Source organism: Callorhinchus milii, unplaced genomic scaffold (assembly GCF_018977255.1).
Source record: "Callorhinchus milii isolate IMCB2004 unplaced genomic scaffold, IMCB_Cmil_1.0 Scaffold5, whole genome shotgun sequence".
NCBI classification, from domain to species: Eukaryota; Metazoa; Chordata; class Chondrichthyes; order Chimaeriformes; family Callorhinchidae; genus Callorhinchus; species Callorhinchus milii.
This window is the reverse complement of record NW_024704746.1, coordinates 48,265,965-48,326,912: the sequence shown is the minus strand read 5'-3', so window position 1 is coordinate 48,326,912 and position 60,948 is coordinate 48,265,965. Positions and strand designations below refer to the sequence as shown.

General features: G+C 41.9%; 4 protein-coding genes across 6 annotated transcripts; 2 read left to right on the top strand and 2 right to left on the bottom strand.

The window, feature by feature from the left end:
- Window positions 1-742: 742 nt before the first annotated feature.
- On the bottom strand, window positions 743-7,430 carry stmp1 (short transmembrane mitochondrial protein 1). 2 transcript variants are annotated; one of them, XM_007898532.1, is made up of 4 exons: window positions 7,367-7,430; window positions 3,770-3,821; window positions 1,903-1,956; window positions 743-1,306 (listed from the first exon to the last, which is right to left on the bottom strand). In XM_007898532.1, the coding sequence occupies exons 2-4, from the start codon at window positions 3,782-3,784 to the stop codon at window positions 1,226-1,228; spliced, it is 150 nt and encodes a 49-aa protein (XP_007896723.1). In that variant the 5' UTR covers window positions 3,785-3,821; window positions 7,367-7,430; the 3' UTR covers window positions 743-1,225. The 2 variants fall into 2 exon arrangements, with proteins under 2 accessions (XP_007896723.1, XP_007896724.1); XM_007898533.2 differs by lacking the exon at window positions 7,367-7,430 and adding an exon at window positions 7,195-7,325.
- A 63-nt stretch (window positions 7,431-7,493) lies between these two features.
- Window positions 7,494-20,426, top strand: dennd11 (DENN domain containing 11). Of its 2 annotated transcripts, XM_007898534.2 has the most exons (10): window positions 7,494-7,798; window positions 8,751-8,807; window positions 10,817-10,916; window positions 12,014-12,172; window positions 12,706-12,868; window positions 13,464-13,602; window positions 14,359-14,487; window positions 16,217-16,367; window positions 16,798-16,866; window positions 17,616-20,426. In XM_007898534.2, the coding sequence occupies exons 1-10, from the start codon at window positions 7,534-7,536 to the stop codon at window positions 17,809-17,811; spliced, it is 1,428 nt and encodes a 475-aa protein (XP_007896725.1). In that variant the 5' UTR covers window positions 7,494-7,533; the 3' UTR covers window positions 17,812-20,426. The 2 variants fall into 2 exon arrangements, with proteins under 2 accessions (XP_007896725.1, XP_007896726.1); XM_007898535.2 differs by lacking the exon at window positions 8,751-8,807.
- A 4,380-nt stretch (window positions 20,427-24,806) lies between these two features.
- On the top strand, window positions 24,807-39,267 carry LOC103181823 (protein mono-ADP-ribosyltransferase PARP12). The gene is made up of 12 exons (XM_007898536.2): window positions 24,807-25,155; window positions 26,853-26,988; window positions 29,437-29,707; window positions 30,563-30,664; window positions 31,456-31,579; window positions 31,832-32,000; window positions 34,357-34,471; window positions 35,118-35,214; window positions 35,782-35,878; window positions 37,042-37,172; window positions 37,838-37,989; window positions 38,856-39,267. The coding sequence occupies exons 1-12, from the start codon at window positions 24,812-24,814 to the stop codon at window positions 39,119-39,121; spliced, it is 2,004 nt and encodes a 667-aa protein (XP_007896727.2). The 5' UTR covers window positions 24,807-24,811; the 3' UTR covers window positions 39,122-39,267.
- Window positions 39,268-42,640: 3,373 nt separating this feature from the next.
- On the bottom strand, window positions 42,641-45,782 carry LOC103181883 (lectin-like). Its single transcript, XM_042335678.1, has 3 exons — window positions 45,695-45,782; window positions 45,493-45,604; window positions 42,641-42,717 (listed from the first exon to the last, which is right to left on the bottom strand). Exons 1-3 carry the CDS (start codon window positions 45,761-45,763, stop codon window positions 42,647-42,649), a joined length of 252 nt encoding a protein of 83 aa, XP_042191612.1. The 5' UTR covers window positions 45,764-45,782; the 3' UTR covers window positions 42,641-42,646.
- Window positions 45,783-60,948: the final 15,166 nt, after the last annotated feature.

Genomic DNA, 60,948 nt, shown 5'->3' with positions numbered 1-60,948 from the left:
TTGAGGGATTATTATTAGGCGTGTGGAGTAAGGAAACTTGCCCAAGGTTTCGCCCTGCCTGGAATTGAACTCAGGTCTCTCGCTTGCAAAGCGAGTGCTCTAACCACTGAGCTACAGGACTCCACGATGTGGTTATGTTGAAAGGGAAACACAAAATTATACTTATGCCACCCAGACCTTTCTCAAATAGGGAATCCAGCCCCCGGCAGCCAAAAAGTTGGATCACCCTGGCGTAGAGTAACATCGGGAGTGCTTTAGAGTGGCGGGGGGTGGGGGGAGAGGAATAGATGACAATAAGTGCAGTTGGTTTTAAGGCAGGACTTGAAGACAGATAAAGAGGGGGTGAGATGGAGGAGTTCAGGAAGGGAATTCCTGAAGTTAGAGGTGGAAAGCTTGGTCATGAATGGTGACGCAGAGGGCATGCAGCAAAACCGAGTTAACTGTTGGAAGAGAGGGGTAGAAGCTTGGATAGATAGGGAGGTCCAACCATCATGTGCGCAGTTGGAATGAATCAGAGAGATGTGGCCAATTCCCAGTTGAAGAGTTCATCTCTAAAAGGAATGTGCATCTAAATCAGTAGGAGTGTCTTTGAACCCAGTTTTCCAACTTTCTCCCCTCAAGACATGGTCTCCCCCAGACATTCTTCATATCTGAGCAAGTTTTGGAGAGCGAGTCGATGCTATCCAGCAGTCACTTTGCAGCAGCAATGAAGAACAAAAGTTTAAAATGCAGAAAAGGAATATTAGTGATAATGATATTATTTAATATGAGAAATATAACTGGATAGCAATACAATAAACACACTGCACTGTTAGATCATGTACAATATCAATCATCAATTCCTGTGAGGTCATTGACTCAGACACACACTTGGGAGCCCAATTTCATTGAGTTGCACAAAGCTGGCGAGTCCCTTTGACTATAACTAAATGGGCTACACCAACAGAAGCAGCTTGGAATCAGGCCCTGGGTCAAAGATATGAGGGAGTAAACATGATAAGGAGTAAGCTGAGAAATTAAAGCATTGGCTGCCATCAACTGTAGCAGCCAACAAATTGAGATCAGGAACAACGAGAACTAATAAGATGGGTGTAGCAGAGCCCAGTACACTTTGTGTCATGTTTTGTAGCCAGTACGAAGGCAGCACCGATGACCCAGGCTGTCACAGAACACCATCTATTGTGAGACAGTGAATGGAGTCTCTGAATCCCACTCTCAATCCATCTCATGATTTACTGTCTGGCGGGTTTTTCCGGGCATCAGCATCTTTCTTGAACTCTTCAATTTTCTTTGTGATGTTTGGAACCTGAAAAGATAGCAGGGATGAACCTTCTGCTTTACACAGTGTAACAAATTGAGTTGATTCAGTCAAAGGATACTGCCTTCAGGGGAGATGGTGGAGTCACAGCACTGCCATCTTATTGTAAACGAGCAACTTTGCTTTACCAATTATAATGATTTTATACTGTGTGTTGCTAGAAGAGGGAGTGGATTAGATTAATTGGGGGGGAGGGGGGGAAAGAGAAGGATCATCATGCTCTGGTCTTGTACAATGGTAAAAGAAAGAAGGCATTCCCTTGCTGGCTTTTGCTTTATGGGATCCCCCATTTATATGCAAGGATCTAGAGAAAGATGTGAAAAGATCTGATTTCTGCTCTGTTACACAAAGCTGAGAATGGTATGGCTGATGGAGCTGAGGGCTGTGTGGCAGTATGGCTAACGCAGCCCACACTGGCACAGCTAAGGGAGCATACGTTAGTACAGTTAACAGTCATTGGAGTTACAGCTTACGCAGCTACGGGCAGTGCGAATGATACACCCAAAGGTGCTGCAGTTGGCGCAGCCTATGAGTGGCACTGAATACTCCTGCAGTACAGTTAATCAAGTTTTCAAATTCTTTACCTGATAATTCTGAGCCAGGTACATTCCCACCACGTTTCCAAGAGCAAATCCCACCTGAAATGGGACACATACAGTTCCAGATTACTGGGTCAGAGCTGTCAATTTACAATCAGGTAATTCAGAGAAGAACACACACACATGCAATAGTTTATCAGCAGAATGGCTGCATGGATACAACTCACATCACTTGGAGAATGACTGCACTATATGTACCCACAACAATCAGGTCACTGGGAGAATGATTGTGTGTTATCGGGAAGCAAGTTGAAATAAGATGTCTGTCACACCATGCATGGCCAGGCACTATTATTGAAGACAACAAACCACAACTGCAACAAACAACGTGCATTTATATAGCAATGTTCAGGCGGGGTAGCATCTCGGAGTGTTGAAAATCGGGAGTATCTGACACTGAACTGGGAAGAAAAGAGGATGTGACTGTAGGCACGGTTGAAGAGCAAATGACAGCGTTGGTGAACAGGGCAGGGTTAACCTTTAAGTCACACAAGTGATTAAGACTGTAAAAATATTGATTTTTTTAAAAAAAGCATTGTTTCTTTTAAAAAGCCGAATGCTTTACACGATGGTATTGCTTGGCAGATATTTGTGGCACACCCACATTAAGAGAGTTTGGGGAAAGCCTTGTAGCAATTCCCTGAGTCATAGCTAAACTGGATGGATTCTAGTCTGCATCGGAAAATATAAGTTTTCTGTTAAATCAGATTAGAATAGTTAACTTATTTTCTCACAAGATTTAGTTTAAAAGAGCCACTTTATCACACAAAACATACCACATACACAACTGTACACCATTATACAGTTGGAGTTATACTGCTTTGCAAAATAATCGGCTGCAGGACTCGGCTGCGAGGAGCAACAGACCCCAGTTGATCAATAATATATTTTCCTGAGCTCTTTGACAAAATTTAAAGAGCGAAGGTTGTTAAGTGCCCCAAGGCTGGGCATCCTCTTGCACAATCTCGGTTTTATTACTGATAATAGAATTAGGGCTCTAGTAACAGTGTTTTTTTCTATCATAGATTTGTTTAAACACAACATATGTTAGTTTTGAAGGCAGCCTGGTGCTACTGACAGTGGCTTCATTGCGAAAGTAACCTCTAACCAGAAAACCTCCAAACAAATTTTAAAGCAATAATCACTTGGCATTATCCAACAGCAACTGGATTACCAGTTCTTGTCAAGTCCAAAAGCTCCGTGGCTACATCCTCTTTCAGTGTTTTATTTGAAAGACATTTATGATGTAAAATACCACGAAAAATGTAATTTTTTTTTGTCTGCCATTCACCACTTGGAATCACCAGTAGAAGATGTCACGACACAAATTAGATCTTTGTCGCATCGAAGAGCTTGATCTGAAAGATTGCACAGATGTAATTGGTGGGGGGGGTGGGGTGGGGGGAGAGAAAAATGACCTTTGGATCACAGTCACGGGTTTAATCCCCAATCTGCTGAGTTAACTGATAACCACGAGCACAACAATTACCACTTGTGTACAACAATTGGCCTCACTTTCCAGAGAAAAGGAAAACCTACTGATTGCTGTTGAATGATCACCTATTGGAAGGGGCTGATGTTAAGCGAGGAAAGCTTCAGGCAGGACAGTAATGAGTCACCCCTCAGCCCCCCCTCCCCCACTAACTTCTTACATTGAAATAGCACGGGGAACATTCGCTGGAGAATGATGACTTGGGTGAGGTGATGGAAAGCAGCTGGTGCCCTAATCCAGCACCGGTAACGTGGGATAACTCTGGCACTCCCTCCCTCGGCACCCCACCCCACCCCCCTGGGTACCCAGTTACTCACACCTCCACCTTCCCCTCTCACCAGGACAGGACCGGTCACTCACCACGAACTGCAGCATTGTCGCTCTCCGGAGCCTCTCTCACTCCTCACAGCTCCTGACCAGACAAACAGAGCGCTCAGCACCGCGCACGCGCATTACACTCTTCCCCGAGTCACTCGCTCGGCGCCATCTTGTGAAGGTCAAATAAACCCGATTTGCGAACAGCTCGCAGAGGCAAGGCGGGCCCGGCCTGGCCTGCCCGTCCGCCCGGCCCGGCCGCCTGCCCGCCCCGGCCACCCACCCGCCCCGGCCTGCCCGCCCGCCCACCCACCCGCCACGGAGCACATGATTCCCCGGGCACGTCCCTGACCTTCGCAAACGGGACATGGGGTCCGCTGCCGGCGGCCATTTACGTCATCGTACTCAGCCCTGAGCCCATGATCAGATCAGGTCAATAAACGGGCGACCCCTGGCGCTGGGGTTCACAGGTTACAATGGCAACCACAACAACTTACATTTGTATAGCACCCCCTCACGCGGGGTAGCGTCCCAGAGCGCCGCCGCACAGTGGCGGAGCATGCGGGGGGGGAGGTGACCATGGGCATGTTCGAACACAACAACAACAAATTACACTTGTACAGCACTCTTCATGTCGGAAAGACGTCCCAGGGCGCTGGGCAATCAGGAGTCGAAGCGGAAGGTCTTTACAACAACAAATTGCACTTATATAGTGCCCTCTAACCAGGGTAGCGTTTCAGAGAGCTTTAGATGGAACTCGAAGGCGGGGGGGGGGGGGTGAGGCAGAGGGATTGTGGCGGAGGGATTGCGGGATAGAGTTCCAGAGTGTGGGGGCAAAGATGCTAAATGGCCGACCACCAATGGTGGGCGGGAGGTGTGGGGGACCTGAAGCAGGCTGGGCGCGATCTGAAGATAGGGAAAGGCAACAACAAGATTTCATTTATAGAGCGCCTTTCACGTCGGGAGGATGTCCCAAGGCGATGGACAGTTGGGTCAGCACCGGAGCAGGGGGGAAATGGTGAGGGGAGGGAGCGAGGAGGGGGTAGAGAGTCGAGCTGAAGGCACAGTCAAATAGAAAGGTCTTGAGACCGGCCTTGAAGGAGGAAAGGGAGGAGGCAAGGCGAAGGTACTGGGGGATGGAGTTCCAGAGCCTTGGGGCTGAGAGGCTGAAGGCCCGGTCACCGGTGGTAAGGCGGTTGGGGCAGGGGATATGGAGCAGACCGGAGCCAGAAGAACGGAGGGTACGGGCAGGTAAGTAGGGGGATAGTAGGTCGGAGAGGTAGGAGGGAGCAAGGCCGTGATGGCCTTGTAGGTGAGGATGAGGCAAGGCAGAGGGATAGGGGAAGATTGTTCCAGATTTTCAGGGCATAATAGCTGAAAGCATGGCCACTGATGGTGGAGTGGAGGGCATGAGGGACATGCAGGAGGCCAGAGCCAGTCAAGCGGAGGCAGTGGTTGTGGGTCGGAGAGGTAGGGAGGTGCCAGAGCATAAAGGGATTTGAAAACAAGTGTGAGGAACTTGAAATAATAATAATCCTTGCATTTGATAATAGTGCTTTTCACGAGGACGTCCCAAAGCGCTTTACAGAACACAATGTAAAGTGAATTGACTGTATATTTGTGGGCGAACGCGGCAGCCAATTGCACACAGCAATGACCCACAAACAGTCGTAGATTGAAAGTGACCAATTTATTATTGTTTTTGGTTTTGGAGGGATTATTATTAGGCGAAATCAATCTTTTTGGCAAGAGGGAGCCAGTGGAGGCTGGCTAGAACTGGTTTGATGGGGTTACGGAGGTTAGTACAGATGAGTATGCGGAGTTTTGGATCAGTTAGTCAGGAGGAGATGAATGCAATAATAATAATCCCTGTAGTTCACACAACGGCCCATAACGTTATCAAGATGCCTCAAAGTGCTCCGTAGTCCCAACATGGTAGGCAGCCAAACTGCACCCAGTTATGTATCGTGAACGGCTGTGAAGCTCTGTTTTTGTTTTGAATAGAGCCGCGGGTTTTCTAACGTCACTACATTAAAAATAATAATCTATGTATTTGATATAGTGCCTCATCATGTCTTCTAGAAGTCTCAAAGCGCTTCATAGAATATACTGTAAAGTGAATTGACTGTACATTTTGTGGGCAAAACTCAGCAGCCAATTGCGCACAGCAGTGTCCCACAAACAGTTGTGACCAATTTATTATTATTTAGTCACCAAAGGCAAATTATTGCAGATGCTGAAAATCTGAAACAAAAACAGAACACGCTGTGGGAACGCTCAGCATCTAGAGAGAAGTAAATGTTTCAGGTCGATGACATTTCGTCCAAACTCTGATGAGTTTTCTCTCTCCATAAATGCTGCCTGACCTGCTGAGTGTTACCAGCGACTTCTGTTTTTATTAAAAATAGTCACTGCGCTTTGCAGTGAATCCTGTCAAGCTCTCTGAGATGTCCTCCCAACATGAAAGGCACCTTACTGAATGCAAGGATTATAATAATAATAATTATTTTTATTATAAGTAAGCAATGTCAATAGGTTTTTGTCAGCTTTTTCTAAACTGCAGGCATAATGTTGGGTGTGATTCAACTACTTCTTTCCAAATAAGCAACACAAAATGAAAACTTCAGCCATCGTTCTTCCAACTATCTCTCCACATAATGGAGGCATAACTCTTGAGTTGTGTTTCTGAATTTGTTGGGAGGACCGAGGCAAGGGAGAAACTTGCCTTTCCACACAATGCAGAAAACATTAATGTTTCCTTTCGCATTCTATGCCAGTTGTGTCCGGCAAGATTGCCTTACACAAGGAGGCCAATGCTGCCAACACTGTCTGGGTAACCAAGATGGGTATCATCAATTGCAAACAAGCAACAGGCTGAATGCCAAAATGACCAGACTGATCCCTTTACACAGAAACAATGGAGTCCTGTAGCTCAGTGGTTAGAGCACTCGCTTTGCAAGCGAGAGACCTGAGTTCAATTCCAGGCAGAGGGCGAAACCTTGGGCAAGTTTCCTTACTCCACACAGAGCCTAATAATAACCCCTCCAAAACCCAAAACAATAATAAAAAATTGGTCATTTTCAATCTACGACTGTTTGTGGGACAATGCTGTGCGCAATTGGCTGCCGCGTTCGCCCACAAATATACAGTCAATTCACTGTACAGTGTATTCTGTGAAGCGCTTTGGGACGTCCTCCCGACGTGAAAAGCGCTATATCAAATGCAAGGATTATTATTATTATTAATGCCATGTTGGCAGGTAATGTTTTTTTCCGATGTGAAGGGCGCGATACAAGTGTAATTCGTTGTTGTTTGATCATTACAACTGGCTGTGAGGACCAGAGTGGATGGCACATCCCCAACATGGCAGCAGGAGAAGCTGAACCCGATTGTCCCAGTCACGTTCACTGTGGGTCAGCGTGAGCCGGGAAGCAGCTTTGGAGAACACTCTCAGTCTGGCCAAGACTCACCGTACAAATCCCTTCGCCCTGCCCTCTCTTTGCCTGTCTTCACATCGCCCCTCAAGCACTTATCTCTTCGGCGTCAACCTACGCCAATACTGTGAGCGCTCTGAGCCGCTTCTCTCTCCCTCCCCCCGAGCGAAGGCCTATAATATAAACTCATTGCAAATGTATTAAATACCTTCGCCGCGAGCCCCGGGCTGTGTGATGACCTTCTTAATATGGCGGTGGGCCAGTGTCGCCGCGCTGCCCCACTTCCGGCACGGCGGCAGCTTCCGGTGGTGATCGGTGCTGGTCTCCAGCCCGGGGAGGGAGGGAGAGAGAGAGCGAGCGAGGGATCGGCCGGCAATGGTGGAGCAGGCAGATCGCGCCCCGCTCCTGGACAATGAGGAAGGCCTCGCTGTCACGCTGCCCCGGGCCGCTGCCCCCGCTCCAGCTCTCACGGCTCAGCCTCCGGCTGGGGGCGGCGGGGATGCTGGGGGGTTGACCCCGGGTCCGAGCTGCGGGAGGATCGGGCCGTGCGGGGCCGAGGCCGCAGCCCAGGCCCTGCCGGGCGGACAAGAGGAGGAGCAGGTAGTGGCGGTGTTCGTGGTGACATTCGACACGAGAGCAGGTGAGGAGGAGGGTGAGGAGGGTGTCGATGATGGAGGGGATAGAGTTCAGGTTGGGGGTAAGGATGATGAGGAAGGAGAGGCTGATGATGAGGATGGAGGGAGTGATGAGGAGGAGGATGGAGGGAATGATGAGGAGGATGGAGGGAGTGATGAGGATGGAGGGAGTGATGAGGATGGAGTGAGTGATGAGGAGGATGGAGGGAGTGATGAGGAGGATGGAGGGAGTGATGAAGAGAAGGATGGAGTGAGTGATGAGCAGGATGGAGGGAGTGATGAGGAGGAGGATGGAGTGAATGATGAGGAGGATGGAGGGGCTGAGATAAGGTTGGAGGGGCTGATGATGAAGATGAAGGAGCTGATGATAAGGATGGAGGGGATGGTGATGATGCGGATGGAAGGTCTGATGATGAGGCTGGAGAGGCAGATGAGGATGATAGAGATGTAGGGTGTAAGATGGGGATCATTAGGATGGAGGGGGATGGAGGAGGGAGGTTGTTGAGGAAGATGAACTCGGGATTATAAGGGATGTAAGTTGATGAGGAGAAAGGTGAAAGCTGATGGAAGAGAAAGAGGAACTTTGAGGCTTAAGCACTTATCTGAGAGTAGACAAGGAATGATTAATGACAAGAAAAGAGGCCGGAACAGTTGTGGGGTGGAAAGTGAGGGAGACCAAGGTTAGTACATTAGAAGGAGTTGATGGAGCAAGACACAGTGATATGGATACACAATGAGAATGAAGAGATAAATCAAAACAAACCTCCGGTTATGTCAGATGTATACGTTACTGAAGGCGGATTGCACATATTTGACTATCTGGTGTATAATTTATTTTCTAAAGAACCAGGTCAGATTGTTTACAGTATATGACATTTATCCTAGTTTAAGGTCGAGGTTGAGTGTAGCGAAGGACTTTCCTTGTACTGAATGCCTTATTGTTCTGTACTTCATCAGCAGTTGGATCACTGCACTTCTGGAACGTCACATTGATGGACTGCAGCTGTGAGAGCTGTAAGAAACTGTTTAATAGTCAAATGAAATCACCAATCTGTTTACAAATTTACACTCTCTTTGCCATGGTAACAATCAGATAAAACATTGTTGATGCAATGTTTTATATGCTTCATTTGTGAGGGTTCATAACAAGGCCAAAGATTGGACTAAATTGGACTGTGGAGTCCTGTAGCTTTGCAGTTAGAGCACTCAGAGATTCATAGACATAGAAACATGAGTAGGCTATTTAGCCCCTCAAGCCTGTTCCACCATTTTATAAGATCATAGCTGATCTATACCTCATGTCCAGTTACAGCTCCATGTCCCTTAATACCCTGACCTAACAAATATTTATCTATCTCCACCTGCCTCGCAAGCGAGAGACCTGGGTTCAATTCTCGGTAAGTCGAAATGTTGAACAAGTTTCCTTACTCCACACACCTCTGTTTACTTAGCAGTAAGTAGGAACCTGGTTGTTAGTTGATTGGTGGATCACTTTTCCGGGGATAATAATTCCTTAAAAAAAATAATAAATTGATCACTTCAATCCAGTGTTTGTGGGATACTGCTGTGCACAATTGGCTGCAGCATTTCACCCACAAAATATACAGTCAATTCACAGTATATTCTGTGCAGTGCTTTGAGACATCTAGAAGACATGATAAGGCGCTATATCAAATGCAAGGATTATTATTATATATTATATAACAAAAATATTAGTGAGAAAATACGAAGCAACATATTCAACACAGTCACAGTGGAACTGTTTTGTATCCTTTGTTCTACAAATCACAAAATATGGATTCACTGTGTTGTTCACTTGTGTATAACAACAACATTTGTATCGCGCCACCTCACTTTGGGAGGAAGTCCCAAGACACTGAATGTCCAAAAGGCTGAGGCCCTGAATAATCACCAGATCAAGTGGGTGGCCAGGGACGTGGCTAGCAGAGTGGATGTGGAGGGAGAGACTGTGAGAGGAGAGGAGGGAGAACTCAGCGTAGATAGAGCAAGAGGGGTGAAGTGGAGATTGAAATAGCCTAGGATGAGGAGGCATTCAGAATAGAGGCATCCTCAATATTAGAATATGTCATCAAGCACCAGAAACAATGGACCACATATTATCGTCATGGCCAGCTCAGTACAAAAAGAGTTTCTGATTGGACATAATAACTTAGCTAAATATATTAACTGGACAAATTCTAAACAACAACAATAACTTGCACTCCACGCAGGGTATCATCTCAGAGCGCCACTTAGACACTTTGATATTGATGTAAAGACCAACTGGTATAAACATCAACCGGCAAAAAGTGACGTCGAGAAACAACATCACAATTATCTGAGATTCACAAATACATATAGACAGAAATGGCTTGACAAAATACCTAGTGAACAAAATATCAACCTCCTGCAAAAGGTACCTATTTAGGAAGCTCAAATATATTAAGAAAGTAACATCCATTTATATGTAAATGGCAATGTTATTGGTCTGGCCGAAAAAATTTAGAAATATCTCTTAGAAGTGATTTAAACTAATAATTAATGATAACAATAATAATCCTTTCATTTAATATGATCATGTTGAAATGTCTCAAAGTACTTCACAGTAAAATGTAAAATCAAGTGACTTTGTATTTGTAGGCTAATGTGACAGCCGATTCACACACATCAGTGTCTCACAAGCAGTCATGAATGGACTGACTGATTTTATCTGGGAGATTGCAGTCCAGGACACAGGGAGAAACTCCCTTCTCTTTTTGAATATGTATAAAGTTTGGTTTAACATTTCATCTGAAGGATTCACCTCCGACAATGCAGGCATTGAATTATCAGCCTAGACTATGAGTTCCAAGTTCCAACATGGCGTTTGAATCCACAATCTTCTGACTTTGTGGCAAGAGTGCTCCTTACCGGGCCAGGCTAAGTAGGTGGAATCACCAGTCGGTGGACCTCCCCAGCTTGCTATGTATTTAAATGTCTGCTATAAACCTTTAATACCACTGACCAGACCTGTTTCTCACCAGGTAACATTGTTGAATGGTGTTTGCCTCAAGAAGTGGATTTGGGAGGAGTGGAGTTTAAATCCATGGCCAGTGGGTCTCACAGAATAAATTCAGATTTTGTGTAAGTATTGTTTTCCTTACAGGTCTAAATTCAGTCTGAGGGAATGCCTATGGTCTGACATGAACTAACTATAACACATGCAAGTCAAACATTCACATGATTTGTATTTCTGTAAACATAACTGAAACTTTACATCTGTACAATTCAACAGTAAATATTGACTTGTACACAGGCCTTTACAGATAATTCTCACTACCCCTATTTCTACTAACAAACCATAACCCTGCTTATATATATGTTATACCCAGTTCACATTACTGTTTTTCTTCATGGGCAACTAGTAACGTGCAGCAGGTGTTTTTTTACCACTCCGAATCTGGCAAGACTCGACTCACAGTCAGATCAGCTGTCTGCATCAGAGCAAGTTCCAAAAGAAATGCTGAAGGTGAATAGCTGATCACTGACATTCCTCTTTGAGAATTAGAATAAAACAAGCAAAGTGAAAGTCTGGGAGCTATGAAATGTGGTGCATTTTCTCTTTCATACCGCCTTTCTAGGTTGGGTGATGCAAAAGGAGTATTAGCAAGTCCTTTCTAGCTTTCACTGTTGTGTGAATCAGGGAAACTCAGGCACAGTGATGTTGTCATGGGGCTTTTTTTGCTGTTGATGTTTTAAATTATTGATCACTGTCTCAATATTCTATTACTTACTGCTGATGGCTGTGGAGATAGAAAATAATTCTCCTTACAGGCTCATCTCATGATGTAGCAAATAACTCTTGTGTGTGCTATCAGAATAAACCTTCTTGTGAAATTTTCATTTCCTGATCCGTTGACTTATTTTCAAGGCAGCTACATTTTCTGTCGGTGTCTGGGAGTGTGCCTAGGCTTTAGTACCTCAATTGTGTGCATTAGTTCCAGGTTTGGCTTCAGGGTGTTGGGTAGAATCCTCTCTAAAAACTTCCCCAAATCAGCCCTGAGATTGGGAAGGTTTATTCCCATTCTTATGGTTTTTTTTTCAAATGTGTGCTGGTGATTGTTTTATGGTGTCTGTTTCAACACTTCTAACCTAAGGATAACATTTCTGGGCTAACTACTGGCATAGTTTATGGATCATCCATATTTACATTCATGTTGGTGTGTTGTCTGTGCTTTCAGTTACTTTCGTAAAGGTAACTACTTTGGCATGGCGTGTTTTGCCAACATGCCAGTGGAGAGTGAGCTGGAGCGAGGAGCTCGAATGAAATCTGTTGGCATTCTGTCACCATCGTATACCCTTCTGTATAGATACATGCATTTTCTGGAGAATCAGGTCAGGTAAGAGCTCTTGTGCTAATGGTCCTTGATGTGGGCTGAGCTATTTCATTGTAAATGTCTATGTAACAATAGAGTACCAACAAAAAACATTATTTTAATTAACAAGTTCAGGGGGGTTTACTTTGCTGCCGACTAAACATTAAACATGCCTTTCATGATAGGAAGGCAAAGTAGTTTGGTGTTCCAGAGGTCAGGAGCTCAGGGTCTGCAGCTGAAAGGACCCCCTAGTCTAACCCACCAGACCACACTGTGATTCATTCTGCAGTGTTCGATCCTGTCAGCAGTAAAATGGCTACAAACGATGTAGAAGTCTTTATCTGTTAAGATTGTGCACATATGCCTAATAAATTATCATTGTGCAAATTGGTTTAGTTTTAGTTGTATCAAATAAGTCATATGTAATATTGATCCTTTGTCTGTTTCAACATTTTAATAATTTAACCTCTCACACCCTCTTCTCCTGTCCCCACTGTCCCCAAAATGCCTTCTCACCTTCGGGTCACTCACAGATTGTGATGTGTGTTTTTCTGCAGACACCAGCTGGAAATCCCTGGCCATTACGCTCAGTTAGAAGCCTTTTACGAAGATAAGAAAGGGGTTTTACCTGTTGGAATGCACAGCAAAGGAGCACCTACATCCCATCAACCCCTTCATTGGCTTCCATCCATTAACAAGTGCATGTTTGCAGAGATGAAGGTAAATAGGCATGCCGGATACTGGATTCAAATAGACTATCATACAATGCACTATGCATATATGCAGTGCCTTTCAAATTGGGAGGGTGTCTCAGAGCACTTTACAATGCTGGCTGGGAACCTGAGCCAGAGTGGGATGGGAGCTGAAGAGGGTAGGGAGTGGAAAGTTGACTGAAAGCGCAGTCAGAGAGTTTAAGTCTTGCGGCTGACTTTGAAAGTGGAGCAGGAGGGTGGGAGTCAAAGGTACTCTTGGATGGAGTTCCAGAGAGCGGGTTGAAAGCTTGCCTGCCTATGGGAGGGTATATAGAATGGGGAACCTGAAGCAGTGTTTGCAGAATGAAGGAAGCAACTGGTAGATAGGTTTTAGGAGGTCACAGAGTTAGAGGAACCTGCACATATTCTTTTATACTGTACATGGTGGAGAAGAGAGTTATGGTTACACCCCAACTTTAATGGCAATGAGAAAAAATTGGTGTGACTGGTACATCATTCTTTGATGCTCATAATTGTTTTTTTGAGAATTTGTTGTCAGAAAAACGTAGCTCCAGAAAGGTGCACAAGTTTGTTGAAATCTTTTTGAAACATCTCTTCAACAGATCACCCATCCTGCAGGATGCATGTCACAGTTCATTAAGTTTTTCGGAGAACAGATAATGGTACTTTGGAAATTTGCACTGTTAAGGAAGCGAATTTTGATTTTCTCACCTCCACCAGTTGGAGTCGTCTGTTATAGAGGTATGTGCACATAAAGAAGCTCAGAATAGTTTCAAAGGGATTGTTTTTTCCAGCTGGCTAAATTGTGTAAGGGGTAAAATGGGCCATACACTCCTCTTCAACAGTAGCTATCTTTTGTTCACTCTGAGGTGCTGCTTTAATATGAGATTCTTAGATGTCTACAACCTGGCAGAAATGGGTGTGAGGTGTGTTTGAACATTGTCTTGCACTGATATTCAAACCACGATCATAGGATTAAGAATGGATGGAGAAAATTGCTTTTATTTTTAATAGAACTGTCAGGGAGGTTAAAAAAATGCAGAATTAGTTCAAGGAACCGCAAATAGCTACTCCTACCAGCAATCAACGTAATGTGCCAAAAGGCGGGAACTCCTCTACCATGCTATCTACTTCCCGAGTGGTATAACACACATCAGTTTATTGTTAGGATCTGCAATTTCTGTTATGAATGCTGTATTATAAAAATGATAATCCTTGTGAGGAGGAGGGTCTCCGGGATGGAGTTCCAGTGAGCAGGGTCAGAATGGCTGAAAGCTGATGCATTGATGGTGGGGCAGTTCGGGTGATGGACATAAAGCAGGTCAGTGTTCGCTAAGCGCAGATAGCAGCTCCTGTTAGGAATACACAACTACTGTTACTAACACTGCGATTTTGTCTACATGCTTCATTGAGATGAGACTGATCGGCTATACCAGTAATAGTAGTCAGTTAGGATGTAGGATACTGATGTTTGTATTTGTTTCTTCCCCATTCTAGTTTACTGCTGCTGCTGCCTTGCTAATGTTTCACTGCCTGGGATTGGAGGAGTCCCTGAATCCAAGCCTTATTTTTACATCAGTGTAGCAGATATAGAAACCCTGGAGACAGAGGTAGCCTACGTGGCCTGTAAGTCTTTGAGAAATTCTCGTAATAAACTCAGTATTTGTATGTACAATAACTTCCTTTCTAAAGACTGAAGATTTGGCAGAAAAATTATTCTAGCCTATTGAGCAGTGCAGAAGCAACACGAACCGCATATTCTGTTATTTCTGTTGCAAATTTTCGGTATGGAGTTTACACAGGTACCCAACCATCAAGTGATGTTGATTTTAATGGGAGAGGGTTCCTTTACATTGAAAGTATAATTTAATTTTATTCAGAATTTAATTGAAAGTTGAAGGTTTCTGAAGGGGGCTTGATAGAGTTCATGCAAGCAGATTTTTCTGTATGACAGACGGTCCAAATACTAGGAACACTAGTTAAAAATTATAGGCAGGAAGTCAGGTGGAACTTTTTTTACACAAAGGATAACAGACTTATAGAACAAGTTATCAAAGACTGAAGTGAACAATATAAATGGGTTCAAAAAGGAACCGGTTGTGTTTTTGGAGAAAGAAAGGATCGAATGATGCATTGGGAAGACAGGTATTGAGATTAAAAACTATCAAGATGGGACAGGCTTGTTGAGTCCAATTATATTTCGCTGTTTTTGAATTGTTCATTATTTTGTCACTCAAGTAGTCTTTCCCAGCAGCACAATGGGGTTATGATATCAGTTTACTCTGAACATCTGGATTTAAGTAACTAAAAATGTCACCACCATTGATTTTTTTTAATCATCTCAAGAGGACTTTTTTTTAACATGAACATTTCTAACAGTGTACAATACCTTGCTTTGTTTCAGTCTTTGTTTATAGAATACTGTATTCTTCTTTGGATATTTATTTGTGGATATTTGTGGAGACCTGTAGCTCAGTGGTTAGAGCACTCGCTTTGCAAGCGAGAGACCTGAGTTCAATTCCAGGCAGAGGGCGAAACCTTGGGCAAGTTTCCTTACTCCACACAGAGCCTAATAATAATCCCTCCAAAACCCAAAACAATAATAAATTGGTCATTTTCAATCTACGACTGTTTGTGGGACATTGCTGTGCGCAATTGGCTGCCGCGTTCGCCCACAAATATACAGTCAATTCACTTTACAGTGTGTTCTGTGAAGCGCTTTGGGACGTCCTCCCGACGTGAAAAGCGCTATATCAAATGCAAGGATTATTATTATTATTATTGTGTCACACATACTTTGCCACGTCATTTTGTGTCTTAACTACTGGCATTTGAGTGTTATCTGAAACCCTCATCCACGCGCATTTATTACATTTAGGCTCAACTGCACCAACTCCCTGCTTGTCAGACTTCCCAACTCTTCCCTCCACAAGCCGCAGATTATCCAGAACTCTGCAACTCGTGTCCTCACCCGCACCAGGCTTTGTGACCCTTTCACGCCCACCTCGCCCGGCTCCACTGGTTCCCAATCCCCAATGAAAACGCTATATAAATGTAATTTGTTGTTGTCATAACCTTCAATGTTATCCTTCCTTGCACTCTTACCGGTCTCAAAGTGTGTTAGGTAACTGAGTTCTTACAGTAGTTACTAAAAATTTTAAAAAAGTTGAGCAGAAATGTTATTTGCATTAATGGGTGACATTGGAGTAGATTTAGAACAAATGTGTATAACAACATTGTAGTGTCAGAATATGAACTCACTTGTTAATAGTTGTGCTCTCCAAGTCAGCTTTTTAATGAGCATATTAAACTCTAAAAAGGTTTTTCACTGTGGACCCTTCTCTCCTGTTTTCAGGCACAACAGAAAAGATATTTGAAGAAAAGAAAGACCTGTATGATGTTTATATAGATAACCAGAACGTGAAAACGCATCGCGAGCACTTGCAGCAACTACTGAAGATAAACAGTGCCGACAAGGACAAGTATCGTAAGCTCAATGAGCAGAGGTGAGAGGAGCAGCAGAGCATACTGAGCTTTACAGGAGTAGCGGATTGTAGTGAAGCTTATTGTTGGTAGTTTGGTTCTGTTTATTTAGATCCAAGTTATTCTTGTTGCCTGAGGCCAGTTCATTAGCAAATTTGTTAGAATCTATTCACTTGTAAACTTTGCATTTCTAAGAGAAAACCTGGATGTTTTTCTCCTTCCCATCAATGTTTTAAGCACTCTTAGTGCTCTATCCTTTACTATCACTACTGCGAGTATATTCAAGCATATATATGGTCAGTAACGTTCAGAGTCGCACCTCGCAGTTCTTTTATAGTGGAATCGCAAACACTCTTGTTTCTGTGACTTCTTGGAGACTGAATTCCTGTTGTACATATTTACAGAGACTCTGTGCTGGCAAACATAATGTACGTTTCTGAATCTATCCCACAGGCAAATGCTGCTGTACTCTCAGGAGGTGGGTGGAGACTGCAGCTCCAATGAAGAGGACCTGTTCATTATGTAAGTGTGTGTACCATGGTTATGGGAGTGTTGGAGAGATCTCAGCACCCTAGTAAAATGGGCGATGCTGCAGAATCCAGATGGGAAATAAATCCAAGCTAAAAGAACCAGTCTGACACCTGTCAGACCAGTGACAGACCACTGACACTTGTAAATCAGTTTGAAAATAAATCACATTTTTATATGAATAAAGTGAAACACGCAAGTGGTTAATAGAATCGAAGAGTGGAAAATGGAGGAAACAAGTGGGAATATTATCTTTGGATCAAGATTCTGGATTTGTTTTGTGTTTGAGCTCCACTGGCCGTTTCAATGCAATGTACAAGGTGAGGTAAGAACAGTCATGTCTGGGAAGAGAGGGCTGAGATGAAGAAAATGTAGTGCTTGTTGTCAACCCAGTCTTAAAGAGCTGAAGATTACCTTTAGGGATCATTGTAACAGATGTTCAGCTCCTTCCTCTCTTTATGAGGATAGTGCAGTCAAAGCAGTTTTTGACTCCTCAGCAGTTTAGCCTATTTGGCAGACTGGAGGAATAATAACAGCATTTAGTTTATTACAAGATTGTGATTTCACCTATTGTACATAATTGTAAATAATTATCCTTGCATTTGATATCATGCTTTCCAAGTCAGGAGGAGTCACTTACAGATTTATTGTAAAGTGTAATGATTGTACATTTTGTAGGAACCCAGTTACAACACCAAACAACTGTGACCTGGAAGATGTACCATGCTTTCTTTTTCTCACAGGTTTTTCATGGAACAGAACAACCGCATCTTCCAGATGTTATTGGAAGTTTCAGCTTGCCAGGATAAAACGCTGACAGCTGACCATGTCAGGGGCATGGGGCTGGATCCCCAGGGGGATCGCCTTTTCCTGATGGACCTGCTTGAGGTTTACGGGATTGATGTGATGCTGGTCATTGACAATCCCTGCTGCCCATAAACCAAGGACACCAAGAAGAGTGATAGGAACTGGATAAAGAGAGGGGAGGACGAAGGGATGGATTTACAGAATTTAAAAACTAGAAGACGGCGCATGCCATCCTGCTTAGCTGCTGGGTCATGAGCTCTTTGAGTTGTGTCTGGTTCATTTCGCAAGTCACTTGTTTTTCAGCCCCTTAGGCAAAGGGGTTGCAGTTGTTTGTATAAACTAAACATTTTGGAGAATTAACCCTAAGGAAGAAATCAGGACAGTTTCACTGAAGAAATAATAATGTAATGGATTTTTAAAAACAAATTGATAACAAGAGTCTTCTTGGTTTTAAGTATTGCTGATGAAAGATTATTGTGATTTTTGCCATGCTACAACATACAACATATGTTGTATCACTGGCAACTGTGAATTAGTACATGCACGCTACACCCACCCATACGCGCACACATACACACATTCCATACTACACAGGTCAGTGCATCTCTGGTGTTCCATTCCTTTAGCTGAAATTGGTGAATTTAGTTTTTCAGTCAGTGTTGGGCTAGTGATTGTATGAGCCCCTGACCTAGTGTTGTATGTTGTGGTCTGATAGCATTATTAGTTGCCCATTCACTTTGCTAACTTGCAATGAGTTTGCTCAAAATCGCTGCAATAAGATGTGACCAATAAGACATTCTTCCTGTTTCACTGAGCCTTGACATTCAAGTGAACACTCTGCCATCAAAAGCACTCGAGGCCCTGTTCTTTTAATGTGCTGGTAATACTGGGGCAGAGTGTCTTCTTTGCCCTGCACCTTTAATGGTGTCTTCTCTGGACTGTACAATTGAATTGTTTTGCTCTTGTTTTAAATTCTCCAAAATCTTTCTTCAGTGCAGATTTGCAGTTTCAAGTTTTCATTGTTTCAGAATGAAAATAAGAGTTGTTTCTCGTCAGTATTTGCACTTGTTGGAAACAATTTATGTGACTGAATGAGGAAACGTGTTGTATTACTTACTGCAGGCATGGGCTTGCTCATAATTGAAATATATTTCTAACTTCACATATAAATGGTCCTGTGCATTCTCACCTCATATAGGTTGAACTACATATCTAGTTTTCTTGCTTCCTGTTCATGTCAATACTGTGATGTGTTTTAGAGCGAGGACCTTACATATAGGAAAAGTGGAGAAGAATCCTTTAAAAAGATTTTGGTTAGCACCAACTCTTGAAGGATAGCAGCTCAAGTGATTTTCCTCTGATGGTAAGAGTATTCAGTTGTATCAGGAAAATTGAATTTATTCAAAGAATGCAGATAACCACACCAAGTATGAGAAGAGTTGGTGTGTCAATTGCAAAACACAACAAAAAAATGAATATTGACCATCCAATGGATACAATATATAATCCAACAGGAAGAATAGTCCAAATAATCATTGTCTAACACACATAATGTGATTTTCATTACTTGAATGTTTGTATCCACTGTATATTGATATGTTTTCTGCCAATACTGTACCATGGATGTAGAAAGTACCTTAAGCCTTTTTTTACATTTTAAAAAATGTATAAATGAGTCTGCCTTACTGCTGGGACGTTGGTATGGTGCAATGTGTGATCAGCAAGGAAATAGGTGTTGCGACCTTGTTCTCCACAGTGTTGCCACTTTAGTGTTAACGGTTACTTTGACAGGGATTCAATGGTGTACATATGTTGGATAAAAAGTCTTGTGAAAGTTGAGGCTCTTGAATGTTAATCTTCTAGTCACTGGAATAAGTAAAGCATTTAAAAGAAGCTAAGGAGTTAGATGTGTAGAAGTTACCTGCACCTTACAAACTGCAAACAAATGGGTGGATCTTGATTAAATAGTTTTAGGAACTTCATTTATACAAGTGTATGACTTGAGAATTTGAGGGCAACGATCTTTCAAAAGGGGTAGCACTGGGACCTGGGAATTATACAGCAATAGTGCACTGCTGTCTTGTGAATATTTTTACCACATGTTATTACTGTTCATCAGAGAGGATGAAGTGGAGTTGACATGGATTTACAAGCCATTCAGCAGATACAATTTTTTCAAATTTCAAAAGATGTTGTGAAACTGATTACAATTCAGCTGGCTGGATTGGAAACGTGGTGAACAACAGGAAATGGATGATGGTGGTAAAGGGAAATAGTTGATGTTAGCGATTAGTGATATTTTGCAGTCTACTGGAAGAGGTTATTTGTTTTGACTGTTCACAGATGAAATAGAAGAGAGAATTCTTGTAAAAATTCTGTTGATGTCAAGCTTTATGTCCAGCTGAGTGGTGTAAAGGATATTGATGGCCTTTAATGTAGTCTGAATACATTAATTGGATCGGCTGAGGGGTGGCAGATGGACTTTAATATAATTTAATATAAAGTAACACATATTGAAGTGGAAAACCTATGAACACAATGAATAGATGTGCATTTGCAAAAGTGGATGAGGAGTGCAATTTGCAATTATCGACTGGAAGAATAGAATAAAGCTACTCACATATCTTTGATTATCAGTTGAAAAATGATCTTGTCACCTTGTCTATCTTATTGGAATGGCACATTAAATATTGTGTACAATTTGGGGCACCTGTGGCTGTTTGTGGGAACTTGCTGGCTTAAATGGCTGCTGTGTTTGCCTACAAAACCATTCACTGCATTTGATTAAATTATTGTGAAATGCTTTGTGCAATTGAGCAGTGAGTAATCATGTCTTAACTTCAAAAGGAGCTGGTTAAGTATTATTATTAGGAGAATATTTGAAGCTTGTACAGACAGGATTTGACACAAATAGTCAAATACAAGTTAGTACCAGCTGGTTCTTGTGTTTTTCGGATGATGGCGAGGCATCTGCTCAATGAAACAGGTCACAGATACAAGTATGAATTTTGTTCAGAATTAATCTACAATGTTGCTCGATTACCTTTGAGAGTTGGAAGGAATATCAGAGCTTTTATCTTCTTAAGAAGGTTGTCAGTGGTTGCTTGTCACCCTCAGGAAATAGATTGTGCTAGATAGAGTTCTTGATATGAAGGATTGTATATTACCTGTGAAGAGAATGGAAGTAATGGGTTGGATGGCCTTCTCATGTTCTATATTTATTAAATGTTGGTGGATGACCCCAAATCCTGGTTTGAATGGACGTGAAATATCTGTACACAAAGATCACTCCAATCCTTCCTTTAGAATGTTTACTATGTGACGAATTCATGTGCATTGGGAGGAGGAGGGAAAGAAATGAAAGATAATTCTTACCTTTTTCAGCAAATCCATGTTTTTGAAGCAGGGTCCCGCTGGTTTGCCCCTGCTGAAATCCTACCTGTCCCAAAGTGATCAGTACTTCAGTGTGTAACATGCAGGTTATCAACATCTTAATGTCTGCCTTTCATGTTATACGTATATTAAGATTCTGAGGAAGGACCATGAAACATTAATCTTTAACTTCAAAAGTGCATTTTAGGACCAGCCAAAAGGACCGTTTACATTTCTATGTTTCTAAGTACTCTGAGTTTCAGATTGACTTGCCATGCATCTCCAGTATTTTCCATTTACATTGTGCTGGGAAATGTAAACTGCGATTTTAGGTAACGCTATGTAGTAAATGTGCAAACTTCATTATTCAGTCACTGCCTTTTTTAATTTCTGTATAAGTTAATAAGCCTTTTTAATGTATCAATGCAGGGGCTTCAAAGACCCTGCCTAATTCAGTTGCTCATGTAAACATTCGAAGACTTTTGTACAAAAGTGTCTTTTTTTTGAGAAAGTCGATTATTCTTGAGATGTTCTAATTTAACATCCAATGTGCTTAAAAAATGAAATCTGTTCTTTGTGTGTTGTGTGACAGTGGTACATGCCTTTACATAAAGTTCTTAAAAAAGAGGAGCATTGAAGGGATTTAAAAGGTCCATTTCATTACAACCTGGTCTGTTGTGTGCATATTCCACTTGATATATTTCTGTTTGTGACACAGGAGACGGTTGCTTAATGTTGGGTTGGCAACAGGTATATTTTTGGTAATTGTGCAATGTTTCTATCACAAGCTGGGCAATTCATGTGTTTTTGTTTTGTTGCCACAGGCAGTTGCAAGGTGTTCAGCTGGTACATAGTTTTGTGTGTGTGAATCTGTATCATTAATAGAATGAATAACCACTGCAGCAAGATTAATCCATTGTGTGATACCTATGGCCAATCTTGCATCCTACAGACTCAGAGCCGTGCTTTCAAATGACATTTATAAAATCCTCATGAAATTGGTTATGATCTTTGACTATTGCCATTGGCAGAACATTCAGACAGGAAGCTGTTGACTATTGCTCAATGCAGTTACTACCTTTTCCCACCCACAATAGTAAGGGTATGAGTGAATAACAGTACAACCATATAATATAGATGTGAATTGTAAAGCGGGTGCCTTAGCACTTGTATTTCAAAATCACAGTGTATCTCTGTATAGGGCACCTACACAAGCCGATACTGGACTAGGTGTTGTTGCATATGGGTCCCAAACCAACACTGCTGTTGTAAACTTTGTTTTCTTAAAAAGTTGCATCCCACAAGCAAACATTTTATTTGTTTCTGTATGTAGAATGGGTGGTTGCTGTTGGTTGGTTGGTTTGTAGATGGATGTAAAACGTTATAGGAAATGTTTCCATATGATTCATTCTTTTTAATTCTTTGCTTCATATTACAGCGCATGGTTATCCAAGTGTAGTATCAGTGCATGGGACCAGTTACAGTCAATCATAATATTCCATCAGTTCTGAAATTGCCTTGCAACTTTAAACACAACCGAGCATGTTAATTTAAACCCAAATCATGAGATGCTAAACTCATCATTCTTATATGTGGAAAACTTCAAGATGGAATTTATTTTTATATAGTTCCTAGAGCTCAGTTTTGCTTCAAAATTCCTCTTCCAAAGTTGGTTGTCAGTAAACAGAACAAAAAAGCCATGACAACATTCTAACTGATGCATTTGAGCTGGTTTTCTTGACATCAACCAGCAAAAAAGCCTATAATGCCCCCCAAACTATTCGAGCAGGGCTGAGAGCTAGGCCACTCTCAGTTTTATTACCGTTACAACTTCACTACTTGCATCTCCTAAGCGTAAAAGCCCCTGTTGACAGTTGTCTGAAGCTGATAGGATCTGTAACTCCTACAATTCCAAGGAGTTACTGCTTTTATTCTTTAAATTTGCTGTTTGCAGTAATATGTATAATCTTTGAGATGGTACACAACGGATGAATGATTAGATGAGTCATTGCTGACTTCTGACAGCCAAACATACAGGATACGTTGAAAGATTTGTCCAGGTAGAAGTCCAAGGCTGAAGGAAGTGAATTAGCGAGACGAAATGCTGAATTTCAGAATTCTAGTTGCGAGAATGCCATGAGATTACCATCATGTAATTTCACCCTGTGGAATTACTAACTGTTTAGGTAGAAGTTAAATTAAAATTGTTCTCTAACAATATCAGTGGGCATTCTTTAGAAGAAATTAAGTGCAATAGTGGGTGTTTAGAGGCACACATTCAATAACAAGATGTACTGAATGACCTTGTTTCTTTATCCCTACCTAACCCTTGAGAGTCTATTCCATTCCATAGTCCAGACATTTCTAGTTTCTCACGAATAAGCCTTTATTGATCACATATTGGGACTAGTTCCAATTCCTAAGGTGTTCTCTGCCCAATGAGTCACACCAGTGTTATGTAATATTTCATCATGTTTGTTTTAAGATGGTATGGCTGTCAATAAGGGGGAAGGCATACTGTTCCTTGATCACTAGCGCACCATGGTATGTCAGAAAAGGAGGCTTTTAGCAGGACCACATTTTGTTCTATGTTTATTTACTGGTTTGAAAGATTGAATGTTTTGAAGACTACACTTAAAAGTTCTTTTTTCATGTTATTCTGGAACCCCCCCAAAAAAATTCTATTGAATGCACAATGAAGAATATTTCAAAGAAGTGTCATATGAGGCACCCGTACAAAGCTTTTGTGTAAATTGATGCCTATGAAGGGGTTAAGAGAATATGGTGGAGAGAGAGAAATGTTTGGATATTTAATTAGATAAAACTAGCCATTTCCAACTACCAAAGGGATACAAGGCCTTCATTTTAAAGAATAAAAGTATATATGAAGGGTGTAAATTTTCTCTGCCTGTTTTCTGTGGATAATTTTGTACTCTGTAAATCTGAATAGATGTGCCTAATATATTTTCCAATTAAAATTTATCTGCAGCCCACCTTGTGTTTTATCATTTCTTTTGAGCTAGGCTTTTTATATTTCTTGAGCTTACTGTGCATTAAGTCCTGTAGCTCAGTGGTTAGAGCACTCGCCTGCAAGCGAGACACCTGGGTTCAATTCCCGGCAGGGCGAAACCTTGGGCAAGTTTCCTTACTCCACACGCCTAATAATAATACCGCCAAAACAAAAAAACAATAATGAATTGGTTATTTTCAATCCACGACTGTTTGTGGGACACCGCTGTGCGCAATTGGCTGCTGCGTTTCACCCACAAATATACAGTCAATTCGCTTTGGAACATATTCTGCGAAGCGCTTTGAGACGTCGAGAAGACATGAAAAGCGCTATATCAAATGCAAGGATTAATTAATTAAAAAATTAATACAGATCGCACTTGAAGACTACTCTTTGACCATGCTTATGGTCACCCCCTTTCTCCCCAGCTTGGTGTAAGACTACACCATTGTTGAACACTCCCAAGATGCTACCCCACATGAAGGGAGCCATGTAAATGCAAGTTGGTGTTGCCACTTAGATAAAAGAACTGGCGAATGGCATCCCAACTTTAAAGGAGGCAAATGAAAAGAAAACACACTTGATTCAGCCTGTCTTGTGTATACATGCCTGTTGCTCCTAGCAACCAGATAAGTCACACCTCCTTGTCTGTCATCCAATACAGAAAAGTTTGTTTCAGTTTCCTTTCCTGAGATATATTATAAGGAAGAGGTAGTTGTATGGGATTAACACTGAGTTTCCCAGCCAGATATGACTGCATCAAAGATCACTCAGAGGAGCATCAAGATTCTTTGCTCTCACTATGGATCTTTGCAATATGAAAAGCTCCAGAGAGAACTCCAACATGATTTATCCCTCACTGATGTGGTTCTAAATCAGATGTTAAGTAACACACAGTTCTTCACTGTAGTTCAAGGAACAGGAAGCAAGCCATCAGGGTCTAATCTGACCTTGGACAGTTGCATCATTGCTACCACATCGATCAAGCTATGCAAGGGCTACACCAACAAGAGCTGTCAGAACTATCAGAACTGTCAGCACCTTCATCTCTGCAGATTCTTTATTCTTGGCATGTGCAAATACTCCAAAGGAAGGTATGTAAATGCTTATGGAGGCCCCTGTTGTTGTTGATAAAGGTTACTTATACAACAGCTTGCATTTATATAGTGCCCCTCATGGAGGGTGGTGTCCCAGAGTGCTTGACAGTGTCGGAGCACGAGTTGGGTGGGGGGGTTAGGTGACTGTAGGCACGGTCGAGGAGAAAGGTGTTCAGGTATGACCTGAAGACGGGGAAGGACGGGGCAAGGTGGAGGGAATAGAGGAAGAGTGTTCCAGAGTTTCGGGCCTTAGTGGCTGAAAGCGCAGCCGCCAATGGTGGAACGGAGGGCACAAGGGACATGCAGAAGGCCGGAACCAGTCGAGCGATGCAGCGGGTTGTGGGTTCGGGGGTAAGCAGGCCGGAGAGGTAGGGAACTGCCAGGGCATGAAGGGATTTGAAAGCGAGTGTGAGGAACTTCAAATCAATCCATTCGGTGATCGGGAACAGTGGGGCTTGGCTAGAACTGGTGTGACGGGTACAGAGTTTAGTACAGGTGAATATGTGGACGGCAAAGTTTTGGATCAGCTGAAACCTGTGCATGGTGGAGCTGGGGAGACTGGCAAAGAGGGCATTTGAAAAGTCGAGTCAGGAGATGACGAACGCATGGCTGCATCTGGGATATGCGTACAGTTAGAGGCAGGAAATGTAGAGGTAGAGGAAGGCGGTCTTAGTTAGGGCCCGGATGTGGGATGATAGCTATCAGTCAAACCTGATGCCTAAGTTGCATACCTGTTCGGTAATTTTGAGGGATAGGTTGGGGAGGCTAAGGACGTCAGAGCCGCAGGATAGAAGACGACAGGAGCCAATTAGTATGGCTTCCATCTTGTCAGCATTTAGTAATCCAAGGGAAGAGGGTTAGGGTTAACGTTTATAGTCAGAAAATTGTGTCAGCAATGTGTGTTATGTAGATAGGGAGAACAATCTGGTAATTGTTGAATAGTTAATGTGGTTCTAACCAAACAGAGGTGCAGTATTGGTTGAGGGCAGGATAGAGCCAAATAATTTCTCAATGCATTTAGTGTGGGGTATAGGTGAGTTTCTGATGCGCCAGGCAGTGAAATTGTGTTTGAATGCAGAATTAACTTTGGGAATGCTGTGGAACTTTAACTTGCAGCACTAAAAATGTTTTTACTTTCATAACTGATATTCCACACCCCAGTTATTTGAAACATCCATTAACTGCCCATAGGGTGGCCTCCACTTCACCAGTATTCCAGTACTCACTCAGTGATTCATCCATTCCTCAGGCCACACATCTATTGTTGTGAGCTACTGTATGCTTAAGGAGAGCTGCGATGAGCTTTGAATTTCCATGTGTCCTGGACATCAATGGCAGTTGATGCTGAGGCTATATTGGAATCTGAAACAATAAAACACAGAGACCTGCAAAACAATTATTAGTATTTTAAAGATGGATTAGCAGGTTTAGAGCAGTATACCTACCTTTAATCTTTATTGATAACCTTCACAATCTTCAACAGTGCCCTGCTCACCATTAGGGAAACAAAAAGGGGCATTTTTTTATTCCATTATGATGTATCCGCAGAATAGAAGAACTCTGCTATAAAATTTCGTCTAACTTCACAGGAAATGGCCTAATAATGATGTTCTAATGATGAACTGTACAGAAGTGATGTAACAATTCTTTGTGAATTCCCCTGTCCTGGAGCATCTCTCTCTCTTCCCTTTCAGGAAAACTTGCAAGAATTCCCACAATATCAATGATTTTCACAACATGAGCATCCTGTCCGCTCACGGACTTCAGAAGCTGTCGGAGAAGGAACTACGCGTGCTTCTGCTTCAGAACGACCTGGCTTTGCTTCCTGAGGTGCAAGTCCCAGCACTCTGGCACACTTCCCACTGACTGTACATAACTGTGTTCACCAAACACATTGTTGCAGACATGTTAGAATTATTCACCGGATACACACTGAACATATAAATGTTGCTTAAAGTTTTATGGGGAGATTTGTAAAACGGATTCATACTGATACAATCAGCAAAGACTAGAAAAACATTAATTATAAAAGATTTTCAAGATTAATTTCCTCTGTTCATGGAAGTATAAAGTACATTTAAAGTCTGAATTTTTTTTTCTCAATTTCTACTTTCACCTTTATATGCTGAGAGTACCCAGCAACCCTCCAGTGCCACCTTCAAGTATCCACTCTTTATGCATAAGCTTAGTGAGTGTGTGTGGGGTATTTGACCATGGAGGGCATCACAGCTGATCCTGTTCTGGCCCTTTCCTGACTTTTCTATAGATACTACTTTCAGCAGAGCATCACTGGATTTTGATCGGGATCAGGAATACTGGCTAAATTGTCCCTCCCTAGCCTGCGCTTGCTTATTTGTAGCATTCTTATCAATTAACAAGTTTTAACGCATCAGAACGCAGTGTTGGCAAGCTATGCTGGAATGGAAAGGCCATCAAAGCCAGGTCAAATTCCTTAAACAACTTCCATACATGTGCACTCGCCAAATGGGGTGGGTGGGGGTTGGGTGTGTCACTGGATAGCAACTGGGAACCTGGCTAATTTTCCTTTTTAGAAACACTGTAGGAGCTTACTGCCACCTGCAGTTCACATTGCCAAACTCAATACAGATCATTTGAACCTACTGTTGAGTACAGGCGAGCACCACACAGATGTCCTAGGATTAGACTAAATAATTATCAGATAACTTAAGCCTGCCAGAGAGGTCACTAACTTTAATGAAGGCCAGTGCATTTCACTGCATTCACTTTCAAGATTTTAAAGGGATTTACAAGTATTTCTTAAAATAATTAAAATTGAATAGCTTAGTGGGTAATTGCAATGCTTGATGTGCAACTAAGCAATCACAGACCACGAGAGTCCTAAGTTCAGACCCTTGTGTGTGCTGAGTTAGCTGATCCCAACTGGTCTTCTGGAACTGACATTGTTTGAATTACCTACCTTCACCCAAGCTATAGAAGAGTGTGACTAGACCAGACTGATATTTTTGCCTCCTTCGAACCGTATATTTTATCTCAAATACTTAGATAGTTTAAGAGTTTAAAATTAAACATCCTTTGACTTGCAAATATTCTGCAGAAAGAGGTGAACAAATAACACTGAGTTTTCAGTTACACTGAGCATGTTAGTGTTTGTGAATGCAAATATTTATTGGGACATGTTGAGTATTTCACCAGTTTAATATCAGATGAGCCTAATCTAAGATACTTTGGACTCAACTAATCCGAGAATCTTTGGACTCAAAAGGTGAATTATTTTGTGCAATAAAAATATTTGCACTGTCTGTGATTATACTCTGCATGTTTATCACTGAAAAATCAAGTATGGCACATGTTAGACAGAGATTAATTGTCTTATGAAAACACACAGTGACACCACTTTACATTATAATCCTGTGAAGCACTTTGAGATGATTCGATGACGTGATAAGGCTATGTCAAATATAAGTATTATTATTGGAGTGGTGGGATTGGCAGTGTAGTGGAATCTTTACTCTCCATCTAGCTTGTTATTTATCTGACCTGGGATGTCTGATGCTGAGACAGCAGCTTTAAAAAGTGTTTCATTTACTTTCATTGTTAAATAATGACACTTGAGACAAAATAATCATGCTCTCTCTGGAATTTGCTCAACCCAGAGACAAAAGAAACAGAGGGGAGACAAGGAGAAAATGTTTTGCCCAGAGAATTTCTTATTTATTACGGTCTGGAATGCATGGCCTGAAAGGGTGGTGAAAGCAGATTTGAAAGTAGCTTTCAAAGGGTACTTAAAAAGAAAAGTTTGCAGGGCTATGGGGCAAGAGAGGGGGAGTAGTTGGTAGTTTGTAGCTCTTTCAAAGAGCCGTCACCGGCATGATGGGCCGAATAGCTTTCTGTGCTGTAATATTCTATGATTCTAACTGCTTTGCCTTTATGCCCTCTCTCCCTGCCATTAAAACCCACTTTAAAATGTGTCTCTTTAACCATGCTTTTGGTCAATACCCTCAAATGCTTTGCTCCTTTCCTACCTACTCAATGATCCCCATTGTTGTTCTGAAGCAATTTGAGTCATTCATCCGATGCAAATGGTGTGATATAAGTGTAACCTGCTGAAACCCAGATAGTTTTATTTATTTTTTTCCTGCTTGGGTTTACATTTTACACAAAATGCACATTCACAACAATTTACAGTAAATTTACAGTAAAGCGCTTTGAGACATCCTTCTGATGTGAAAGGCACTGTATCAAAGGTAAGGATCATAATTATTATTATTTAGTGTTGACCTCATGTCTCTTTTTCAGGTTTGCCTGTATTACAACAGAGGCAGCAATCATGGTCAGTTTGGCAGTTGTACCCACAAAGAGACTTGCAATAAGCTCCACATTTGTTCCTACTTCATCTTAGGGAGCTGTAAATTTGGGGATGGTTGCATTCGCTCCCATAGCTTTACAGACAACACCACCAAGCTTCTGCTCGAGAGGCTCTGTCTGGATGAAGAACTGATCAAAAACCTGCTGACAATATATCAGAATGGAAACCATATCAAAAGTCCACCCTCCACTGGTGATGAAGGTGAGATTCCAATGTTTGTATCTGATTGTCTCATTTTCCACCTCTGCTCTAAATACGATGACTTCAGTAGGGTTACAGTTCTGTAGAAACTAGCAGCTCACTTGTAGATTGCCCAATTGACCATTTCCTGACTATTTAACAGTGGGAGGTATTATCACAGTTGAGCTCAATTTTACTGTCCACCAAGTGGCATTTTCCACCTGGGTAATTGGAAAATAATCAGGAGGGGGCAATCCTAGCTCATTTGCTCACATATTTACATAAATCTCCCAAATCTACCTGATCTCCAAAAATTATCTGCAAAAGTTTTTTTTGACCTTTGTTAATATTTCCTTTAATCAATTTTGCTATGGCATCTTCAATGCCCCACCATGCATTGGAGAATTAGAACCATTGTGCCCCATGAAGTATTTCATCACTTGAATCGAGATGTAGCGATGTCTATCTCTATAATCTCATAGGAACATAAAAAGGTGCAGGATTGGAGCAGGCTATGGTGGTCCATCTGGCTATAATATAAATGAATAACTTCTACACTATATCTTTCAAACCCCTCAGTTGATTTCATCACCAAATCCTATTCTTGTTCAAATATTTATCCAAATCCTTTTAGGAATTAATTGATGAAGTTTCAATTGCTTGTTCTGCATATCTACTATGCCAAGCAATTTCTTTTCTTTCAAAACTTGCCACGGTCCTATCACATTAATTGCAACAGAAACTATGTACACCACTTCCTGTTCTTTTCCCTCCACAAACACAAATAGCTGTGAATTCTGTGGCCCAAGTGCCCTTTCAACAGGACTTTTGTAGCAATTCCATTGAATCATAGTTTGCTGTGTATTTTTTCCCCAGAGAAGGGCGCTGCATGTCAGCAGGCATCCACGAGCTCCAGGGGCAATGCGGACTCAGAAGAGATCTGTCTGTACTTCCTCAGAAAAAACTGCAGCTACAAGGGTTTGTGCAAAAACTTCTGTTTAAACCATTGTTGATAGTTCCATTGTTATATTTTAAAGATGGCAATCTTTTTATACGAACAAAATAATAAACAGTCGTGGTCTACTACACTGATTTGTTTTCATTCATAACAACATGTGCACAACTGGTGCTTCTTTTATCTGTGGTTGCACCTCAAAGTGGCTGTTGAGATGAAGCAATTCACCCCAGAGCTGCCTTGGTGCTGGAGATTGAAAGGATCCCTCCAGGCCAGTATTTCATTCTGCTTGCACAAATCTCTTTCTCGTTCCGGCCAGCAATGCAAATTTTGCTTCAATTTTCTCCATGGACCTTCCTCAAACATGACTTGGGAGATAACTGCGGTTACTTGAACTGTGTTGTTGTTGACTTTTACCTATATTGCTTCCAAGTGTGCCCCACAGTGTAAAGCAGATCAGAAACTGGTGGACCCTTAAACAAAAATGTAAGGAAAATGTTGGTAGAAATGGTCCCTCTAAGTAAAAACCCTTTGTGGCCCAAAATAATTGCTTTGATCTTTGAGTATGTTGGATCACGCATTCAAATGTATTTTGAACACTGCCTGTCAGTGCAGTGAAATTAAGTGCTATAAATTATAGTCTGAGAACAATGTTTCCTATGCATGAAATCAGATTACTTCTGTGCAAGTATGAGCAAAATGTTGACCTTGTTAATTCATAAATTGAATAACAGAATTGATCTTTGACAGAGAAATGAAGCGTTTCAGAATGTGATTTTAAATAAATGCTCTCTTCTGTTTTTATTTTGTACAGACAAGTGCATCCGGATTCACTGGCATTTGCCATACAAGTGGCAGATCTACAACAAAACATGGACCAACCTCGCAAACATGGAGCAGATTGAAATGGCTTTCTGTGACCCAGACAATTCCATCAGGTACTTCCTGACCAAATGAACAAAAGACAGCAGATTATCACAAGTGTATATTTTTCAGGTTCCAGGACCTTAGCTTTCTAGTGACTTTTGAAGTATTATGTTTTAGAGTTAAAATGTCCTGATAAGTTGTCATATATGTATATATACTTTGCATTAAATAACCTGTTTGCATTGTCTATGATTCTCAGCATTTTAAAGACGTGGATCACATCTTTTAATTTCAAGGATAATTACAACTTTTATTATTTACAGCTTTGAGCCTTCATCCATTAACTTTGAGACAATGATGTGCGGCTCTAACCCGGTAAGACGTCTCTCCACGGCCTCCTCGGTCACTAAACCTCCATATTTTATCATGACCACAGAATGGTTATGGTACAAGAAAGAAAAGTTGGGCACCTGGACTGAGTATGGATGCCAAGTAAGTTTTTTGTTCCTTTTTCTCACTGGGGTCTCGCTCGCTTCTGGATAATTTCAGGAATTCAAGGTGCTTAGTTGAGAGCCTAGTGAGAGGGAGTTGTGCTTGATAGAACTAGTTACCCTGGAAATGGAAAGGGGAAGTGTTAGAGAACAGAGAGAAGATAAGACTGAGAGAATGGAGGGAGATGTGGCATAGATAAAGTAAGAGAAGGTGTCAGTCAGCCTCATCCTGACGTGAAAGGTGCTATACAAATGTAATTTTGTATTGCATTGGGTAGCACTCTCATCTCTGAGGCAGAAGGTTGTGGATTTAAGCCTTTTATTGGGACTTTGAGCTAGGCTGATGCTCCAGTGCAGTGCTGTTATTATTATAGAGCCAAGGGGGCAGAGAGGAAGAGGCACTACAGACTGATGGTACATTCATTCTCTTGTCTGCACTGTGTTTTCAGCCTTTCTGCCCCCATTCTCTGGAACTCCATCCCAGAGTCCCTTTGTCTCACTCCCTTACTTAACTTATTTAAGGTCCACCTCAAGATCTACCTTGAATGTACATCACCTTCACTTCTTCTCCACAAACAGCTTCTCCTCTAGCCCCCCGCACAGCCTTGTGCGGCGTTCCTTGGGGCTCTGTCCTTAGTCCCTTCCCTTCAATATCTATATGCTCCCTCTTGGTGACATCATCCGCAGACATGGGATCAACTTTCAGGTGGAGTCCTGTAGCTCAGTGGTTAGAGCACTCGCTTTGCAAGTGAGAGACCTGAGTTCAATTCCAGGCAGAGGGCGAAACCTTGGGCAAGTTTCCTTACTCCACACACCTAATAATAATCCCTCCAAAACCAAAAACAATAATAAATTGGTCATTTTCAATCTACGACTGTTTGTGGGACATTGCTGTGCGCAATTGGCTGCCGCATGTGCCCACAAATATACAGTCAATTCACTTTACAGTGTGTTCTGTGAAGCGCTTTGGGACGTCCTCCTGACGTGGAAAGCGCTATATCAAATGCAAGGATTATTATTATTATTATTATTATTATTATTATTATGTATGCGGATGACACCCAACTGTATCTCTCTACCACCACCCTTGACTCCAGGGCCATTGTTGTGCTGGCAGAATGCCTGTCAGATATCAAGTCCTGGATGAGAACTAACTTTCTACAGCTGAACTTCCATAAGACCGAGACTCTCCTAATTGGCTCCCGTCAGCGCCTCAGCACCTCAGGCACCAACAACATCACATCCAAGGATGCACACTCCACCTTACTAAGCCAGTCCGGAACCTTGACTTCTTGTTTGATTCTCATTTACAATTTATGTAGTGGCCTCTACCCCACTTCTGTGCCATGACCCCCTCTACCTTCCCCCACCTCCGCAATATTGCCCAGCTCCGCAACTGTCTCACTTCACAGGCTGCCGAGACCCTCATATACACATTTATAACATCCAGGCTCGACTGCACAAACTCTTTGCTTGTCGGCCTCCCCAGATCTTCCCTCCATAGGTTGCAGATCATCCAGAACTCTGCAGTCCGTGTCCTCTCCTGCACTAGACTCCGCGGCCCTCTCAACGCCATCCTCGCCCGACTCCACTGGCTTCCCATCACACAAAGGATACAGTTCAAGATCCTGGTCCTCACTTTCAAAACCGTCCATAACCTTGCTCTCCCCTACCTCTGCGAGCTCCTAACCCGCTACCAACCTGCCCACTCCCTCCGCTCAGCGGGCTTACGCCCTCCACCTTGTTTGCCCCACCATTGGCAGGCAGGCTTTCAGCCACTCTGCCCCCACCCTCTGGAACTCCATTCTGCAGTCCCTCCACTTCGCTCCCTCCCTTGCCTCTTTCAAGACTCATCTCAAGACCCTCCTCTTCGACTGTGCCTTTGGTAACCTTCTTTCACCCCTGCCCTGATCCGGACCCCCAGTTTGGGTCCGAAACACTGATTGTCCAGCGCTTTGGGATGTCCTCCTGACATAAAAGGTGCTATACAAAGGTAATATTGTTGTTGTTGACGGTGCTTTTGGTCACCTTTCCCCACCCCTCCACTCCTGCCCCCAGCTTGGATACCCAACTAGTACTTCTGTTTGATCAGCTGGGTGTCTGAATCATGCAGAAACCCACCATCATGCTTAAGAGTATCCAAACTAAACTGAGAGCTCCATGCACCCCAGCTACACATGTAGCATGTGTAGCTGGCTTCTAGAGAGGCAGAGAGAAAACAATTTTGGGGAATGTTGTATGACTAAGACACACAATGGGTGTTTGCTAGCTGCAAATTCCTTTCAGTCTGAGCTGAAGATCAGTTTCATGGAGAGAAGTTCAAACTCTGAGTCTGTACCTCTCTCTCTCTCTGACAGGATGACCACGCTCTGCCTGTAACATCTGCAGACCTGGAGAATGTCTATTTGGCCAATAAGGATGAAGAAATGCCTATTGTCATAGGAGAATTCAGCGACTTCCTGAGCTTTAAAGGTACATTCACTCCATCCAAAGCACTTCTTTCTCCAGCGACCTTGGTTACTATAACCATGTTTTACAGATTAACCAAATTATGGAACTATGATTGTGATGTAAACACTCCCTCTTTTGTTAAACCAATTTTATTTTGTGTTGTAATATACTGGGTCCAGGTTTTTGGTTGGATGGTAAAGGCATTATAATATATGCACAAAATTGGGTATTTTTTTAATAACTTATTGTGTATATCATTTTCATACATTGCACTGTCAATACATGTTCAATGAGGCTGTTTGATAATGCAAAGAGTAAGAGCATAAATTCTGGATAATTCATGATTTTTAGTGCTAATGTGGCACACAAATTGCTTGGGAATGATGTAAGGTGTGTTGCATAACCACCCATAATGTATGAATACAGTAATGTATTATGTGTGATTGGTCAGCTGCTTAATCTGAGACCTCAAATCTTACCCTTAGTGGTGTAGTAGGAAGCATTTAGACTATTTTTCTATCCAATGACACTAGAAAACGTGTGAAGCTTGTTTCAAAGTTTACGATTTTGGGGTTCAGCTTTAGGATCTTCAAAGGCATTGGCTGAACAATTCCTTTTTGTTGTCAGTTGAGTACTTTTCAAAGTGTTGCTTTCATCCTTCTTTTAGAAATGTGCCAGAAAAATGTGTTACAAGGTACATCGAATGAAGTGCGGAGGAGACCAAGATTTATCACTGAGGAGGATGTAGAAAAAAAGATCCAGGGGTATGGAAACCTTTGTAGCTTCTGAGACAAGTGTTAATATACATGAACTTTGAAGTGATTCAGCTTCTAACTGATTATTGTTGTGTGAATGTATCAGCCTATTATGCTGAGTGTTTGGGAGCGGGAGATTATCCTCTCAGTTACCCAATGTCACCATCGGCTCAGGTTCTCATCATTTGTGATAAGGCCTTTGAGACACGGTCCCGACGTGAAAGCCACTGCATAAATGTAAATTATATTGTATAAATACCGAAGCCCTGTTTGGACATGGTTTCCTTCCAGGCACGTTGAAGTGGAGTTACTGGGGGTTGGAACAGGATTCAAGTTGTGTATATCAGTTGCGAATCTTGTTTCAAATCCTGTGTTTTTGATCTCTTGATCTCTGTGCTGCACCTGACCTGGGAGGGTTGAATGCTGACAAAGTGAAGAAACATTATTATTCCTTAGATGCGATGTATTTTATATTATAAGTAAATAAATCTTACAAATGCATGGGATAATTGTCATCTCATATAAATAAAGAGCATGAAAGTTGATTTAAATATTTAACAGCCCATGCTTTTGCAGCAAATCACAGTCTGCACAAGTAGAAGCCAGTGCCTGTGAACCAAAAAACATTCCTGAAAACTGGGACAAATCAACTTTGTCAGACATGGGATATCAGGTATGAACTTTGATTTGACTGACAATCGATGTTCGTGACTGTATTAGAATTTGAGTCCCATGAGCTTTAAAAAGTCATGTTTAAAAAGTCATGTTACCCCAATGTTTGTTTTTCCTACAGTGCACTGACCAACAACTAAAAGTGGGAAATGTGGGCGAATGATGATAATTGTATTTAGAAGTACTTTATTATATTCAGTAGAAGTATTTAACATTTTTTGGGGAGCCACTTTTTAGAACAGTTCCTTAAAATCCATTGACTTTCTAGTCCTCGGACATTCATAGACCCAGGTATTGACTACAATAGTCATGTACAATAGTCGATGGTACAGTTACTGGTATCAGATTTTGGTGCACTCGAATCATCTGCAACAGAAAATAAAAATCCATTGCAAGAAAAACACAAGGGGTAACAAGACTTTGTAAATACATTGATTTCATATGTTTGCATGCTGACCACTTACAAAATCAGATGACACACAGTTCAGTGAGGCGTGACGTCAAGGTTTATGAACAGTCAAAGGACGTAGTATTAAAAAACAAGAGCTAAGTTATAGAAAGGTGGTGAAGAAATTCAAGCCTTATTTTTGACCTTGAAGTCCTGACATGCTCAAAGGAAATTTGTGTTCTTTCTTTTACCTTTTAGACAAGTGTTCATCTGCTGTGTTACTTCCCATCTTTCCATTCCCGACTCAATCCTAGTCTCAGTGATACAGTGCTGGTAGTTTATTTCAATCTTCACTCATAATATATATCCCAGGTCTTCCACGATGGATCATAATCTAATCTGATAGTATAATTATATTGAGTGCCGTTGTCCTTTGCACAAACACTGTATGAATTAATGGGGACAGAGTAAGTGAATCTACCCCACAGGCTCATGGTGACAGCTCCTTGGAGATTCAGATTTTGTGTATGTATATATCTCAAATGGTTCAGCCACACATGAATGAGCTGGTGTATGTACGCATTGGGTCTGACTCTTCACATATTGACACATTGAAACCGAGAAGAGCCTGGATTTGGAGCTTACCCTGCAAGCACTAGAATACAACACAGCACAAGTACCAATCAAAATATTTATTCAGCAAAAACAATATGTAGTAAGTATTTAAGCTAAGTAGATATTTCCTAATGTTCTGCATTTATTTTATATTCCTGTAGCGAGTTGCACTCTCTACATTCTCCAAGGAATATGAAGAAATACAGTCTCTTTTCCAGCAGACCATGCCAACCGGCGCAATCCAGAAAATTGACCGGAACCAAAACCTTGGACTTTGGGAAATATTCCAGTGGTTAGTAAACATTGTCAAATGTGCTTATCAATAGTTTTAGTCTTTTGTTTTGTAAAAATGTTCTAGACTCCCCGATGCTGAAATGTCTGCAGTAAACAAACGTTCCATTTCACAAAAGTAGCAATGCTCATTGAGTTAATCAACAACAATAGAAAAAAATAGAATAACAGAAAAAAGCAAACATAGCTTTGGGCCTCAATCCTGAACAGATAAACTCTATAGATCGCAACTGTACTTTACAATTTCACACACCATAAAGGTTATTTAAACTATTTTTATTTTTTTCGAATAAACCCTATGACATATAATAAGCGGGTTCAATAATCTGCTCTCTGCTTGTGCCAGTTACTTTGCTGTGGGTAAAAGTGGGGCACAAGGTTCACTTGCATTTTTTAAGATACATTATTCGACCTTGTGATAGGATGTTTATGTTGTAGCATGTTTCCAACACCAGGTGGCCACATTGCATTTTCCAAATTAGTTTCATGGGGTCTTAATTTGGCTGTCTTTTTAATCAAATACCAATGCACAAGATGTGTTCTGGGAACATGGTGAGAGGTGAAGCTACTTGAACACCTGAACTTCTTAACAGTGACCTCTCAGTCCTTTTTAAGCTGCTCAGTTCAAGTGCACTAACTGCTTTTTGCATATCTCTGTGCCCTTAGGCAGAAAGAAAGGATGAAGAAGAGGGACAATGGAAAGCCTGTAGATGAGAGATTCCTTTTCTGTAGCACAGACCCAATGTTTGTTGATGCAATCTGCAACCAGAACTTTGAGTGGGGAAGCTGTGCACAGGTTGGGACTTTATACGGAAACGGTGCGTACTGAAATTTTCTTTATATTTCTAACAAACTTTTCCAAAAACATTCACTTCTGTCGTTTATGAAATCATTGTTTCAACATCATCCTTACAGCTGCTTAATATTGCTGCTTACATCAGAGAATACACAGTAGATTTCCAATACGGTAGAGAAAGGGGATTGGAAATTCTACGGACATATATAACACAAGATTGTGCTTTTATTGCATGAAACTGAAAAGCTAATAGTCCATTTCACCTCTAAGACCAAGAATAATAATAATAAGAATGGTAGGAAAAAGGATGAGATGAATCAAAATTTAGTGGTTTATTGGTGCCAAGATGCAGCATAAAACCCAGTAGACTGCAGGAGCAAGAAAGCACTTGGGCAGTAGGTATGACCCATCTATAGAGCCCAATGACTGGGTTTGCAAAACAGAGATGCAGGGATGCATGACTCATCTGCAAACTTGGTGTCAGGGAACACGTTATCAAAACACAATTCCCAGAAGAGTAAACAGATGTGATTGAGATCTTTGTGGGGTAGACGCGATGAGGGTAAAAAGCTTTTGCTTAAAATATTGATTTAAATGAGAATGAGGTCAAACTTGCAGATTTTGCACAGAATTTGAAATATTGAATTCTGCTGGAAACCAAATGTGTATCATTCTGACCTGTGAGGAATCCTCTCTGACACAATCTCCTTCTGGTCATGTTGCAGCAGAATTTCTGCAAGTCGGCATGACTCACATCTTTATTACTGGCAGGATTTCCGATTTGTGAATACCTCATTTTAAACCTTCAGGAGAAGAAATGAAGAATGCTCCAGAGATTGCGTCTTGTCGGGATGTAACAAGAAATCAATCTGTTTGTTTTGTCTGCAGGGAGGTACTTTGCCAGGGATGCTTTGGATTCCAAAATGGACTTGTATTCAGATTTCACTGCAGACACTAGGTTCATGTTCTTGGCACGCGTATTGGTCGGAGAATTCACTCAAGGACGCCCAGGTTATCACCAACCACCACGCAAAGATGGCAGAAACACCAATCTATATGATAGCTGCGTTGATTTCCCCTCTGACCCAACTATTTTTGTTATATTCGAGAAGTGTCAGATATACCCAGAATACATTATAGAATATATTGACTAATACAAATACACAAACTCATTCCCTATATGTAGAAATCATAAGGTAACTTTCATTTGTTAGACAACGATATTTTTATAAGGTGTGATAGGGGCAGATTCTATACATTTCGCCCACGAATATACGGTCAATTCACTTTACAGTCTATTCTGTGAAGCGCTTTGAGATGTTGAGAAGACGTGAAAAATGCTATATCAAATGCAAGGATTATTATTATTATATATTTCAAAGTTAGATATTTGGTGAGCATACGTAAAATCCTTACTTTCTTATTGCCCATTTAAATATTTCATTTTATGCTGGTGAATGTGAAGAAGAACAATGCTTGAGAATGAAATAATTTTATGCTGTGGCAGCCATTGCCAGGATCACTCACCAAGTTCAGGAGTGATGTGGACCCTGGACACAGTTTTATGGGGGAATTGTTTTTATTCCTCCTCAGTGTGTTAACCATTTAATATCTGATTTGACGTTCTCTGCATGCTGCCCTGACTTAAATGACATGTAGAGCAGAAACTAAAAGTTAGGGTTACTGTTCCACATGCCTACACTGTAGAAAGTGAAGTGGCTTTGCCTCCATTAGTATAAACCCAACATAAAACGGGTATTCGTGCTTTACCTGATAATGCTATTGTGTCAAGAAGATGCCATGTTGGATTGCTGCTCTCTGCTGGGTGATTGGCTCTCAGCAAAAGTAAAAGCGGGACTCTACTGGCCTCTGTGTCCCCACTCTGGAGACTCAAAATAATTAGTTGGGTTTCCGCTCCAGGATGCTATTACCGATTCAGTAGAGAGTGAGTATAATAATAAATGATAAAGCTTGCATTTGATATAGTGCCTTATCACGTCTTCGAGACATCTCAAAGCGCTTCACAGAATATACTGTAAAGTGAATTGAGTGTATATTTTGTGGGCGAAACGTAGCACCCAATTGCGCACAGCAGTGTCCCACAAACAGTCGTGGATTGAGTGAGTGCTCTAACCACTAAGCTACAGGACTCCACGCTGTATATGTGTGTGTGTGAGAGAGGGAGAGATAAATCTCAGTTTTGATAGCGCCTCAGAGTCAATTTTCCTGCCAAAAAACAAACATGGACATACTTCCTGCACAAGAGTAGACACTTGGGTGAAATACCGAGAGCAACTAGCACTTAACAAATTACACCATAGCATGAGTGAATGCCTTCAGAAGAGGAGGTGAGAAAACTACAAGATATGTTCTATCCAACGATTCAAACAAGACCGAGGCTCTCATAATTGGCTCCCATCAGTGCCTCAGCCACTGACAACATCACCATCCAAGAATGCTCATTCCACCTCAATCCGGAACCTTGGCGTCTCATTTGACCATCAACTGATCTTTCTACCCCGCATCCGTGCCATGACTCTCTCTACCTTCCCCCATCTCCGCAGCATTGCTCGGCTCCACCACTGTCTCACTTCGCAGGCCGCCGAGACTCTCATGCATGCATTCATAACATCCAGGCTCGACGACACAAACTCCCTGCTTATCGGCCTCCCCGACTCCTCCCTTAGGCTGCAGATCATCCAGAACTCTGCAGCCCGTGTCCTCTCCCACACCAGATTTCGTGATCCTATCACCTCCCATCCTCATCCAACAACAACAGCTTGGATTTATATAGCGCCCTCCACACCGGACGGCATCTCACAGCGCTTGCACCCAATTCCACTGGCTTCGCATCACACAGAGGATACAGTTCAAGATCCTGGTCCTCACCTTCAAAGCTCATCATGGCCTTGCTCTCCCTACCTCTGCTACTCCTAAACCCCTACCTACCTACCCGCTCCCTCCACTCACCAGCTTCATGACCCCTGTCCATTCTGCTTCATGACCCCTGTCTTGCCCGCTGCACCATTGGCAGGCAGACACTCAGCTACTCTACCCCCACCCTCTGGAACTCCATCCCACAGTCCCTCGCCTCACCCCCTCCCTTGCCTCCTTCAAGACCTCCTCTTTGACTGTGCTTTCAATCACCCTCCTTCCCTCCTTGCCCTCCACCCTCCCCATCCCGACTTCCAGCTTGGATTCGAAACACTGGTTGTTCAGCGCCTTGGAAGGTCCTCCCGACATGAAAGGCACTTATACAAATGTAATTTTGTTCTATCTTTTAGAAAAATTTGACTGCTTTTCAGGTGTCAAAATCTGTTCCTTCTGGTGTAGTTTTGTTATTAACTTTATGAAGGTGATCTTGATTTCAAGATCCTCATCCTCACCTACAAGGCCATTCACGGCCTTGCTCCCTCCTACCTCTCCAACCTACTATCCCCCTACCTACCTGCCCATACCCTCAGTTCCTCTGGCTCCGGTCTGCTCCACGTCCCCCGCCCCAATCGCCCTACCATCGGTGGTCGGGCCTTCAGCCTCTCAGCCCCCAGGCTCTGGAACTCCATCCCCCAGTGCCTTCGCCTTGCTTCCTCCTTTCCTCCTTCAAGGCCGGTCTCAAAACCTTTCTCTTTCACCGTGCCTTCAGCTCCCCTCTCGACTCTCTTCCCCCTCCTCGCTCCCTCCCTTCCCTCCCCTCACCCTGACCATTTCCCCCCTCCTTGCTCCCTCCCCTCCCCTCACCCTGACCATTTCCCCCCTGCTCGGGTCATGACCCAACTGTGCAGCGCCTTGGGACGTCCTCCTGACGTGAAAGGCGCTTTATAAATGGAATCTTGTTGTTGTTGTTGTTGTGAGATAGTATACAAACTATTGGATGATATTTTGGAGCTTTATTTTAACAGTTACAGTTTAAATGATGTTGTGCTAATCAACATCTGTTTACATATATTTAACAACATACGTAATTTGTTGGTGGTGGTATTTGCATTTGGTGTTTGCTAATGTGGTGAGATGCAATGATTTACTTTATCCAATGTAAAGTTAGCAGTTATTATTTTATTACAAACTCACTTTATGTCTAATACGAATGGAACGCCCATTTTGGTGCCATCTTAAAGTTCTTATGGAAAACAGACTGGGCAGGAACGGATTCTTATTTCTGACCTAACAAAGGATCATAAATTCATATGTCAGCTCAGTTGGTTAAAGCAAACATGACCTTCCCACATATCCTTTCCTTAAGTGGCTATTCCTTTCCGGTGCCAACAACTAATAATGTTGTACATAATCAGGATGTCAATTTATGGGTTAAGTCATACATCAGCACTTTATACTGGATGCATTATTGGTACAATATTGAATTTGTGCCAATTTCAGTAGTGATTAAAGCATATATAATCCCTCAGGATTGTTTACCATGTCCTGCACATGTTCAGAACAATGAGGAATAAATCATAAAACTAAATTTAAAATGAATATCATAAATGGTGTGTGCTATCGAAAATAAATCCAAACAAATGCATTATTTTGCCATCGCTTGTTTTAACTGCATGAATTATTTGCTTCTGGAGAAAGTCAATGTAGCCACCATAAGCACAGTGACAGTGGCATTAGAGAACAAATAAAGATAGGGAATCCATTCCTGGAAAGGATTAATGAATGTAAGTTGTTTTTAAATGGCTTCAGATTCTGTAGGCACAAATAAAAGGCAATTGTGTCGAACAGGACGCATCATTCCATGACCCAAGAGATCCTGAAAGAAAGAAACAATGTTGAGATGAACAATCATCAGTGACTCAGCTTGTGCTATTTGTATATCTGTTTCATCCTTTTTATTCTATTTAGACGCAGCCATTCATCATCTGCTTTGCATAAATACTGGTTGAGATAGTTCTAGACTAAAGCAGCTAAATACATCAGAGGCTCAGGGTGCTGTGAAAGGCTCACCCGCAGTGCTAAATAGTCACTTTATCTTTGAGTATATTTCCCTTTGTAGGAGGCAAGTCCCTAATTTATATTATTATGCTCTCTGATGGCAGTATCCTGCCATTTTAGTACTGAATAAAACAAATGGTGTCTGTGGAAAGGAGGGAAGGAGAATGTCCCAAAGGGTAAAGCGTGGGCTAGATGTGGAAACTTTTCACAAAATTAGTTCGGCTGAAAAAGGCCCGAGAACCATCTGATCTCATCCTTCCAGAACACCCACCCAACAGTCCTCCCATCATAGCATCACATTGTTTTAAAATTAATCCAGTATCCAGCCTTAACCTCCCTGCCTTCCTGTAACCTATTCCAATCGTTAATTACACTCTGGGTAAAGAAAAACTTCCTGAAATTGAAACCTCCCCAGTGACCGTTGATTCCCTCATAATATCGTTCTGTGCACAAATCTCCCCAAATACCCTGATTTACAGTTCATCAGTTCTGGGGGATTTGTTGGTTCTAAAGCCTTTGAGCCTATATAGAATCTCAATATCACTTATGTTAAAGTCCTGGAGCTCAAATAATGTTTACTGGATGATGATGGTGGGGATGTATATAAATATATATTTACATATGTATTATATATTTTTATATATTTATATATGTATATTTATATATCTATCCCTGATAAATGCCTCCCAAAAGTACTTATTTATAGGAACACGAGTGGGCCATTCAACCCCTCAAGCCTGTTCTGCCATTCTATTAGATCATGGTTGATCTGTACCTCAACTCCATTTACTGCCTTTGCTTCGTATCCCTTGATACCTCACCTAACAAAAATCTATCGACCTCAGTTCTTGAAAATTGGAATTGATTCAGCATCCATAGCCTTTTGGGGGAGAGAGTTCCAGATTTCCACTACCCTTTGTGTGAAAAAGTGTTTCCTGATTACGTTCCTAAATGGCCTAGCTCTAATAAAAGATTGTGCCCCCTTGAAGAAATGGTTTCTCTGTAGCTACCTAATCGAATCCCTTTACAATTTTAAACACTTCAGTTAGATCACCCTCTACCTTCTATATTCAAAGGAATAGAGACCAAGTTTATCCAACCTGTCCTCACAATTTAACTCTTTTAGCATAGTATTTAATATGTTTGCTATCTCCTGTTCATTTTCTTTTTCAACTCCTCTTTGAATTCCTTAAAGTTTGAAAATCTTCCTTGACTACACTCTTACTGTTATAATACTGAAAGAATGTTTTAGCAAGTTTCCATCTTCCCTGAATGTTGAATAAGCTCACACCGCAATCCTTTCCCTCTAAGATGGCTGTGTGTGTGTACACTAGAGGTCTACTAATTAATTATGGTGCAATTATCAACGATACCTCATTTCATCGCTGCTGATTCTAAAGAGATGGACTATGGGCCATGAGCTGGACTAATAAGAAAGTGGGGCTGCAATTTTTTTATGGAATTTGCTATAAACAGCGCCCTCTGCTAAAAAACGCTAAACAACTAAATTTCCAGTGCCCAGCCCTCTGCGCATTGCTGACGGCTGTTTACCCGCCGCTACTGTCAGCAAAGCTGTGCCGTTTCTGTGGGTGGAGTGGTGTGAGCGGAAAAATGGGCTTCTCTCCACTCCAAGGCGCCGCTTTTGAGATTGTCTATAATAATAAATAATAACCCTTGCATTTGATATAACGCTTTTCACATCTTCTAGCCGTCGCTAAGCGCTTCACAGAACATATACTGTGAAGTGAATTTACTATATGTTAGCGGGCGAAACACAGCAGCCAATTGCTACAGCAGTGTCCCACAAACAGTCGTGGATTGAGTAACCAAATTTTTTTTTTTTTGAGAGACATTATTACGCCCGGAAAAGCGATCCCCCAATTAACTAAGAATCGGGTTCCTACTTACTGCTAGGTAAATAGGGCTGTGTGGAGTAAGGAAACTTGCCCAACATTTCGCCCTGCCAGGAATAGAACCCAGGTCTCTCGCTTGCGAGGTGAGTGCTCTAATCACTTGACATAATAAAAAAAATCTGATAGCAGTTTGCTCACATACCTCTTGTCTGTGTATGTCTCTCACTCCTCTGTATATGTGTATGTGTATGATTGTGTGTCTCTCTCTCTCTCTGTATGTTTTTGTGACAGCCTAATGCAACAGCCTAATGTGTCATTTCTTCATGTTTAGTTTTTATGAATGATGTGCAAAAGTGTGGGTTGGTACTAAGATGTACCTCAATAGTACCAATCAACTCCCTGCAATATTCTGCAAAATTTGTAAAATTTCCCTGCAATAATGGGGAAATATTTCTGTAAGTTTCTATTGGCTCTCCTATGAATAATATTTTACCATTACAGCTAGCGAGAGCAACGTCAACAAAACTGGTCAGAAAACTGAATTCTAAGCACTCTGAGATGCTACCTTGCATGGAGGGCACTATATAAGTACAAGTTACTGTTGAAATCTCAGTACAATTGCCATTTTGGATCCCATTTGTGAATACTATATAATACCATCATAGTGTTTCAGTCAGTACATCAATGTATCTGGAATTAATATGCAGAAAAGTACACTTGTAATGCAGTCTGTAACATACCTTGAAAATCAATGTGCACACAATTTTCTTTCTCATTTTCATTATTAAATTCGCCTGATATCCATTGTGTGTAATCTGATAGAGATCCATCAGTCCACATAAAAGTGCCTTCCTGTGTGAGATATAATGTTAGTACTTAATGTTTATTTCTGTTAAATATCAAATATTGTAACTTGTAATTCAGAGACTCTGTCATATTCACCTGGTGGCAATCGCTAAAACCAATCCAAGTGTCGGGAAGCGATTCGTCCATTTCATTTATGAAATCCATAATGAATTTATTTTGTTGTTCCCGGTGTATTGAGGCAAGATGACCATTTTTGGAATGTGATACACAGAACAGCTTTAAATGAAAAGTGATTATTAATATTTTTAACTGTGCAGCAGTCAGTATCGGACATTTGCTTTTTAATGATGAATACACTAGTACTAAAATACAATGAAGCCTTACATTTATTCTATTCTGATTTAACCAAGCACTGAATGCAAATTAAAGTTGTCCAATTCAACAGTATTAAATAGAGCCAATTAGAAAATTGGGAGTGATTTCTGGGCAGGAATCTCAGTGATGGCTTCAGACTACAAAAGCAAAGATTGATAATTTTATGACCTTTATCTGAACAGATACATGAGCCTTGGAAGCAATTTTAATTGTGCTTCTGTTGAGACACTTCTATTTTCAGTACCCCTTGAAGAAGGGGATGCTTAAGGGAATAGTATAAAGTATGGGGAAGAAGGAAAACAAATTGAAATACAGACAGTCCTTTTTTTTCAACCAGTGAGGTTCACAAGATCACAAGAGAATATGAAGATATTCTTCACAATATGAAGAAGACCTTTCAGCCCATTTGATCTCATCCTCTAGAATACCTGCCCACATACCCAATATCAAGCTGTTTCTTAAATTAGTCCAATGCTCTGGCATCAACCACTCTGCCTGATAATCTGTTCCAGTCAGCAATTGCCCTCTGGGTAATAAAATACTTCCTGCTGTTGGTTCTTAAATTACTCTTTGCACCCCAGAATGTGTGTCCTCTTGTTCTGCTGCGTAGACATATTCATTGATTTTTCATAGAATGTTACGGCACAGAAGGAGGCCATTCCATATCTGAAATATTTTTCTGCATTTACTTTTTCAATCCCTTTTTAAAGCTTATACACCTCTATAAAGCTTTCTCCAAACGTCCCTATGTTTAATTGCTGTTCATTCTTCTAACACTTGTTGCTCTCTTCTGCTGCGCATAGGGCCTGGGTAGCCTGTTATATCGCAGAGACCAAAATTAATGGTGGCCGAATCAGAGCGGCATTATACAGGTTGAGCACATCTCTTGCGGATCTGAACTCAACTGATTTGGCAATATAGCTCAGCATCCTGCTGCCTTGTGTTTTCAACTAATACACCCAAGGTCTCTTTCAGTTGCCCCTTGCAAAGTTCTAAATCATTCATGCAGTACACGTGCCTCATATTTTACAACTTCTTGCTTTATTTACCTATATGCAGTACCTTGCAGTTATTTGTATTGAACTTAATTTGCCAATCTTCAGTCCTTGTACGTACACTATCCAACCTCTCTTGAGATATTACTGAACCAACCTGACCATATGAAGAATAGGCAGCTGAGGAGTTCTCAAATCTATAAACTGTACAGAAAACCAAGCAATCCCTGCTCACCAGTGCTGATTTTGTCCAGTGCAAGATCCATTGCAAATTCCCACACCCACCTAATTGCCAAACATTTTAACGTATATTCATTACACAATTCACTTTTTGCACATGCTGGAATATACTTCATTAATCTGATATTAAAAATTGAAATATAATCTAGCACTTAATTTATTTTATTGAGTTTTCCTAGTTGTATAGCAACTGGTGCATTATACTAATAGGATGAAGAAAAGAGATCAGAATCTTGCCTCAGCTTGTAGCCAGTTCATTTTGGTGTGGACAAATTGGTAACAGAAAGTATAGTGAGGATGATACATCCATCCAGATAAGCAAGGTCCTTGTAAATACAGAGGGATCAGATCAATGATGGAATTACTTGGTGTAAACACGTTTATTTTAAGATCCTGATGAGCAGGAGAACCATCCATATCGGAGATGAGAACATGAACAGATTCTGTTTCTTTGGCAAGTACAGGAGTAGGATCATCCACTTGGGAGTTGGGAATAGGAAGGGGTTTCATTTCTTTGTCTGCAACAGGAGGATCATTAACTTTGGAAATGGGATTAGGAAGAGGTTCTATTTCTTTGGCAGGTACAGGAGGAGGATCATTAACTCTGGAGATTCGAGTATGAATGGGTTCCATTTCTACGCTTGCAAAAGGAGAATTATTAAGTCGGGAATTGAGATGAGAAAGAGGTTCTATTCCTTTGGCAGGTACAGGAGGAGGATCATTAACTCTGGAGATTGGAGTAGGAAGAGGTTCAATTTGATTGGCTGCAACAGGAGGGTTATCCACTGGGGAATTGGGATCAGGAAGAAGTTCTGTTTCTTTGGCAGGTACAGGAGGAAGATCATTGACTCTGGAGATTGGAGTAGGAAGAGGTTCAATTTGATTGGCTGCAACAGGAGGGTTATCCACTGGGGAATTGAGATCAGGAAGAAGTTCTGTTTCTTTGGCAGGTACAGGAGGAGGATCATTAACTCTGGAGATTGGAGTAGGAAGAGGTTCAATTTGTTTGGCTGCAACAGGAGGGTTATCCACTGGGGAATTGGGATTAGGAAGAGGTTCTATTTCTTTGGCAGGTACAGGAGGAGGATCATTAACTCTGGAGATTGGAGTAGGAAGAGGTTCAATTTGATTGGCTGCAACAGGAGGGTTATCCACTGGGGAATTGGGATCAGGAAGAAGTTCTGTTTCTTTGGCAGGTACAGGAGGAAGATCATTGACTCTGGAGATTGGAGTAGGAAGAGGTTCAATTTGATTGGCTGCAACAGGAGGGTTATCCACTGGGGAATTGGGATCAGGAAGAAGTTCTGTTTCTTTGGCAGGTACAGGAGGAGGATCATTAACTCTGGAGATTGGAGTAGGAAGAGGTTCAATTTGATTGGCTGCAACAGGAGGGTTATCCACTGGGGAATTGGGATCAGGAAGAAGTTCTGTTTCTTTGGCAGGTACAGGAGGAGGATCATTAACTCTGGAGATTGGAGTAGGAAGAGGTTCAATTTGTTTGGCTGCAACAGGAGGGTTATCCACTGGGGAATTGGGATTAGGAAGAGGTTCTATTTCTTTGGCAGGTACAGGAGGAGGATCATTAACTCTGGAGATTGGAGTAGGAAGAGGTTCAATTTGATTGGCTGCAACAGGAGGGTTATCCACTGGGGAATTGGGATCAGGAAGAAGTTCTGTTTCTTTGGCAGGTACAGGAGGAAGATCATTGACTCTGGAGATTGGAGTAGGAAGAGGTTCAATTTGATTGGCTGCAACAGGAGGGTTATCCACTGGGGAATTGGGATCAGGAAGAAGTTCTGTTTCTTTGGCAGGTACAGGAGGAGGATCATTAACTCTGGAGATTGGAGTAGGAAGAGGTTCAATTTGTTTGGCTGCAACAGGAGGGTTATCCACTGGGGAATTGGGATTAGGAAGAGTTCTATTTCTTTGGCAGGTACAGGAGGAGGATCATTAACTCTGGAGATTGGAGTAGGAAGAGGTTCAATTTGTTTGGCTGCGACAGGAGGGTTATCCACTGGGGAATTGGGATCAGGAAGAAGTTCTGTTTCTTTGGCAGGTACAGGAGGAGGATCATTAACTCTGGAGATTGGAGTAGGAAGAGGTTCAATTTGATTGGCTGCAACAGGAGGGTTATCCACTGGGGAAATGGGATTAGGAAGAGGTTCTATTTCTTTGGCAGGTACAGGAGGAGGATCATTAACTCTGGAGATTCGAGTATGAATGGGTTCCATTTCTACGCTTGCAAAAGGAGAATTATTAAGTCGGGAATTGAGATGAGAAAGAGGTTCTATTTCTTTGGCAGGTACAGGAGGAGGATCATTAACTCTGGAGATTGGAGTAGGAAGAGGTTCAATTTGTTTGGCTGCAACAGGAGGGTTATCCACTGGGGAATTGGGATCAGGAAGAAGTTCTGTTTCTTTGGCAGGTACAGGAGGAGGATCATTAACTCTGGAGATTGGAGTAGGAAGAGGTTCAATTTGATTGGCTGCAACAGGAGGGTTATCCACTGGGGAATTGGGATCAGGAAGAAGTTCTGTTTCTTTGGCAGGTACAGGAGGAGGATCATTAACTCTGGAGATTGGAGTAGGAAGAGGTTCAATTTGATTGGCTGCAACAGGAGGGTTATCCACTGGGGAATTGGGATCAGGAAGAAGTTCTGTTTCTTTGGCAGGTACAGGAGGAGGATCATTAACTCTGGAGATTGGAGTAGGAAGAGGTTCAATTTGTTTGGCTGCAACAGGAGGGTTATCCACTGGGGAATTGGGATTAGGAAGAGGTTCTATTTCTTTGGCAGGTACAGGAGGAGGATCATTAACTCTGGAGATTGGAGTAGGAAGAGGTTCAATTTGTTTGGCTGCGACAGGAGGGTTATCCACTGGGGAATTGGGATCAGCAAGAGTTTCTGTTTCTTTGGCAGGTACAGGAGGAGGATCATTAACTCTGGAGATTGGAGTAGGAAGAGGTTCAATTTGTTTGGCTGCAACAGGAGGGTTATCCACTGGGGAATTGGGATTAGGAAGAGTTCTATTTCTTTGGCAGGTACAGGAGGAGGATCATTAACTCTGGAGATTGGAGTAGGAAGAGGTTCAATTTGTTTGGCTGCGACAGGAGGGTTATCCACTGGGGAATTGGGATCAGCAAGAGGTTCTGTTTCTTTGGCAGGTACAGGAGGAGGATCATTAACTCTGGAGATTGGAGTAGGAAGTGGTTCAATTTGTTTGGCTGCAACAGGAGGGTTATCCACTGGGGAATTGGGATTAGGAAGAAGTTCTATTTCTTTGGCAGGTACAGGAGGAGGATCATTAACTCTGGAGATTGGAGTAGGAAGAGGTTCAATTTGATTGGCTGCAACAGGAGGGTTATCCACTGGGGAATTGGGATCAGGAAGAAGTTCTGTTTCTTTGGCAGGTACAGGAGGAGGATCATTAACTCTGGAGATTGGAGTAGGAAGAGGTTCAATTTGTTTGGCTGCAACAGGAGGATCATTAACTCTGGAGATTGGAGTGGGAATGGGTTCAATTTCTTTGGCTGCAACAGGAGGGTTATCCAGTGGAGAATTAGGATCAGGAAGAGGTTGTATTTCTTTGGCAGGTACAGGAGGAGGATCATTAACTCTGGAGATTGGAGTGGGAATGGGTTCAATTTCTTTGGCTGCAACAGGAGGATTATCCAGTGGAGAATTAGGATCAGGAAGAGGTTGTATTTCTTTGGCAGGTAGAGGAGGAGGATCATTAACTCTGGAGATTAGAGTATGAATGGGTTCCACTCCTTTGGCTGCAACAGGAGGAGGATCATTAACTCGAGAGATGGGATTAGGAAGAGGTTCCATTTCTTTGGCATGTACAGACGAATCATCCACTCGGGAGTAGTGTTCAGGAGTATTATCATTAACTCGGGAGATAGGAGGTGGACCAGGTTCTATTTTTCGGGCAGTTCGAATATGAGGAGTAGGAATTTCTGGGACAGTAAACATATCCTCTTCAGAAGAAACATAATCAAATATTTGGGGACTGAAATCAGGTTCCATTTTTGTGGCTGAAGTTTGACGACGGAAAATACCCATTCTTCTGGTAAAAAGAGAAAAAGGTTTCTTTTTGTTCATATCATCAGAAGGAAGATCATCCATTTGGGGGGTGGAGATAAAAGGTTCCTTCTGTAGTGTGAGCTGAGAAGGATCATGTTTGATTTGTTTGTTGGTATGTGGTTCAGGATTAAATCTCTTTTGTTTGCCAAAATGTGGTTCTTCTTTTATCTTGTTCAAGATCCGCATTATTTTCTTAATATCAGCAGCTATTGTTAAATTAAATGAAGCAAGTTGAAATAATCTGTAACAGAATCCTTGTTCTTCACATTTGTTCAAAGTATCATTATTTCTATGCAATTTTAGTTTTAACCGGTTACAATGTTACTTTAAATGCTGGCATTTTGAAAATCTTGGGAGAGCTTTCAACCCTTCTGAACACACCATGAAGCAGTGAACTGGATCAACAGATCCAGCAATAGCTAAAAGTTGGCCTCCAAAAGTCACCAAATAATTTGATACAAATTCCCGATCAAAATTTACAATTTGAGCACCCAAAACTTAGTTGAGCAAACTTTGGTGTAATGGGAAGAGCTCTTTTGGAGAATCAAATTCAAAGCTGTTTTCAGTAAAATTGGAAAGATTCCAAGATCAACATCAAAAGCATTTGACCGCAAGTCAAAACAAGTTATCAATCACCTTTTATCAATCATTATTGTAGGTATATTTGAAATCTTAAATCTTGCACACAGTGAAGATTACCACAAAATCATTGGCTGCAGAACCTATTAAGCAAAAGGATATATCAAGCTCCACAGTAGTCTCCAAATTTAATCATTTTAAACCGTAGTTATTGATTCTGACACATCTTGTGGTAATTACATATCCTTGATTGTACTTGTGGTAATTACATATCCTTCATACTGTTACTTTCTTAATTCTAATATACTTTGTAAAATATAATATGTAATAATAATCTTTGATATAGATCCTGATCACGTCTTCAAGAATACACTGTTAAGTGAATTGACTATATTTTGTGGGCGGCCAATTGCGTACAGCAGTGTCCTGCAAACAGTTGCGGATTGAGTGATCTAATTTCTTTTCAAGGGATTATTACCCCCGGAAAAGCGATAAGACAATCAACTAATAATAATAATAATATAATAATAATCCTTGCATTTGATATAGCGCTTTTCACGTCGGGAGGACGTCCCAAAGCGCTTCACAGAACACACTGTAAAGTGAATTGACTGTATATTTGTGGGCGAACGCGGCAGCCAATTGCGCACAGCAATGTCCCACAAACAGTCGTAGATTGAAAATGACCGATTTATTATTGTTTTGTTTTGGAGGGATTATTATTAGGCGTGTGGAGTAAGGAAACTTGCCCAAGGTTTCGCCCTGCCTGGAATTGAACTCAGGTCTCTTGCTTGCAAAGCGAGTGCTCTAACTACTGAGCTACAGGACTCCAATAACCGGGTTCCTACTTACTGCTAGGTAAGCAAAGACGGGTGAAGAAAGGAAAATTGCCCAATGTTTCACTTGCTCGGGAATTGAACCAGGTCCTTTCACTTGCAAGGCGAGTGCTCTATCCACTAAGCTACAAGAATACAATAGCCCTAAATTGAAACAACCTGCCTCCAGATCTCCTCATTAGGAACTGAGTTGGATGTGACTTGGAGAATAGACTTCAGTATGACAACAACCTGCAGTCTAAACCACTTATATGGTTGACTAACGACTTCAAAGGAAAACAAATACAGGGCAGAAAGAATATCTCTCTTACTTAAGAAAACTGGAGGTTGAAATTTTTTCAAATCAGATCATTCTGAAATGATCTTCAGAATTCAATTTGTATACTTTTGCATTAAGCAATAACAACAACATTTATATAGTGCCTTTCAGGAGGACATCTATGTATCACTTCAGGTAAGTAATCACGTACTATAACTGACTGACATTTTAATCCTGGTTTTCCAGCACTGTTACTGAAGAAGCCTTGCACAAAGGAATAATCTAATCTTCACACACAAGTTGAAAATACCTGCATCATTAATGAAGAGCAGTGCACTGAGCAGCAAAGCTATTCTCATTGTTGTGTTTGCAGAGTGAAGTTCCTGTATTGTAACCTGAAATAAAATGAAAGGTTTAATAAAAATGGCAACCTTATTTTACATTTTTAAAGTAAAACAGTTAATGCCTTCTCTGATTCATACCTCTCTCAAATGCTCGAGGGTGCTAGAGCTTTAATTGCTGCGATACCTACATATAGAACATCCTGGAGTCCATGGTAAATATAGAAATTGGGTGCAATTGGTTATTTCACCAATTATGTAAAAATATTGTTCATCGGTCAGTGACTTAACAGCTTTTAATTGGAGCAGAGAGGGAAAAAGAGATGGAGGTGGAGGGGATGCCAGGAGATGGCCCTGCAGCTTTCATGCAATAATGGAAATTACATTCACCTTACTTAACTGAAGTTACAAAATTATGATCCAATCAATAATATCAATATATATGTTTGTGTTCTTGCAGACATTATATAAGGACAAGATCCCAGTACATAGGGCCAATGTAGTCCAATATGATCTGGTTAAATCTACTTGGTTGTGATCCTTAATGAATTTTTGGTAATTAGTTATTAGTTATTAGTTATTAGTTAGTTATTAGTTAACTTTTTTTTATTTTTTCCACATTATCTGTTAACTGTTAACTGAATCCTTGAATGTGTTTTATTTGGCACAGAAACCTATGCAAAGTATATCAAGATCCTAGGAAATAATAATTGAAAGTGATCTAAATGAATTTTGTTTTGGTCAATAGTTGGATTTAAATTTTTTTGTCCATGCATAATAACATGTGCTACTAAGGGAATTTCTCTCAGTGTCAATAATAATAATAAAAATACTTGCATTTGATATAGTGCTTTATCATATCAGTATAGTGCCTTATCAAAGTGCTTCACTGAATATTCTGCAAAGTGAATTGACTGTAAATTTTTGTGGGTGAAACTCATCAGCCAGTTGGGCACAGAAGTGTCCCTCAAACAGTGACCAAATTATTATTATTTTTTTGAAGGGATTATTTCCCCCAGAAAGGGATCTACCAATCGACTAACAACTGGGTCCCTACTTACTGCTAGGTAAACAGAGGGGTGTGGAATAAGGAAACATGCCTTAGGTTTCGCCCTGCCCAGGAATTGAACCTGGGTCTTCTCGCTTTGCGAGGTGACTGCTCTAAGACTCCACAATCTTGACTAACAATCTCCATGTTAAAGCTGATTGCAATCCTGTACTAACAAATTGATCACAGGCTCTCTTCATTTGGAAACTAGAATTGAGATACAGATCTTTATCCTTTCAATTGCTGATCCTCTCAAGTTACGAAAGCATTTTCTGCTGTTTAGCCAATCCTGCAGAACTTATTTCATAAAACTGCCTCATTAAATCCCTATTCTATGATAAGAGTAGGATTATTAAATACAATGATGGTCCTACCTTAGTAAGGGAAGATGTGTGGATCTGTTTTCCCTCTCTGCTCGCTTAACTCCTCACTCTGGGTTCACCTCTCATGAAACATTTTGCTTTTCTCTTATGCACTAGCTTTCAAATTGTACAGCATGTTAAATCATGTGTAACTGTGAGAATGATCATTCTTTGGATCTATGTCTGACATTAGCTATTTTTGGTGACATTGTAATTTGGCTTGAGTCTCCCTTACATAAAAACAACTCAGGCAATATAAGTGTCTATTTAGAGTAACTGGATCACTGACAAACATAATCAAGTAATCTCACCGCCAGTTAAACTTTAGCTCACTTTAGATACATCAAAGGCTTGACAACGCACACAATGTACAATCAAATGTAATTTATTTTAGATGTTCTGATGTGACATGTGAAGTTAAACATATGTAGACTTTCATGATGATAATATACCCAACTTATGGTAGATTGTAGTATGATCAATATCATACTTAAATGTCTACAATAAATTGGGACTTGTTACCATCTGTGGTCAACAAGATAACTGTCAGTGTTATCTCAACACGCTAAATGGCATTTGAGACAGATACCCAGTGCTGACATGCGAATGCGAACCATTTGGTTTAGTTGAGACTCCTATTGGTGATGATGAGAAATCAACAACAACTTACATTTGTATATTGCCCTTCACGTGGAGTAGCATCCTGGAACGCTTATGAAATCTATTCCATCCTCAGGTTTGATGGACAAATCCACATATGCTTTAGTCAAAGGTGATTCCTGCCTGCTCCATTGCTGACAAACATCATAAGTAGCAAATAGTTGTGATCAAACTGATCAAAGACTAAGGTAACTGATGCCAGGAAGGAACTCAAGGAGGTGAAGAATCAGCAAACTGCACACTTTGCCTCCAAGGCCTCCAAGATCATCTTCCGCTCCAGGGATATGCATGGTAGAACAGGACAAGACATGCTTACGTTTCTTCTTTCAGAAAGTGAACAGAGGCAACTCTGTTATCGCTGGGCTGAGGGATAAAACGGGCTTGGTGCACGCGGAGCAGGCCAGAATGCAGAGGATCACCAGATCCTTTTATGCCGATCTGTACTGTGAGAAATCTACAGATAGCACGGCCTCCCGGGATTTCCTGTCCGCCCTTTCCGAGGCGATGGATGAGGGGAGCTGGAAGCATTTAGACAGGTCTCTCTCCCTGATCAGGCCCGTCAAAGCTCTCCAGACCGGTAAGACCCCCAGAGGCGATGGCCTTCCGGTGGAGCTCTACTTGGCTCTGTGGGATGTGATGGGCTTGGACCTTCTGGAGGCATACAACAACATGCTGCTAGCAGGGACCATGGCAGAGTCTGTGAGGAAAGGCAGCATCCCCCTACTGTACAATGAGCAGATAAAGAATTGGCAACTGATCTCACTCCTGAATGTAGACTGTAAGATCCTGGCAAAGGTGATCTCCGAGCGGATAAAGACTGTCCTTGGGTGGGTAATACACCCAGACCATACCTGCATGGTTCCGGGCCGAAGGAGCTCGGCCAGCCTCGTGCTGCTCAGGGATATCATCGCCTATGTATAGGACAGGGTGTTGAGGGCTTGCCTAATCAGTCTTGGTCAGGAGATAGCCTTTCACAGGGTATCTCACAGCTACACGGATGAGGTTCTTTCTAAAATGGGCTTTGAGGAGGGAGTATGCAAGCGGATCCGACTGCTCTACAGAGACATCTGTAGCATGGTCACAGCAAATGGGTACAAGACTAAACTGTTCCCCATCAGGTCTGGAGTAACTGTCCGCTATCCCCCACCCGGCTTGTCTGCTGCATTGAACCCTTTGCACAGGCCATCAGGAGGGAGGTGAGCATCAGAGGTGTCACTATCCCGGGCAGCCACGACACACAAACCAAGGCTCCCTGTTTATGGTTGATGTCACCGTTTATTTCACAGACCAAAAATCGGTCTCGAGCCTGCTAGGCATCTGCGACTGGTTTGAGCAAGCCTCGGGCGTCAAGGTCATCCGCCAGAATAGCGAGGTGATGTATTTTGGAGACTGGAAAAGACCACAGTCGCACACTATTTGCGGTGAAGCCAGACTACATCAAAGTCTTCGGCATCTGGTTCGGGGCTGCTGAGGCATGACAAAAAAGCTGGAAGGAGTGTCTAGGTATAGTGAGGTAAAATTGGTGATGTAGCGCCAGCTCTCGCTGTCCATCACCAAAAAAAATCTGGTGATAAATTGTGAGGCCCTTTCATACTGTATATGACCCAGGCCTGGCCTTTGACCAGGAACAATGCCAATGCAGTCACTAGATTCCACCTAATCTGGGGGTCCAATATGGATCATGTGCCCAGAGACACGATGCACAAAACTCCGGAAAAGGGGAGTAAAGGTGTCCCTAACATAGTCCTGATCCTCATGGCCACCTTTGTGTGTAGCTGTCTGAGACTATGGCTGGAGCCCCGCTAAGCAGGCAACAAATTCTGCTATGTGCTGGGTACCTGTACCTGGTGCTGAGAAGGGTGCATCTGACAGAACTGCTTTGAAACATTCCACACAGTTGGAGCGTGCCGAACCACCTATCTTATGTAGAGAAATTTCTGAAGAACACCATCCCAGACCCCTGGGCAATCACTGAGTGGTCCGCGCGACAGTTCGAAAGGGGGAGAAGGCAGATCTGTCTGGCAGAATGCTTCGTTACCGGTCCTGACCAACATCCATCAGGACATGGCCTGGACGGTGATAAAAGGGGTCTTCCCACTCAGGGCTTTCATGCACGGTCGAGGTCAAGGCCTGTTAACACGCTGCCCTCGGGCCAGCTGCAGAGGCCTAGAGACAGTGGCCCACCTCTTCCTGGAGTGTTGGTACCCAAGGGCGGTTTCGAAAAAGTTGGAATGGATACTCTTGCGGTCCGTCCCTGGGGACCTGCTGTCATGGCATTCGGAGCTGTACGGCCTCTTCCCAGGTACTCACAGCGAAACCCACATCGAGTGTGGCTGGAGGATCACAAACTCGGTAAAGTATGCCTTTTGGTACTCCTGAAAACAGGTGGTCGACTGGCAGAACGAGGGGAAGGAGAGGGATTATATACTGTGGGACTCGTTGAAGCTCGGCTCGATCGTGGAAAAGGAGCAAACCGCTCAGGGTGCTCTCACCGTAATCCACGAGCGCACCCAAAAAACTATGACTAAAATAAACATGAGGGTAACCAGATAAATGTACAGAAGGGCACTCAAGATGTAAAAAAAGATCATCCCGAAAATATATGTATGCTAAATATGTGTGCCTACAGTGCACATTGGGGCGCCTTCCGAAAGTACCAAGTGCACCTTATGAGGGTATTCACGGGCGCACACATGGGTGTAGTCCACATAGGGGCAACTCCCGACTGTTTTAAAGGAAGCGTCCCAAAAAATACATCTGCGCAACCTGTGTGCGGTGGAGGAATGTAACATAAAGAACAGAATGTTTTTGAATCGGGAGAAAGGGAAAAATGTAACAGAAAATGGTGTACGTTGTGTTTGTTCTTGATTTCTGTTGCACAAACTCTCGCGGTCTATAAATAAATATATATATTTTTTAAAAAATTAAACTACATTCACTTGAATCATACCTCCGCTTTCAATGATGTGGGTGACCCCGACGGGAGGAAAGTCCTAGGGATGTGAATGATTATTGGGACAGTTTTCATTAATCCTTAAGACTTTACAGCTGTACATGTGAAGATTAGGTAGGCACTCATACGTGTCATCTCCTGATGTAACTTACTGTAAAGAACAAAGAGACACAATACTATCTAGTTGCTGTTTCTTCCATGAATACAGCTTTTGGTTTATTTATGCTCCCACTTCATCAACAGAAAAGGAAAAGGGTGATAGAAAATTGCTTTGCATTATTAGTTGCATTTCAATTCAGAATTCTTATAATAACTTGCATTTATATAGCGCCCTTCACACATCTTGGAGCATTAACAGTGGCGGAGCTTGATGCCAAGCCAGAGATAGGGAGGAGGTGTTTATATGCCCGGTCTAAAAGGAAGGCATTTAGGTGCGATTGGAAGACAGGCAAGGATGAGGCAGGCAAGGTGGAGGGATTGAAGAAGATAATTCCACAGTTTCAGGCTGTCGTAGCTGAATTCACGGCCAATGTTGGTGAGCGGAGGAGACTAGGGATGTGCAGGAGGCCAAAACTAGCTTAGTGAAGGAGCTAAACCAAGGGACAAACAGAAATCTATAATCTGGGCATAGATTTTGTATTGATGCCAGCTCTGAAGGACAGAGCGAACCTAGGAATTAGAATATTGCTAAACTCATTCTACCTCCAATGATCCAGAGAGAGAATGAGAAGATGTACAGTTTGACATGCCTCGCAGTGACAGTTGGCATCTTGGCCACTGGGGGATTGACCAGCAAGTGACATTGAACCACCTGTACCAGTAAAATCCTGTGAAATGCTTTGAGACATCTCCACGACATGAAGTGGTCCTTGTGGATTATTCCAATGCCTCCCCACTGGTCTCCCCAGATCCACCATACACAAAATTCAGTTAATCCAAAACTCCTCCACCCAGACACTCACCCGCACAAAACTCTGTACCGCCATCACACCAGTCCTTGCTAGGCTCCACTGACTTCCAATCACTGAACGGATCGATTTCAAAATCTTCTCACTCATTTTCAAATCCCTTCATGTCTTGGCACCCCCTATTTGACCTGCTTACCTACCCCCTACTCCATCACCTGCTGCCTTCGCTCGGCTGGTTCTGGCCTCCTGTTTGTTCCTCGACTTCTTTAGTGGCCATCCTCGGCCACTATGCCCTGAAACTCTGAAACTCTCCCTCAATCCTCTGCCTTGCCCCTTACCCCCACCCCACCTTCAAATCCCGCTAAAGACCTTCCTTTTGATCGTGCTTATGGTCACCTGCTCCTACCTCTCACCCTGGCTCAGCATCAGACTGGCCACTGTCAAGGGTGCTACATAAATGCACGTTGTTGTTGTTACTGTTGTTGTAATGGTAAGGTGCCAAAACCAAATTCAAGATTACTATTATTATGATGATGTTACATACACATGGGCAACATGAGATAGGTGTTTACTACAAAGTACAGTCAGCACACTTTACACTAAATCTAATGAAGTACTTTGAGGTCCTGAGGTGAAAGCAACTATATCAAAAGGATTAGTATTAAGGGCTCCATCAGTAACATTTTAGTGAGTGGACACTAATTTCAGTGACAGTTCCATGCCATCACGTAATCCTGCACAGGCGACAACCAATGTCACCTCTGACATCACTGAGTCCACAGTGATTACAGCATCAGAGGTGCTGCCACTGATACAAGATCATCTGGCTTAGCCTCAGATACAGGCTTCTTTTGAGTGCAGTTGCTAAGACTATTATTATTATTATATTGGTCCTTTTGGTTCTAGAACATAGGAACATCGGAACAGGAGTAGGCCATTCAGCCCGTCATGCCTGTTCGCCATTTAATTAGACCATGGCTGATCTATATCTTTACTAGAATTTCAAATCCAATTTCCTCCTTTCTTCCCGTATCCTTAATATCTCGACCAACCAAAGTCTGTCAATCTCTTTCTTGAAGGTGTGGATGGATCCAGCAACCACGACCTTGTGGGGGAGAGAGTTCCAGATTTCTACCACCCTTGAGTGAAAAATGCTTCCTAATTTCATGCTTAAATGGTCTGGTTCTAATTTTAAGACTATGCCCTCTGTTTTGCATTCCCCCAATATAGGAAATAGCTTTTCTATTGTCAGAAGAGGATGATTAGATATTATTAGACTAATTTTCAGGTAGTTTTAACCATGTATAACCCCAAATGTAAATAGACATGACCTTAAATATGTGTAATGACAAATGAAACTAATGAAAGGATTACAACCAATTCAAGTTAAAACCCTGCTGGACCTACCTTGTTTTGGGAAGGTGTATTCCCGTAGAAGAGGTAAGATGTGAGAAGCTGCTGTTTCCATCCTTGACCACCAGATACAACTAGTAACTGGTTAACTTCACATGTCCCATCTTCTTTCTCCTCACCACCACCCCAATCCCTCTCTGCTGGCCTGACTGTCCTCATCACAGTTAAACTCTCAACTCTTTTTGCTCTTCTCTCATGGATCAGTTTTCTATTTTTCCAGGATGTTAAATCATGTACAGCTGTGAGAATGATTGTTTCTGGATCTCCGCCCGGAGTGCTATTTAATAGAGACATTGTAATTTAGCTTGAATCTCCCTCCACATAAAAACAATTCAA

What these genes read in the sequence shown, in the direction of transcription:
- stmp1 (XM_007898532.1), bottom strand. An exon ending in ACCTGGCTCAGAATTATCAG is followed by an intron (nt 1,307 to 1,902) that starts GTAAAGAATTTG and finishes CTATCTTTTCAG; the next exon opens with GTTCCAAACATCACAAAGAA.
- dennd11 (XM_007898534.2), top strand. Translation starts at nt 7,534, where the DNA reads ATGGTGGAGCAGGCAGATCGCGCCCCGCTCCTGGACAATGAGGAAGGC. An exon ending in GCATGTTTGCAGAGATGAAG is followed by an intron (nt 12,869 to 13,463) that starts GTAAATAGGCAT and finishes TCTCTTCAACAG; the next exon opens with ATCACCCATCCTGCAGGATG. An exon ending in AGAGGTAGCCTACGTGGCCT is followed by an intron (nt 14,488 to 16,216) that starts GTAAGTCTTTGA and finishes TCCTGTTTTCAG; the next exon opens with GCACAACAGAAAAGATATTT.
- LOC103181823 (XM_007898536.2), top strand. Translation starts at nt 24,812, where the DNA reads ATGACTGCATCAAAGATCACTCAGAGGAGCATCAAGATTCTTTGCTCT. An exon ending in TGCAAATACTCCAAAGGAAG is followed by an intron (nt 25,156 to 26,852) that starts GTATGTAAATGC and finishes CTTCCCTTTCAG; the next exon opens with GAAAACTTGCAAGAATTCCC. An exon ending in ACCCTCCACTGGTGATGAAG is followed by an intron (nt 29,708 to 30,562) that starts GTGAGATTCCAA and finishes TTTTTTCCCCAG; the next exon opens with AGAAGGGCGCTGCATGTCAG.
- LOC103181883 (XM_042335678.1), bottom strand. Translation starts at nt 45,763, where the DNA reads ATGGATTTCATAAATGAAATGGACGAATCGCTTCCCGACACTTGGATT. An exon ending in GTTTTAGCGATTGCCACCAG is followed by an intron (nt 45,605 to 45,694) that starts GTGAATATGACA and finishes TATCTCACACAG; the next exon opens with GAAGGCACTTTTATGTGGAC. An exon ending in TGTGCACATTGATTTTCAAG is followed by an intron (nt 42,718 to 45,492) that starts GTATGTTACAGA and finishes TCTTTCTTTCAG; the next exon opens with GATCTCTTGGGTCATGGAAT.